At 31.5% G+C, this 71,093-nt stretch overlaps 7 protein-coding genes and 1 long non-coding RNA gene across 10 annotated transcripts in view; 6 read left to right on the forward strand and 2 right to left on the reverse strand.

Annotated features, from left to right (window-relative positions):
* The window catches only part of LOC133694467 (filament-like plant protein 7), a 6,239-nt gene extending 1,739 nt beyond the window's left edge, over positions 1–4,500 (forward strand). Inside the window, exons 3-6 of the mRNA XM_062115982.1 lie at positions 1–102; positions 228–2,619; positions 2,909–2,969; positions 3,761–4,500. The exon at positions 1–102 is cut by the window's left edge and continues 43 nt beyond it. Of these exons, the coding sequence (XP_061971966.1) occupies positions 1–102; positions 228–2,619; positions 2,909–2,969; positions 3,761–4,270 (3,065 nt within the window). The 3' untranslated portion in view covers positions 4,271–4,500. The remainder of the gene's footprint in view (positions 103–227; positions 2,620–2,908; positions 2,970–3,760) is intronic.
* A 10,822-nt stretch (positions 4,501–15,322) lies between these two features.
* LOC133694805 (histone-lysine N-methyltransferase CLF-like) lies at positions 15,323–23,582 on the forward strand. Of its 2 annotated transcripts, XM_062116506.1 has the most exons (17): positions 15,323–15,557; positions 16,083–16,187; positions 16,297–16,622; positions 16,821–16,982; positions 17,553–17,637; positions 17,877–18,026; positions 18,115–18,162; positions 18,241–18,309; positions 18,414–19,144; positions 19,929–20,082; positions 20,183–20,406; positions 20,685–20,816; positions 21,768–21,858; positions 22,589–22,636; positions 22,793–22,921; positions 23,013–23,090; positions 23,219–23,582. In XM_062116506.1, exons 1-17 carry the CDS (start codon positions 15,486–15,488, stop codon positions 23,408–23,410), a joined length of 2,796 nt encoding a protein of 931 aa, XP_061972490.1. In that variant the 5' UTR covers positions 15,323–15,485; the 3' UTR covers positions 23,411–23,582. The 2 variants fall into 2 exon arrangements, with proteins under 2 accessions (XP_061972490.1, XP_061972491.1); XM_062116507.1 differs by lacking the exons at positions 15,323–15,557; positions 16,083–16,187; positions 16,297–16,622 and having other exon boundaries at positions 16,851–16,986.
* Positions 23,583–31,422: 7,840 nt separating this feature from the next.
* Positions 31,423–34,890, forward strand: LOC133695182 (PI-PLC X domain-containing protein At5g67130-like). Its single transcript, XM_062117047.1, has 8 exons — positions 31,423–31,669; positions 31,776–31,898; positions 32,001–32,138; positions 32,366–32,464; positions 32,551–32,854; positions 32,947–33,170; positions 33,251–33,337; positions 33,914–34,890. The coding sequence occupies exons 1-8, from the start codon at positions 31,562–31,564 to the stop codon at positions 34,121–34,123; spliced, it is 1,293 nt and encodes a 430-aa protein (XP_061973031.1). The 5' UTR covers positions 31,423–31,561; the 3' UTR covers positions 34,124–34,890.
* A 1,232-nt stretch (positions 34,891–36,122) lies between these two features.
* LOC133695184 (uncharacterized) lies at positions 36,123–37,646 on the forward strand. The gene is made up of 2 exons (XR_009842389.1): positions 36,123–36,288; positions 36,662–37,646. It is a non-coding gene; the product is annotated as an uncharacterized LOC133695184 (long non-coding RNA).
* Positions 37,126–39,439, reverse strand: LOC133695183 (F-box protein At5g67140-like). Its single transcript, XM_062117048.1, has 4 exons — positions 39,088–39,439; positions 38,344–38,479; positions 38,079–38,177; positions 37,126–37,551 (listed from the first exon to the last, which is right to left on the reverse strand). Exons 1-4 carry the CDS (start codon positions 39,324–39,326, stop codon positions 37,339–37,341), a joined length of 687 nt encoding a protein of 228 aa, XP_061973032.1. The 5' UTR covers positions 39,327–39,439; the 3' UTR covers positions 37,126–37,338.
* Positions 39,440–47,311: 7,872 nt separating this feature from the next.
* On the forward strand, positions 47,312–49,358 carry LOC133694412 (uncharacterized). Its single transcript, XM_062115911.1, has 2 exons — positions 47,312–47,557; positions 47,736–49,358. The coding sequence occupies exon 2, from the start codon at positions 47,787–47,789 to the stop codon at positions 49,356–49,358; it is 1,572 nt and encodes a 523-aa protein (XP_061971895.1). The 5' UTR covers positions 47,312–47,557; positions 47,736–47,786.
* A 675-nt stretch (positions 49,359–50,033) lies between these two features.
* LOC133693655 (probable E3 ubiquitin-protein ligase HIP1) lies at positions 50,034–51,795 on the forward strand. Its single transcript, XM_062114914.1, has 3 exons — positions 50,034–50,375; positions 50,507–50,650; positions 51,087–51,795. Exons 1-3 carry the CDS (start codon positions 50,259–50,261, stop codon positions 51,216–51,218), a joined length of 393 nt encoding a protein of 130 aa, XP_061970898.1. The 5' UTR covers positions 50,034–50,258; the 3' UTR covers positions 51,219–51,795.
* A 12,413-nt stretch (positions 51,796–64,208) lies between these two features.
* The window catches only part of LOC133694992 (nicotinate phosphoribosyltransferase 2-like), a 10,448-nt gene continuing 3,563 nt past the window's right edge, over positions 64,209–71,093 (reverse strand). For both annotated transcript variants that reach the window (XM_062116713.1, XM_062116712.1), the window contains 9 exons: positions 70,783–70,884; positions 69,798–69,914; positions 68,441–68,499; positions 67,294–67,468; positions 66,044–66,178; positions 65,868–65,966; positions 65,271–65,379; positions 64,567–64,679; positions 64,209–64,481 (listed from right to left, as the gene is read on the reverse strand). In XM_062116713.1, coding sequence (XP_061972697.1) covers positions 64,404–64,481; positions 64,567–64,679; positions 65,271–65,379; positions 65,868–65,966; positions 66,044–66,178; positions 67,294–67,468; positions 68,441–68,499; positions 69,798–69,914; positions 70,783–70,884 — 987 coding nt within the window. In that variant the 3' untranslated portion in view covers positions 64,209–64,403. The remainder of the gene's footprint in view (positions 64,482–64,566; positions 64,680–65,270; positions 65,380–65,867; positions 65,967–66,043; positions 66,179–67,293; positions 67,469–68,440; positions 68,500–69,797; positions 69,915–70,782; positions 70,885–71,093) is intronic.

Below are 71,093 nucleotides of genomic sequence, written 5' to 3' on the forward strand. Positions count from 1 at the left end.
TGAAAATTTTGAGTGAGAGGCTTTCATATGCCCTGTCTGAGTGTAATGCCAAAGATGATCTTGCAAAGAAACAAGCCAAGCTGGCAATGGAAGCCATGGCAGGTAAATTACCAAATATTATTACGTCTCAGTACTTTAGTGGCAAGGTTCTTATGCCCCATTTATCAATTCACATTGTCAAAGGTCTTCTTAACCTTGTATGCTCTATGATTATTGATTGTTAATAGTCCAAGAGAAAGCAGAAGCAAAAGCACTGTCTCTAAAGCAAGAATTAGATGAAGCCTTACAGCAAAGAGCTGCTGGAGAAGAAAGATTGACTCATCTGGATGCAGCCCTCAAGGAGTGTATGCAGCAGCTACGTTTCGTTCGAGAAGAGCAGGAGCAAAGGATTCATGATGCTGTGATGAAGACATCCAATGAGTTTGAAAAGTCCCAAATGATTTTGGAAGAGAAGCTGGCAGACACTGGTAAAATGCTTGCGAAAATAGGTATTGAGAAGGCTAATCTAAGTAAGGCTTTCTTAGAAAAAGAAAGGTTGGTTGAAGATTTGAGTAAGCAAAAGGCTCAGGTGGAGGCAGATTTTATTGCTCTGATGGGTAGGTTAGAGTCCACAGAAAAAGACAGTGCTTCTCTCAAATATGAAGTACGCGTGCTAGATAAGGAGCTTGAGATCCGAAATGAGGAAAGAGAATTTAACCGCAGAACAGCTGATGCATCTCACAAGCAACACTTAGAGAGTGTGAAAAGAATTGCAAAGTTAGAAGCAGAATGTCAGAGGCTGCGTCTCCTAGTCCGCAAGCGGTTGCCTGGCCCTGCTGCCTTGGCTAAAATGAAAAGTGAAGTAGAAATCCTTGGAAGAGATTCAGTTGAAGTGAGCAGGAGAAGGTCAAATTGTAGTCCTATTGGTTTAGTGGTTGACTCAGCTGTTGGAAACTCTGCTGAATCTCCCAGCAAAAAGATCAACTTTCTGACTGAGCAGTTATGTGCCATGGAAGAAGAAAACAAGACTCTTAAAGAAGCCCTTGATAAAAAAACAAATGAGCTCCAATTATCGAGAACCATGTATGCTCGCACAGCTTCCAAATTATCACAGGTTGAGTCACTTTTTGATGAATTGCCAAAAGGACAGATAGCCTTAGAGCGATCGAGGAGCGTGCTTATGCCACAGGAGCTCTCTCTGGCCTCAATGTCTGAGATTGGCAGTGATGATAAGGTTAGTTCTGCTGAATCTTGGGCTTCTGCTTTGATTTCAGAAATGGAGCACTTCAAACAGGGAAAGCAAAAAGGGTCACCAACAAACAGAACCATAGGAGTTTCAGATATATCCCTGATGGATGACTTTGCTGAAATGGAAAGACTTGCAATAGTCTCAGTTGATAAGCAGCTCGAAAGTCCTCATGTTTCTTCTGACAATGTTAATGCAATTGGTCAGGAGATAATTCCAGTATCAGAATCTCGCTCTGGGGTATCAAACCAGGTGATCAAGTCTAAAGACAAAGCTTCTGGATGGCTACATGACATTCTGAAAGTCGTGTTGGAGCAAAATCGTGTCACACAAAGAAAACCTTGTGAAATACTGGAGGATGTTAGAATAGCTCTGGAAAATATAAATCATGCAAGCCCTGCAGAATATGTTGATAAAAGGCAAAGCTCAACACATTCAAATGGATTAAACTCCCCTCATGTTGGTGGATACATCTCATGGAAACCTATGTATTCAGTGACTGATTCACCAGGTGGAGTTACTGAAGCTGAGGCCTTGTCGATGGATAAGAGCCATCAGCAAGTCCAGTCAGATCTTGGCAAATCACTCTGCAAGATTATTGAGCTTATTGAAGGGGTCGCTTTCTCATATGCTGATTATGGTAACTCAGAGACCTTGATCAGAAAGGATGGGGATTTTTTGCCATTTAAGAATACAGAAACACCTCCAGGCTACATGGTCCGTGTTTTGCAGTGGAAAACAGCTGAACTATGTGCTGTATTACAGGAATTTGTCCATGCTTGTTATGATCTTCTGAATGGAAAATCTGATGTGAACATGTTTGCCCAAGAATTAGGTTCTGCTTTGGACTGGATTATGAACCACTGCTTTTCCATCCAAGATGTTTCAAGCATGAGAGATGCAGTTAAGAAGCATTTTGATTGGGATGAATCACGGAGTGAGTATGAAGCAGAGGTTGTTGCTTCAAATGGACATCACAACTACTTTGAGAAGAAGGATGAATGTCATCAATCTACTATCAGAGACGAAAATAGAAAGATAGGAGAGGAGTTGACTAATATTGACTCTGCAAAGAGAGACTTGGAAGCGAGACTCCAGTTAGCTTCTGATAAGAGCGAGTCCTTGATGAATCAACTTAAGGAATCAGAGAAAACCATTGAGAGCTTGCAAACAGATTTAGAAACTTTGAGAGGTTCGAAGGCAATGTTTGAGAGCCAAATTGAAAACCATAAGTTGATGAAAGAAGATGTTGATACACAGCTTACAGAGGCCAAAGTTGAATTAAATAAGGCTCACCAAAAATTATCTACCTTGGAAATGGAACTTGAGAACAGGAAGAGTTGCTGTGAAGAATTGGAAGCCACATGTCTTGAACTACAGATCCAACTTGAAAGGTATCGGATTTTATTTTGAAATGATTTCCTTCTTTTGAAGATAAAAGGAGGCCCACAACATTAGATGAAGTTAACATAATACATGCTAGATAGAATTAACTAGTTATCCTGCATTTTAGGATGCCATACTCTTCATGGCCCAAAAAGTTGTCTAACTTGTAATTTTTCCTCAAAAAATTGGCTGATTCTTAAAAAACAATTATTAATAGTAGTAATAATAATAATAAAAAAAAAACAATTTACCTGCATTATTGGGAAATCTCATTTATCTGATATTTTTTATTTTCAGTATGACGAAAAATGAAATCCCGAACTCTGAACTCCATCAGGATGAGAGCCAACTCCGGACTGTAAGTTCATATCATGCCACCTTGTGTATACAAATTATTTTCATTTGCTAATGCAGTTTAAGCATTTTTTTACAGAGCTTTTATTTATTTATTTATTTACATATAGACAAATAAAGATTGCCTTTATATTTAACTTCTTTGGTAACTTATAAAATCTCGTAGAGAATGGCAGTACTGCTTGGCATAGAGAACATACAGCTCCTTAAGAATTGTACTTTCAACTCTCTAACAAAATACTAGATTTTTCCCAAGTTCGCGTGAAGTCAATTTGCATATGGGGTCAGTTGAATCCTATTAACCCTTCTCTTGGAAAATGAGGCATTTGATCTTCTGCTTTACCTGAAAATTAACTTCAGCTCATTTTCCTGAGTTTGGATGAAGTTCTGTGTATAGTTATGATTCCCATGAAGAATACGAAATGTTAAGCCGTTGGGATTTACATTGAAGGGTCATTGTCTAATGCAACAGAAAAAGTCTCGGCTTACATTGTTTGAAATCTGTAAGCTTCTACTTCATGCAAAACATCTGAACTTTGCCAAAACCACCTGACCTTTTTAGTATCAGTGAAAAGAACAGAAACTGATTTTTTTCTGTCAATATGCAGTACATTCTCGTTCTTCCAAAAGGCAGAAGGAATAGCTAGAATATTTGTACAATTATTCATTCCAATTATGTGCTATCTTCTATTCTACTTATATTATTTGTGTATCTGATGTTTGTTACTAATAAATTCCCTAAATTACATGTACACGTATCTCATTGTTGAACCAAGGGCTTCCTAAATCTTGCAGGATTGGGAGATAACGGCTGCTTCAGAAAAGTTGGCTGAGTGCCAAGAGACAATTCTAAACCTAGGGAAGCAGTTAAAGGCATTGGCTTCACCAAGCGAAGCAGCCCTGTTTGACAAGGTCATCTCTACGTCCACTGACACAAATACGATCTCTGTCACCACTTCCACAAGCACAGCCTTGACACCCAAGAACAAGGTACTGATCCAGAGGTCCTCTTTGCTAGATCAGATGCTAGCAGAGGACACCGATAAAGTGAAGGACACCAAATCAGTTAAGTGCAAAGAAAGCGATAGCAATACCAGTTCCACCGTCATTTCCAATAAGGTGATCGAGCCTCTTGAGAAGATACTCGTTTTGAATGGAATTAAACACCAGGATGATGGTGTTGCAACTAATTCTTTGGCCATTGTACCTAGCAAGAAAAGGGGAGGTGTAAATTTGTGGAGAAAGTTTCTATGGAGAAAGAAGAAATCAAACATCAAGAAACCATCCTTTCCATTTGCCCCGTAATAGGTCACCATTTATGATAAAAACTTGTCGCACAGGGTTCTGCTTGGTGGTGGTTCTCGATTTTGTTGTATACTAGGGATCGAATACATTAAGGTTTGCCTCTTGTTGTTTTGAGAGCTCTTTTTTTGGCTTTTCTGTGTGTTTTCTACTGTACATATAACGGTTTGGCCCAGACGAGTTCTTGCACTTTAGTGGGATATAAGAGAAAAAATCCACGGTTGTGAATTAAACCACCTTCCATTCCTTTTATTTTCTGGTCATTGCGTTCTAATTCCTGAGGGGGTCTATGCATAGTACAATGATTAAGATCTTGGGTTTTGCAGTCACTGAAGCACAAGACTACAAGTTCAAGTTTTCAGAGAAACAATGACTTGATGGAAAACTAAAATAGTTTCAAAATTCCTTTTTATGGATACGAATCGGATAATATCCTGAATCCTGAGGCAAGCTTGAATTGGGAGGTCATTTGTATGCTCAAGTTCGAATCAGTCACCATTGATTATCTCCCAGTCTAGCAAATAGGAAATATGAAGTTTTTGGTTGTTTCAAATTTTAACTTCCTGTATATTTCAAAGCTCAAACTGAAAATGGAATTCCAAATTGACGAAGCTGCTGGATTGATTATATCAATCATGCTAGATACTCAATCTCTATATTCAACAAATCTTTGCAACATCGTTAAGTCCTGCCTGTTCATAGCACTCAGCTATCTGTTCAGCAGCTTCGTCCACAAATTTTCATCAGCATTCAAAACATAGGAATAAAATGCATTAAAAATGATATCTACCAGGAAATGAAGAACAAGAAAAGTTGCGAGGTGAAAAATCTGTTACAAATATAACGGAAGAACGGATTCTAGAACAATGTCATGCCTTGATGAGAGCAAATACGTGAGGTGAGGTTTTTGTGAGGAAAAAACTTTTCTTTACTGCTAACTTTTGTTTCAGCTATAAACAATGTTTTTCAAAAATGTCAAAAAAACAAAAAAAGAGAACCGTGAAGGAAAGACAGGATAAAATGGAAGCTGATGGAAGTATTAATGAGTAAGATTAATACAATGATTGGTAGACAAAAAGTTCTTAGAAGTTGAAGTGCTTTCCATTAGAGCTATGAGAGTGTGGGAGATAATTCTAAAGATAAATAAAAGAAGTTTTCAAAGGCTGATGATTAGAAAATTACTATAAAATTGGTAAATAAGCAATAAAAAAAGAACATCTTTCATACTAGATGTCATATTAGTAACAAGGTGTATAATATGATAATTGATAGTGAAAGTTGTGATAATATTGCTTGTACTATATTTGTTAAGAAATTGAATCTAAACAATGTTAAGCATGATAGAGCTTATAAAATTCAATGATTGAATGAATTGTGATAAATTTATGGTGATTAATTAGGTTTTTATTTCTTTTTCAATTGGAAAGTATAGAGATGAGATTTTGTATGATGTGGTTCCTATACATGCTAGTCATTTATTGTTAGGGCGACCTTGATAATTTGATAAGAAGGCCAAGCATGATGGATTTAAAAATAGATATTCTCTTGAGATGGATGAAAGGACATACACTCTTGCATTATTATCACCTAGACAAGTTTATGAAGACCAAATGAAATTGAAAAGGAAAAATGGAGTTGAAATGATAATATAACAACGTGGGGTCATGGTTACCATGTAAAAATATATACGAAAATAGTTAGTAAAACGTGCTTATCTGAAGTTATTATCAACTACTGTTTTCATATAGTGTTATTGGAGGTAAAAATTAATTGGTAAAAAAAAAGGCTTCAAATGCTTAAACAATAACAATTAAAGTTGAAAAGAAAAATCAAAGTCGAGAATACAAATAAACCATATGACGTCGTGAGTTTAAAGAGTAAAAATAAAGTGAACCATAAAGAAAAAAAAGGATAGAAAAGACTACAAATTCAGCTAAGGGAGAAAAAATATCAATTGAAGTTGAAAGTGGAGATAAGAAAATAAGAATAAGAAAAGAAGGGAGTGTAAAACATATAAGTAAACACTTGAGCATCTATATAAAAAAAATAGTGTGATCGAGAGTACTTATTTTTATGACATGTCTATGATTTTACTTGTGTATAAGGAGACATATTTTAACATTAACAATCTTAATTATTTTTATTTCTAGTGTTGCTATATCTTTGTTACAGGATTTTGAGGATGATATAGGATAATCAAATTTGGATTTGAGCTTAATTTGACCTACTATGCATCTTTACTCCAACAAGCATAATTTTGGATTCAACCATTAGATCAAGTTGAAATTTTGCCACATGTTTTCATAGATTTGTTTTTGGCTAGGGTTAAAATTTCAGATTGATCAGAGTTTCGTAAGGCTTTCTAATAAAAGGTTGAATTTGTTGTCTAAATTTTGCTATGTATTTTTTGATGAGATCCATAGTGGTTTGTCATTGATAAATGATGTAATCAATAATAGTATAGTAAAATATAGACATCTTATCCCTAGACTTGATGATATTTTTAATGAGTTGCATGAATCTTGTATATTTAGTAAAAATGATTTTAAAATTAGTTATTATCAAATTAAAATGAAAGAAAAGGGTGAAGGGAAAAATAACTTTAAAACTAAATATGGATTGTTTAAATGGTTAGTCATGTTGTTTAGTCATACTATTATACATAGTAATTTAATGATATTGATGAATCAATATCGTGTGCATTCATAAGTAGCTTTGTTGTTGATTACTTTGATGATATTTATAATAAGAATCTAGGTGAGTATATTGAGTATTTATGATTTTTTTAATATGTTATAAAAAATTTGTTATGTGCTAATCTATTAAATTTGAAAAATTATTCACCATTTAAAATAGTTTATGGTTTAACTCTATTACATTTGATTTCTTTACTTGTTGATGAAATGGTTAGATTTGATAGCAATAGAAAAGCACATGTGATGAAAGCATTATTTAGGAAGGTATGACAACATGTTGAGAAAAAGAATAAGAAGTAAGCATTCCAAGAAAACAAAAGATGAAAAGGGGTTGTCTTTGAATCAAGAGAATGGGTTTGGGTTCAAATGCACAAAGAGAAATTCCTAGACATAGAAAATCAAAGTTGATGCTTAGAGGAGATGGTTCATTCAGGATCCTTGAAGGAGTCAATGCCTACAAAGTGGATCTAAAAGGTGAGCATAATGTTAGTGTTATGTTCAACGTTTATGATCTTTTTTTGTTTGGTGTAGGAGATGATTTGAGGTCAAATCGTTTTTAGAAGAGAGAGAACGATGCGATACTAATTATGACATCAAAGGTTCCATTAGAAGTGTCCATCAGGAGTGTCCACTAGGTCTATTCTAAGTCTTAAAATAAAGTGGATCCAAGAGGAGTTCGATGGACTAAGTTAAGAGACTTGAGTTAAAAATGTTCAAATTTGTCACTCTAGACCTTTGTCTACTTTTTAGGTCATAAATAGAGCTACAAAAGGACTTTGGATGCAATTCTAATTGAGTTGGGAACTAGACATTTGTACCTTTCCAATGATATACTTTAAGCCCGCTAATTTATTTAGATGAGAGTGAACAATGTGTTTAAAGTTGGAGCAAAGTGTTAAAACAAAAAATGCATTGTTTCCTTAATAGTTATGGATTTCATTCACTACAAAAAGTCCTTAATACTATTAGAAACTTATATGATAGTCTTTGGCTTACTAGTCTTTCAATGATTTCATATCAAACAAGAAGAATTAATTGGTCAAAACTTATTTCTTATTTTACAAGGCATCAGACTTTTGTTTGGCAAGAATTCTTTAACAGTTATTTCTCTTTAGTATTTTTCACTATCATTTGCGATGAAGGGTGAAAATAATCTTAGACTATTTATTTATATTATTTTAAACCTCATTTTAATTAGTTTGGGTTTTATTTAAATTGGATACATTTCTGACCCATTAGTTTTAGGGTTTACATATAAATACTCTTATATAAAAAAATTTATTCAGTTGGTGAATTTTACCTACAAGCGGTCACATATAGTGAAATGTCTCTTTGTATGGTTAAATGATTCACATACTAAGTTCTTAATTGAATTTACAAACATTTTGAAGGATTGATAAACTTCATTATGATTTATACTTCTTGTTCGCGTCTCGTTATAGACGTGGGGTGTGGGTGATCAATTGCATATAAATTTAGTTCTTAAAGGTAAGGTTGTTATTGGGTTGAGTTGTAAACTTTCTTTAAACTTCAAAGTAAAAATCTAAAGGACAATTATGTATCACCATAATGATGGTTGGTGGTTTGGTTGGTGAATAGAGGGAGTAATGGAAGATGAGGGTAGCTAAGGTTCTTTTATTAAATGTCGGCAACATGGTACTAATAGTGTCACCTACTCTACGCCATCCTCTAAACAACAATAATGGCATCCTACACGAGTGACAATCTCTCATTTCCTCCAACCATTGTACCTCTCTCTCTCTCTTCCTTGAAGAGCCTGACATCCCATGTCCATTGTAATTAAATCATTGGTAACAATGCTAACAACCATTAAACTAGACAATGGTGACGACTCCAACTTCTATCTTTGATGGCCTAGTCTCATAACAACACCAATAACCAATAACAATGGGAAAAACCAGATCAAGATAAAGATAGAATGAAGGGAAAAAAGACTAAATATTTAAAAGCCTTGATCTCTTTCTTGAAAGACTGTGAATGTGCGTTATATATACCATTATAACAAAGGAAGAGATATTTATCCAATCCACTAGGTGGCAGTCAATATTGGTTATGACATGTGATCATAACATGCTGGCGGTAACGGTGGATGTGGGTACACATGCTGCTACTATTCTAAAATCTTCTAGTGTTATTCTTGAGGCTTCAACAACTTTAGTCAATTTCCTCTAATTCAGAAGATTGATTTCAAAATTTTGATAATTATTCTTTTGATGAACCATTAGGATGTGTTTTATGTTGATATTTGGATAAATGGTTGAAATGTTAGGTAGATAATGATGAGAATGGTTATGTAAATATGTATAGTTGTGAGAAGATAATGTCGTCTGATTTGTGTTGTGGTGATGAGTTAGGTATGTGTGGGTGATGCATGATTTTTTAGCTTGTGTGTAGAGCAAATGGATGAAAAAATTATTATCGGTTTGTGTTTATTTGTATCATGACAAAGTATCTAAAAACAACTAATTTTTTTGCATGATTTAGCATTTTGTAGAATTCATTGCCTAACATTTTACAAAGAAAAACAAAACATTATGTGTTAGCATATTTTCAAAAAAATAAAATAAAATAAAATTTGCTTACATTTTTAGACCTAATAGTAAGTTTATTAAGCCTATTATAAGCTTGACCCAGATTAAAAGGCCCATTGGGCCTATGTTCTAAAAAAATCTAAAATTTATTTTTTTATATATAAAGCAAGGAAAAAAAGATAATAATAATAATAATAATGGAATTAATTTATGCCTATGTTAATTTTCATTTGATAAAATGATAGGATTTTTTTGAATGAGTAGGCTAAAGCATATTTTTACCATCCATACATGTCCAACATCCATTTTAAAACCCAATAAAAAATGTTTTGTTATTCACTTTTAATATTTAAATACATGGACTTATAGTGAGTCAATACTTTGATATTATAAGAAATAGTCATTCACCATAATTTCCTCAAAACAAAATAACGATGAAATTCTCACTTAAGAGTAAAACTAGTTTTTCAGAAATACTCACCAACTAGGGATATTTTCAATGCAATATTCCATAACAGTAGAGTTACGAATATGACTTGAGTATTTGATGTTATGAGGTGCCCTAGAAAATAGATAAACCTCTTTGAGGCACCTTTCATATACCTTTCTTAGGATTTAGGATGGGTTTTATAGACCTCACATATCATACTAATACATTTATGAATAAAACTTGAGTTATGATATGAGATGACCACCTTAGAGTTGTCAACTTATCAAACATCTGAAAATGGCAAAAATCAACAAAACTTTTAGAAATGATAGGTGTTGAACTTTTAACTAAGGTTTAACTCATATTCGCCTAATAGTTTAAACACAATAAGACCTAGAAATTTAAGACAAGACAAACAATGAAGCTCACCATAGGTAAGATACTTTAAGGGTAATAATATCTTTTCTTTAACATAATTAGTTCCTTATCATATATTTTTAAAGACCAGTTAGGGTTTTTAGTGACCATAATACTAGATGGCGACTCCTTTTTTCATAAGATTAGACCTTTCCCCCCTCTCACACATAAAAAGACTCCTTTGTTATGGATTTTGAGGAAATATGGTTGGCCACAGTGATGTCGGGTGTGAAAATGTTAAAGAGGCAAATGAGTTTTAGTTAGAGAGATATTTTTTATTCTTAATTTAAATCATTTAGATATTTTTGGGTATATCTTCTAAATGCTTTTGTTTTTTTATTAAATAAATAACATTAAAAAAATGTTAGATTTTTTTGTTGAAATTAAACATATTAATAAGAAAGGAAAACTTTTACTAGAAAATTATTTTGTTGCAATATAGTTAATAATTATTACTCTTCATATAAAAAATATTTGTGACATATAATTAAGTCAAAAAAAATTAAAAGGCCCTTAGCAACACTTGATCATATATCTTTATTTATAGTCATTTTTCAACTTTACAACTTACTTTTTAGTTAGCGTTAAGGTTTCTTTTAGCATTTATCGATGCATATAATCTTTATCTTTTTTATTAAACGTATGCATCAGATATAAAGTTCATGATTAAAAAATTTCTTGCTACTAGAAAACATATTTGTAATTCCTAGACATTATTTTTTTAACTTTAAAAAGATTATAGTTCAACATGCATTGTAACGTAGGCCAATTATCTAAATAAAATCTAAATCCATCATTGATGGGCCATTACGACCTTGTTTAAGTAGCCAACTAGGTATGTTTCCCTAAGTTTCTTCTCTTCTAATTGAATTACCAACATCTTTTCATATTGAGCAACATCATTATAAGGGTGTAGATATTAAAATATTTGGTTCTTATCAACCATTTATAAGGTTTTACTACATCCCTTTCATAATTAACTTATTACACTTTTACTCTATTATTGCAGTGCACTTAGTTTTTAGAGTTTTGGAATGAAGAACATAGATTTCTATGGTTTCTTCTAGTTTTTGGACTATCTCAGTTAAGTTGCTTAGTGTTACCTTTGGTTTAATTTGCTAAGAGTTCTCATAAAAACAAGTTACCATCTCTTCATAATTATTGATAAAAGTTAGGTGGAAGTGTAGAGAACCAATGAAAGGTAGTTCAGGTTAGTGATGAACCAATTAACCTCAGCTTCATAAAAGGTTTAGCAGCACCATCACCATACCGATTAGTAAACTTGGCAATGTATTTCCTTATCGACTGGTTATCATACCAAGAAAATTGTTTAACATTAATTATCTTGATTTTTTAAGGAGTTTGATACAGTTTATTAATGTACTTAGGATATGAAGAATTACATACACACACACACATGTCCAACTTTCTAAACCTATCAACCTTAGATGTTGGGTTAACTCAATGCTATCAATTGTTCTTTTTGGTTGCTGACTAATAATTGGTGCTTGAAGGTTTGAAATTGACATGTTAAAAGACAACTTGTTGGGGATTAAGTTACAAAATCAACCATGGGTCATGATTGACCAGAAGTCATGATCAATCAAGGAAAAATGATCAACCACGGCAACAAAAGTTCATGTAATCATCTAGAAGGTTAAGTCCTTTTCATAGTAGGAATTATAAATAGATTAAATTAATCAATATTGTAAATGTTGTCTTCTAGCAAGGTAATCTTAATCTTCCTATAACTAGAAACCTATTGTCTACCAATAAGTAAGTAAAAATGCCTAGTTGCTTACTTAAATAAGGTTATAATGGCCATTCAATTATTGACATCAATAGTAACTAATAAAAGGTCATGAAATTTAAAGTGATTGATGCATATAAAAGATACTTAGGCCCTTTTTTTTAAAGTAATAATAGAAGTAGCTACTCCTAAATTAGAAGGACTTCTTAGTTAAGAAAAAATACATCAAACAAGGTCTGATTGACCATGATAAAGATTGGTGTTAGTCATTAACTTGGCTTAATAAGATCAAGATATAAAATAGCCTTCAATCATCATGACATCATTCCTATAAGGATTATCGATTAATCAATTATTGCTAATATCCAACAGAGATGAAATAATACACAAAGTAGTACAAACTTTATAGTTGAAAATGTACTTAGCAATGTGGATATGGTTAAACTAACCTTTTATATAAGGGATGCAATGAAATATGAGATTTCTAAAAAAACTAAGGAATCGACTTGAAGATCACAAGTATGGAAATGCTCCATATGTATATTGTTTGTACTTTAGGCTATTATTGATTTATAACTTAAAATTTTTATTGTTGATTCTTAATTACATAAAAAAAATGAGTTGTTTATTGAATAAAACAATTAAAAAGTCTATATTACACAAAGTTATTCAAGAAATCAATCGCATTCCTTATTTGAAATAATTTATTGGCTAACATGCAATATATGATCAATATTTTTTGGTGTAAGTCTTATTTGAAATAGTTGATTGACAACCATATCATTCATGGTTGGCATTTTAGGTTATAGCATTCATTAACCATGTCATATATACTTAATTTGTTTGATCAATATCTATACTAATATGACGACGAAATATTCCTTCATTTAGTCTAGAAATAAAGAAATATAAGGGTATTATTCACACTAAAAATAAATATCTACGTGTCATCTATAAAACAATATTTGTTAACAAGAAATCAAGAAAAGAAAAGTTGAAATCGATAGTTAATGGTGAAATCGACCAAGGATCATAATTGGCTAGGAGTTATGATCGATTAAGAGAAAGTGATCGATCATGGTAATAAGAGTTAGTGTAATAAACCAAAAGGTTTTATCCTATTCGGAATAAGAGTTCTCAATAAATTAAATTGATTAATGTTTTAGAATAGTTAGAACTTATACGATTATTAGAAAAGAGATAAAATATAGTTCAATTTATATTAGGACTTATTGTGTAATCTTTTTATATGATATGAATATTTTTATGTAAGATTAGATTTAAGTATTTACGTAAAATTCTAACACTCTAACAATATAAATAGGTCATACCGGCTATTAAAAATAATGACAAGCCCCAAATATTCAATTTTTATAATTTATTTATCTTTTATCCTATAGTGTTTTTCTTTTGCTTTATTTTAAGGGTTTTTTTTCCTTTCAAGAACATTTAGATTTATGCACTTCCTTTCTTCAAACTCTTTTTTCTTTGCTTGATGATGCTTCTTATAAAATATTTCTCTTTCTTAGGGTTCAGGATCTAAAACCCTATTTATTATTTTATAGAAATAATTGTCGTCTCATCACAGTTCAAGTCTTAAGTAAAAATTAATTGTCAATATAATGATTGGCATGCCCAATGAGATAAGATTCAATATTTATTATATTAATTAGCAATCATGTCATTTTTCGTAACATCATTGTTTCTACCAATTACTTGTGAGTATGTTGGTGTTTTTATGACTCCAGTATAGTATCATGGTTACCTTTTTATGGGATTTAATGACATGATAAAATGGTCATAACCAGTTTAACAATACTAAAGTTCGTTGATCATATAAATATACTGAAATATTAAAGTGTTCCAAATTAGATATGATAATTACAAAAAAACAAAACAAGAGGAAAAGACAAAAAACCTATTGGCCAAAGGTAAAGACAATTTCAACGCAATGACACTTAGGTAATTTAATTGTGCACATGAAAAGAAAAGAACTAATATACTCTTGTCCAAGGTTATTTGTGGTTTGTTAATAAAGGCAAAATTGTCATTCTTCTACTTCAATCCATAATGCAAATGAGTGTATGTGAACAATAATTAATGTGTAGTAAAAAGGAGCTCTTTTAGTTTTTTTAGGTCGTGTTTGTTTTGCGATGACATCATGTTTTTAAAAAAACTTGATTTTTTTTGTTTTAAATTAATTTTTTTTATAATTTTGGATGTTTTAGTGTGTTGATATTAAAAATAATAATAAAAATATTATTTTAATATATTTTCAAATAAAACATTTTAAAAAATAATCATTTCTAGTATACTAAACAATCTCTTCATTGTTAAGAAAAGTAGTCACAACCCATTACTTCCAAAAACATTAAAAGTTTATGATTCCAGTTACCCTTTTATGGGATTTAATGACATAATAAAATGGTCAAAATCAGTTTAACAACACTAAAATTTGCTGATTATATAAAATGTTGAAATACTAAAGTGTCCCAAATTAGATATGATAATTACAAAAAAAACAAGGGGAAAAGATAAAAAAATCCCTTGACTAAAGGTAAAGACAATTTTAACGCAATGATACTTATGTAATTTAATTGTGCATATGAAAAGAAAAAGACTAATATACTCTTGTCCAAGGTCATTTGTGCTTTGTCAATAAAGATAAAATTATCATTCTACTACTCCAATCCATAATCCAAATGAGTGTACGTGAACAACAATTAATGTACAGTAAAAATAAGCTTTTTTAGTTTTTTTAGGTTGTATTTATTTTTGTAATGACATCATGTTTTTAAAATATCTTAATATTTTTATTTTAAATTAATTTTTTTATAATTTTGAATTTTTTAACTTGTTTATATTAAAAATAAAAAAATTATTTTAATATATTTTTAAATAAAAAAAAAAATTTTAATATTTTTTTTTAAAAAAATATTTTTAAAAATAATTATTGCGAATATAGCAAACAATCTCTTCTCTTCATTGTTAAGGAAAGTAATCACGGCCCCTTACTTCCAAGAAAGTTTAAACACTGCAAAGTTTTCAAACAGTATATAAATTCAAAATAAGTTGCCACGTTTCCTTCCCCCCACGAAATTTGACTCCCATTTCCTTCTTTTTTTTTTTAAAAAAAAAAATAAACCCAACAACCATTGAAATTAATAAATTGGTATAATTACAAAAAAACCCCGAAAAAGTAAATCAAAATTAAAATCCACCCTCCCCCAAATTTTTATTTTAGGGTTTCAAGCCGACCCGCCAAATCCTCTCCAGCTTGTTTTTCTTTTTCTATTTTTTCCCTTAAACGACGGCATTATTTTTGTGAATCGGATTCTGATCCGGATCCTCATTGTTGATTCGGATCCTAACAATGGCGTCGCCGCCGCCATCGCCACCGCCGTCTGCTTCCATCACCAGATCGGAGCCTCCTAAGGACTCTCCGGTACTCTCTTTCTCCCAATTGATGAACATTGTTTTCGGTAGCGATGATTCGTTCGATTATCTATTTATAATTTTTTCTTTTGTTTGTTGATTTCTTAATACAGCAGAGAGAATGAGTCTTATTTATAAATGCATTTTGTGTGTTAGCCTTAATTTTCTGGTGCATTTATATTGATAATTTTGATTGTAAGTAATTTTTGAACAATTTGTGGTTCAAAACTTAAATTTGATTCAAAATATTGTAAAATCCTTGCAATGTATGTCGCTGCACTAGCCTTGGAGCTCCAGTCCGGTCCACCTTTTTTAAAAAAAAATAATATTTTGGTTTCTGTAGTGATTTTTACATTTTTTGTTAGATTTTAATGGGTTATTTTGAGGTAATTTATATTTCATGGTTGTGATTGGACCTCCAATTTTTTCTTGGTTGCTTTTAGTGATTTTCCCCATTTTAGTTACTATATGATGCCATTTATGGTTGTAATTAGAATGGACACTGATGGCTTTTTATTTTTATTTTTTTTAATAGATGATAAAGTCTAATCAGGAGACCACTCTTGCAAGCGAAGAGGTTTTATTAGTTATTGAATCGTTAAAGAAGCAAGTTGCAGCTGACCGATGCGTTTATGTTATGGTACATTCTTTTGATATCATACTAATATTCTATATGTATGAAATTCTTTCTTTTGGGTCCTGTATTCGAAACTCAGTTCATTTAACATTTTTTTTTATTTTGCTTTCAGAAAAGGATGGAAGAGAACAGACAAAAGTTGGTTGGCATTACAAACCACCTCGATAAGTTGTCAAAGGAAAGGAAGAACAATTGGATTAGCGGTACTGACAACAGTATAGATTTATTTACAAAGAGGCAAAACGATGCACTCAGTATGCATGGTGGTATTGACTCGACTAATGTAGATAAGGATAGCCATGGCTCTGAAGAAGATGGTCATGCTTCCACTGCAGTTCTTTTGGGTTCCAGTATTCCAGTGAAGAATGCAGTACGGCCTATTAAGCTACCTGAAGTGAATAGATTACCACCTTATACATCATGGGTTTTCTTGGACAGGTATGTTTAGATTATTCCGTATTTAGTCTTCGTTTTACTGGAATGGTATTTGGTCATTTGTGGATTTTGAGTTTTGAATATCTCTTTCTTTCTGTTTTGAAATATGTTCTTGATTCTTACAGTTATCGTCTTCGTTTTACCCATTTCTAATTTGCTGTGTTGATTTTGGTTTAGTAATTTATGATGGTCTTGGTGTAGAAATCAAAGAATGACAGAGGATCAATCAGTGGTTGGTCGAAGGAGAATTTATTATGACCAAAATGGGGGTGAAGCACTAATCTGCAGTGACAGTGAAGAGGAAATAATTGATGAAGAAGAGGGGAAGAGATATTTTGTAGAATCTGAAGATTATATTCTGCGGTTGGTATAATCATGTTATCTATTGTGATGTATTAATTCTATTTTTTTCCCTTAAAACTTTATGCAGTAATGAGGTTGATTGGTGCTGAAGGTCTTGCATTCAAATCTTTTGAATGCAAGAAAATAATTTTGTTCAGAGTGAGAGCTCCCTGCAAACTTTATCTCCATCCTAAAGAAAAGAAAATATACCTTTACATTGAATAGAACAGCCTGTGACCTTTATCTGGAGCATTAATGGTGCCAAATGCTGTAAAATAAATGCTCATAGCCATGTCAAGAGTATTGATGAGCTGTATGTTGATTGAGCCACTGACTTTTGACAAGTTGTTTCTATTGTTCTGCAATGTAACTCATATATGTTCAATGCAATTTAGCGATAAATGCTAAAAAGGAACAGGGATAACTATGTGAACTGCTTGTCACAGAAACCTTGCATATTCAAACATTTGATTGTCTCCTAATTCAATGTAAATTATGTCCTCATGCTTTTTAGTTATGTTTTATATGCTTTTGTACTGGATCCGGAGTAAAGGTGTTTTTTTCTGGGGGTTAAGAATTTTTTTTTGCCAGGATGACAATCAAAGAAGCTGGTTCATCTGATCCAGTGGTGGAATCACTAGCTCATTGTTTTTCTAGAAGCCCTAGTGAAGTGAAGGTATGCATTTGTGTGAGAGGGCTCTTTTGAGTAATTAGGAGAACGTGTCATTGTGAGACTATTTTATATGTCTTTGCTTCTTCAATTGAAGGATCCATATAGTTTTTATTCTACCAGTCTTCCCCATTATTATAATATCTAATGAAAACTGGTCATGGTGTAAGCTTGGTCCAGCCGTTTCCCATTTGCTTTTTGCTTGCTTTACACAGATATGAAACACCATCAAACATCTTATACAGGCAAGATTTGAGGTTCTTAAGAAGGAAGAGAAGGCTGTGGAGGATTCTAAGAATAAAGATATTGAAGCACAAACACTGAATTCTTTCCTTGTTAAAGATCTTGAAGCTGCTTTGGATTCGTTCGACAACCTATTTTGTCGCAGATGCCTTGTAAGTATCATTCTTGGACTCTGTCCAATGTTGTGTTCTTCTTGTTTTGCCCCTGTTACTATATAACTTCCTCGTTTCCTGTTGGTAGGTATTTGATTGTAGATTACATGGATGTTCGCAGGATCTTATCTTCCTTGTAAGTGTAAGACATCAAGCTGTTAAGTTAGTATCTAGCTGGAATCTTACATGTTTTGTTGACATGCCATATTTCTAGGCTGAGAAACAATCTCCATGGAGCTATCCAGAAGACAACATAACATGTGGGTCACACTGCTACAAATTGGTATATGTTTGGTGATTTATTAATATGACTTGTTTATATTGGACATCCCTGCACAAGGATTTGGCAAAACAGTATTTAAGTGCCGTCAAATTCACTCATATCAGGTTTTGAAGTCAGAAAGAATTGCCTCAGGGATTGCTCCTCAGCATGGGGTTATTGAAGAAAATTCTATCTGTCAATCAGATGGTGCTAGGGTACCTATATCATCAAGGAAGAAAACTTCCGCTTCATCTGCCAGAAGGAACGTGAAGTCCTGCCAAAGTGAAAGTGCTTCATCAAATGCAAAAAACATTTCAGAGAGCAGTGACTCAGAGATTGGACCTCATCAGGACACCTCTCCCACTAGTCAGATATCACCTTCCAAGTCTATGCTTGTGGGGAAAGGTGGGACTTGTAAGAGGAACAGCAAGCGAGTGGCTGAACGTGTTCTAAGTTGCATGCGGAAAAGGCAGAAGAAAATGGTGGCTTCTGATTCCGATTCTGTTGCTAGTGGAGGCCTTTTGTCAATTGATTTGAAACGTAGATCCACCTCGCACAAAGGAAAGGAAGATGCAAGTTCTTCTCATAAGAATGCAAAATCTCCCACCATGGCAAGGTCTAGGAGGAAAGAATTGATGAATCAGGACAGCCACAACTTAGTGCAGGGTGAATTTCATGATGGTCTATCAAGTGAGATGGTCGCTAATCCACCTGTGACTAGCAGTGATGACACCTTGAGGAAAGAAGAGTTCATAGATGAACATAAATGTAAAAAAGAGTTAAGTGATGACAGATCTTGGAAAGCTATTGAAAAAGGCCTATTTGAGAAAGGTGTTGAGATTTTTGGCGGGAACAGGTCAGGGGGTGCATCTCATGTTTATTCTTGTTAATTTTGTTACAGTTTACTTGTTTGTTGAATATTTTTTTTTTTTGATATTTTAGAAGAGTGATGGTTTTGACTGTGTGTAATGTTTGCTGTGACCATTTAGGTTAGAAGGTACTTTACTTAATTCACCTATGGTAAATAGGTTTTACATTTTCACTGTGTTAATGTTTTGTTTTCTTCTAATTTGTTTTAATAAATGAAAGTAGTACAGAGATATCACCAAGGGATTAAATCCATGAAAGACTGAAACTGAAAACTTTGTTAAATTAGGAATGCATAATAATGCTTTCTTTTATTTAAGACTTAAGAGATTTATCAGATTCCTTGAGTTAAAAGTAGTTCAGAATTAGTGCTTCATAAAATGGAGATAGATAAACAATAACCACTACTGGGCTATTACCTTGTAATCACTTACGAATTGTACTAACTGGTGGGTTGAATTATCCTGAAAGTGATTGCAGTGAGATTTGGAGATTCTTTTCTAAACTAACGCATGTACTTCTTGTGATGTGTGCCTACATAATGCATGTGCTCATTTTGCATTTTGCATTTTGCTTGCCTTGATTTTTTTACAAATACTAATGTAACTGTTTGAATGAAATATATGGTCCCATGTGTTGAACAGCCTTTACCGCTGACCCTTCCTAGAATTACACTGTAATGATCTTACTGATACCTTTTTCATATTGCTCTGAGTAGAACTGCTGTTGTTTTGTCAATTTTGTCTAAAGTTTGTTTTTGTTTTCCATGACAGTTGCTTAATTGCTAGGAACCTTTTAAATGGTTTAAAAACATGCTGGGAGGTTTTTCAATACATGACTCGCTCTGAGAATAGGCTAGCATGCGAAGCAGGTGATGCTGGAACTCTTGGTGAAGGGTACTCCAAGTTTGATTTCAATGGAACAATGGTTAGAATTTTGCTTCTTGTATATGACTATGCTTTCATTAACATGTGAGTGAGTCTTAACCACCCCTCATTTTTTGTCTGGGTATTGAACTGCATATCAGGTTAAGAATGAAGCAAGAAGGAGATCAAGATTTTTAAGGAGAAGAAGTAAAGTTCGTCGCTTGAAGTACTCTTGGAAATCTACTGCTTACCATTCTTTTAGGAAGCGGATAACTGAAAGAAAAGATCAACCTTGTCGTCAGTATAATCCATGTAGTTGTCAAACTGCTTGTGGAAAGCAGTGCACTTGTTTGCTAAATGGCACATGTTGTGAGAAGTATTGCAGGTGAGCCTTCCTTTAACACCTCATTGACATCAAGATTTATGGTGTTTGTATATCCTTTGTTTATCCCCCATTTTTTTCAGAAATGAGAATTCAATAAAATTTGGTTTATTGTAGGGCTTCATTAGAGTTTTCTCTTGTAGAGCTTCATTCCTTGCCAGCTTAACCAAATATGGGGCCTTAGATTTAGATGTTTGAGCATGTGTCTGTTCATGTGTGCATGTGTATGCATATTGATGCTTCGATGAATACTCTTATCTAACCTTTACTTACTCCTCTAGATGTCCTAAGAGTTGCAAGAACCGATTTAGAGGCTGTCATTGTGCTAAAAGTCAATGTAGAAGTCGTCAATGTCCATGCTTTGCTGCTGACAGGGAATGTGATCCAGATGTTTGTAGGAATTGTTGGATCAGGTGAGTTGGTACTCTCGCTCCTTTTTTTTTTGTTCTAGTTAATGCTTTCATCAACTGTATATTTCTAGGCTAATTATTTCACCTAGCTTTGTCTGTGTACTGTACATTATCATAACTGTACAAGATTGTGAAATTTTTCTTGATAATTGTGCTTGGGAATTAATGAAGTGCATGTTTGTAAGTAATGAATTTGTTTCCACATATATTCAAGATTGGATTGCAAAGGATTGAGATTTCCATAAAGTTGCTTCAGGTTGCCAAACTTTTGACTTTTTTATGGGGTTGATTCGGTTGAAAATATATTGAGTTTCAAACAATTTAGAGGTGGTAATTGTGTCTTCTAAAAGTCACCCTTTTGTTTGTTCAAGAGGCTGTATCCCACAGGCCCTGAACTGGGAGTTTTCCTTTATCAAAGACTTTGGACTTCCAAGCGGTAAGGGTCCAAATTTTAGTTCGAAGTCCATACATTCTATTACCCACCACTGCCCCCATGCTAGAATTTACCAACTTCAGTGCCTCCAAGCTGGCACCATATCCTCTCTTTCCCTCTGTGCTTGGGAAAATGCTATTATTATTTCTGTCAGATTAATATCATTTGGTATACTTATGAAAAGTCATCCTTCACAGGGTTCATAAAATAATGTTTTGTGTATTAATTGCCAGAAATATATCTATTCTTTTCCTCACTTTTCTTGCACTACTATCTATCATTTACCAGCTTCAGTGCCTCCAAGCTGGCACCATATCCTCTCCTTCCCTCTTTGTGCTTGGGAAAATGCTATTATTATTTATGTCAGATTAATATCATTTGGTATACTTATGAAAAGTCATCCTTCACAGGGTTCATAAAATAATGTTTTGTTTATTAATTGCCAGAAATATATCTATTCTTTTCCTCACTTTTCTTGCACTACTATCTATCATTTGAGCTGTTTAGTTTTTCTTTTGCAGTTGCGGTGATGGTACTCTCGGTATTCCCAGCCAAAGGGGCGATAATTATGAATGCAGAAATATGAAGCTTCTTCTTAAACAACAACAGCGGGTAGTGACACTTTTATCCTTTTATCATCTTTCATTGTTTGATATTTAGAGATAGGTGCACACATTTGAATTTTCATATCTCTTAGGTGTCCGGCATTTGAAGTAATCTGATAGTGCGTTGATTTGTGAAGTTCTCTTGTAAACAGTACTATGCTTCTATTTGTTCATTATAGAAATCTGCTTACTGTATTCATGAGTGCCCATAATGCGGAAATTACTCTTCTGGCTTGCTTTTCAGCTTGTGTCTTAGATTTGTGAAATTGACGTAGTTTTTCTTTATGGCTAGTTTTTCTTTATGGCTTGACTGAGGTGGAAGATGATAATAAAATTTAGTGGACTGAAATATGAGGTCTCTTTCATACAGATTTATGGCATACTCTACACACTGCTCGTTATGTGTTGGCTGTAAAACTCGGAGTGTTCTAGGAAGAGTATAGAGTTTATCAAAATAAAAATAGCATATATTGATAGTTTGTGAACTCAGGAAGTAGAGGCATAACTGTCTATGAAATTGATGAAAATGAAGCATGTGAGAAGGCAAAACTAAGGAATATTATCCTCTTAAAACCAGCCATTAACTTAATGGGTTGCTCCACGTCATCAGATGTTCAGTTTTTTTTTAGATTCCCACATCAACCAAGGTGTAAATCAGTGCTTTCAAACAACGGACATTTGATGGGGGGCATTTGTCGAGCTGCTTACATTTTCTATCTTTCTTGTTCTATGAATAGGTTTTACTTGGAAGATCTGATGTATCAGGCTGGGGTGCTTTCTTGAAGGTAATATTCCTGATGGACTACATAATAAGGGATAACTGTCCTCTTAAATCCTTTTCATCCCATGTGGTTTTTGAGATTAATCACAAGTCATTTGGGATAAAACCTAGAGATTTATTTACTTGTTTTCTCTTATGAATAATATGTGCCCCCCTGCAGAATAGTGTTGGCAAGCATGAGTACCTGGGTGAGTACACTGGTGAGCTGATTTCACATAGGGAAGCAGATAAGCGTGGGAAGATATATGACCGTGAAAATTCATCATTTCTCTTCAATCTCAATGATCAGGTACGAATCGTTATGCTGCTTTAAAATCTTAAACGAGGATTCATCCATCATCTTTTGTTGTTTCTCTGACACCGAGATTTGTTTCTTGCAGTTTGTTCTTGATGCATACCGGAAGGGTGACAAACTAAAGTTTGCCAACCATTCTCCCGACCCTAATTGCTACGCTAAGGTATCCACTTTGACTACTGTAGCTCACAGTCTATCTGATAGATTTAAGATTAATAGTGTGGCTAAAGACAGCTGGAACACGTTCAAGATTTTTCCACTGTTTCCTCACTTTCAACCATTGCACTGTAGGTCATAATGGTTGCCGGGGATCACCGAGTGGGCATATTCGCCAAAGAACGAATTAATGCCGGGGAGGAACTTTTCTATGATTATCGTTATGAGCCAGACAGAGCTCCTGCCTGGGCTAGGAAGCCTGAAGCATCTGGATCAAAAAAGGAAGATGGTAGTCATTCAAGTGGCCGTGCAAAGAAGCTTGCTTAATATGGCACCTACTACGTACACATCCTCAATTCAAAACTTTTGTCAATTCTTTTATCATTCTCACTGACTGTAGGGGATAGGTTCATGATCAATCATTTTGTTATTGGAGAGGCCATTGTCATCTCCACCATAACCTAACTAAATTTTATTCCTCAATTAACATTTATTCCAAGGTAGACTGCATTATTTGTTACAGCAGAAAAAGAAAAGGATTAAGCTCAGTGAACTAATGACATCTAACATCGAACTATCATGTTAAAGAACTACTAGTTAAGAAGATTTATCGATCTCGTTCCGAGTTCAAATGAAAAGTAGCGACCAGCTTTTCCATGGGAGCTTGGTGTGGATGGGACATCTTGGGCCCAAGTTTGTAGGCTGGTTTATTGCATTTCGCAGGGCCATGTCTCGTTTTACTAATCTAGTGTCATCCACCAACACCAATAAGATACTTTAAAAAAATTACTAAACCGAGATTTTTTTTTTAATTTAAAGTCAAAACCAATTCAAATCAAACTAATTTCAGTTTGGTTTGATTGGATTTATGTTATTCAAAAACAGATAAAACCAAAAAAAAAAACATTCTTATCCTTTATCTCATTGTATTGATCAACAACTTAAAAGGCAGGATTTAAAGTAACCAGTGAGGGCTCTGCCCATCTTAACCAATGTTTCTCTACACTAGGTAATTCGAATACAGTTAAAGGATGATAGAGCGAGCATGGATCAGAGATGAGAGATAGCTGAGTTTGTGCTCAAGAGCACATCAATCTCTGTTGCAGCTGGTTCAATTTCTGATTTGGTAATTGTCATGGAAGTGATTGTAAACGTTCGTTGTAACATCTAAGAATTGGGAAAGGCTCGCTGAAAATATTATCATCAACAAATATCTTTCTAGGAAATTCTGAAAGATGGTAAAACCTGTGAAGATCTGAATGTTTGTTTTAATTTGGGCTAAGACAGGGAAGAGAGTGTAATATAGGAGATGAAAGATGATAGAAACCTTGGGGGATGCTACTTTTGGGTTTGATTTGGGGTTCGGACTTGGGAGAGATGAGAGGCGAAGAGAAAGAGGGGGGTATTTTGGTTTAGGATATAGAGCTGAGAAGAAAAATTGAGTATTTTGTTTTTAAGTGGTGTACCAGTTCGGTTTTTTTTTTTTTATTTTCTAATTGGTTAATTTTGTTTATTTTTTTAGTTTAGTGTTTTTATTGTTTTATCAGTTTTTCAGATTTTTTACTCATCCTTAATTATTGTTATCAAGACAAATATAAAAGAAATATTACCATTTTACCCCTACAACCAGGGTTTTAAAAGGCATAAATATGATTCTACCCTCGCAACCTATGCCTACTTATGGGTATGAGATCTAATTTTTAAAATAAAGCCCTTCTTGATATATTAAATACATGTTAATATCATAATTTATTCCCTTTCAATTTTATATATAAAAAATAAGAGTTTCATTTACAGTTAATTTATTGAGTAACTCATGATTGTCGCAAATAAAAAAAATATTTAATAATATTGAAATGAGATCTTATTTAATTTATATGATTCAGATAACACACTCATGCTCATTAAGTAATAAGCTAAAGGGTGTGGGTGATTCACTGTTCACCCACACCCAATGCATAATGTATTACAACAGTAATCCACGGTGCATTTTTTTTTTCTTAAAATTACTTTTTTTTCCAACATTTCCTTTTTTTTCTTTATTTTTTTGAAAATTATCTTTATTGATTTTATTTTTTTAATATTGAGCTGATTAAAAATTTCGCTTTGTAATTTTTTTCCTTTAAAATACTGTGGGTTACTACGGTGTTTTTCCATATGGATTTTCTGTTTCATTTTTTTATTTTTCAAAATTACTTTTGTTGATTTTGTTTTTTTAATATTGACCTGATTGAGAATTTAGTTTTGTAATTTTTTTTAAAACATTGTTGATTGCTACGGTGTTTCTCCACACGGTTTTTTTGTTTTTGTTTTTTGATAATTTTCTCCGAAATTATCTTTTTCGATTTTATTTTTTAATATTGAGCTGGTTAAAAATTACAGTTACAATATATGAGAAAAGCACTGTAACTTTCTTTGTAAATTACTGTGAATTGCTATAATGTTTTTTTCCACATTGTTTTTTTCAGTTTCTTTTGTGTTTTTTTTTGCAATATTTTTTTTCAAAATTATCTTTGTCGATTTTTTTTTTAATATTAAGCTAGTTAGAATTTAACTTTGTAATAAAGTTTAATCATGTGGGAAAAGTATTGTAGCTTTCCTCACAAAACACTGTGGATTGCTAGAGTGTCTCTCAACATGGTTTTTTTTTCTTGTGATTTTTTTTAAATTATCTCTGTCAATTTTATTTTTTTAATATTGAGCTGGTTGAGAATTACAATTACAAGTCATTACAAATAAAGCTAAATCATGTGGGGAAGCACTGTAGCTTTCATCACAAAACACTGTGAATTGCTACAGTGTTTCCAACATGGTTTTTTTTTCCTTTTTTTTCTAAAATTATTTTTGTTGATTTTTTTTAATATTGAGCTTATTGAGAATTTAGCTTTGTAATTTTTTTTCTTTAAAACACTGTGAATTGTTACAGTGTTTTCCCATATGATTTTTTCCAAAATTATCTTTACTGATTTTTTTTTAATATTAAGTTGGTTCAGAATTATAATTACAATAAAGCTAAATCATATGGGAAAAGCGTTGTAGTTTTTCTCACAAAACACTGTTAATTGCTACAGTATTTGTCTAAATAGTTTTTTTTCTCTAAAATTGTTTTTGTCGATTTTATTGGAGAAAGCACTATAGTTTTCCTCACAAAACATTGTTAATTGCTACAAAGTTTTTTCTCATGGGTTTTTTTTCCTTCTAAAATTATCTTTGTTGGTTTTTTTTTTAATACTAAGTTGGTAGAGAATTTAACTTTATTTTTTTTTTCTTTTTATTAACAAAAAAGCTAAATCATGTGGCGAAAGCACTATATCTTTCCTCACAAAATATTATGGATTGCTACAAATTATTTTGTTTAGTTTCTAAGTTTTTGATCACCAACACAACTTTTTTTTTTCTGTTATAAAATATTGGCTCCATCATATCTTTAGTTTTTATTACTTATCTAGTGCTAATTTACAATTATAACACTATTAAGTACATTTGTTTTATAAGCCCGCGACAGCGCGTGGACATGCCATCTCGTATAAGATTAAAGGAAGTAGTTAGGTGAAACATATATGACATGTTTGGATAAAGAGTTGTCACTTAACTAATCTATGAGTCATATAAAGATGTGATTGATTAAAATATGTTATCTACCTAATTTAATTTATTTTGATTTGTTGAGTTACTTGATATCATATAATTAAATAAGATCCTAATTCACTAGGAGATCTAAGCAAGATTTTCTGAATTAATAGGGATGGCTATTAATTTGTAAGAAAATTGTAGGGATTAAATTATGATTAAAGACTTTGTCTAAATTTGGTTATATATATATATATATGCATGAAACCAATACTCACTATTTTTTACATGAATAGGTTGATAGATCATCATGAGTAGCAATATGTCTCTACATGGCATACTTGATGCTAATAAATTGATTGGACCAAACTTTTTGGACTAGTATCACAATGTGATAATTTTTCAAGAAAAAAAAGGTTAAATGTTCTTGAAAATATTATTCTTTTTGCTTCTACTAAGGATGTTGATGATGAAGTTAGAAACGATTATTAGTGTCATATTGATGACGATGAACATGATACATGTGTGATGTTGGCTAGTATGTCACGTGAACTTCAAATGCAACGTAAGAATATGGATGCACATTCTATAATTATGCATATCAAAGAGTTATTTTATATGATTAGTAAGGCTGAGAGGTATGAGACCTTTAGAGAATTGTTCCATTACAATATGACAGAGAGTTTATTTATGAACACATGTTTTTTTATGATTGAAAATTATTTTTGTACGTCACATAGTAGTTTTTAGGTATTAAATACCATATGTGATTTTCACATTTATAAGAATGTGAAATAATTAAAGAGAAGTAGAAGATTGCGTAATGAAAAAATGGACCTAAATATTAGAAATGGAGTAAGAGTTGTTGCATTGGCTATAAAAACTTATTATTTAACTTTTTTTAATGAGGTGATACTAAAACTTGATAATTGTTATATTGTTAAAGTACTTTTTAGAAATATCATATCTATTTTTTACTTAGCTTTGAATGTATTTAAATTTATTATTTAGGGATAATATTGTTCCTTTCATAATAATAATGTTTATTATGGACTTGGTATTTATATAAATGATTTGTATATATTTTATTTATAAATGCTCTTATTCAATATAAATAGCAAAAAGAATAAACTATATAATCAATATTCATCATATTTATAGCATTATAGATTAGGTCATATAAATAAAACAAGAATAACAAGTTAAATATATTTTGATCATTTTAATTATGAATTATATGAAACTTGTAAAACTTGTTTATTGTGTAAGATGGTCAAAATACCTTTTTAATAGAAAAAGTGAAAGATCTAATAAATTGTTAGGTCTAATACATACAAATATATATATGGATCATACAAATATATATATGGATCAATGACAATTTGTGTCATGGGTGGATATATATATTTCATTATATTTTTTTCATGACTATTAATTATAAATATGGTTATGTGTATTTGATGAAACTCAAGTTTAAATTATTTGAAAGGTTCAAATAATATTGTTCCTTTCATAATAATAATGTTTATTATGGACTTGGTATTTATATAAATGATTTGTATATATTTTATTTATAAATGCTCTTATTCAATATAAATAGCAAAAAGAATAAACTATATAATCATTATTCATCATATTTATAGCATTATTGATTAGGTCATATAAATAAAACAAGAATAACAAGTTAAATATATTTTGATCATTTTAATTATGAATTATATGAAACTTATAAAACTTGTTTATTGTGTAAGATGGTCAAAATACCTTTTTAATAGAAAAAGTGAAAGATCTAATGAATTGTTAGGTCTAATACATACAAATATATATATGGATCATACAAATATATATATGGATCAATGACAATTTGTGTCATGGGTGGATATATATATTTCATTATATTTTTTTCATGACTATTAATTATAAATATGGTTATGTGTATTTGATGAAACTCAAGTTTAAATTATTTGAAAGGTTCAAAAAATTTAGAAATAATATTGAAAAAAAGCTAAAATGACTATTAAGATATTTCAATCACAACAAGGTAGACAATACTTAAGACAAAGATTTTAAGATTAACTAAAAGATGATAAGATTTTCTCATAATGCACACCTCTTAGAATATCATAGTATAATAGAGTTTTTAAAATGAAAAATTTCATCTTATTGAATACGATACGATCCATGATGAGTTATGTAGACCTTATTTCTTTCTAGAGGTGTGCCCTATAAATTACTATTTATCTTTTAAATAGAGTTCTAACAAAATTTGTTGATAAAAACCCATATAAGATATAAAAAAGTAAGGGTTAAATTTATCATAGTTAAAGATGTAAATATGTTTTGCTTATATGCAGCACATTGTATTTGAAAAAGCTAATAATTAAGTTAGATAAAAGTAAGTTTATGAGTTATATAAAAAAAAACATTTTGATATCAAAAAAAAGCTATTGAATATTATTTTTACCATTCCACTAAGAAAAAGATGTTTGTATAACAACATATTCCTTCTTTAGACACATAATTTTTTCTTGAAATGAGTAATGGAAGGAAAATGGAACTTGAGGATCAAGAACCATAAACTAACATTTAAATAGAACTTGAAATATGTAACATTCAACAAACACAACTCCATAGATATGGTAGGACATATTATGCATCAATAAGATATGAACTTCTCATGAAAGTTGAAAATAATAAGTTGCTCATATTTGATGAGCTTACCAACTACGGGGAACAAGTATCTAAAATGAATTTTGATAAATGGCTTGGAGCCATGAAATCTGAAATGGATTTCATGTACATCAATCAAGTATGGATTTTGGTTGATCCATCTAAAAGGATAAAACCCATTATATGTAAGTGTTTTTTAAAAGAAAGACTGACATAAATGGTAACGTATAAATGTACAAAGCTAGACTAGTTGCCAAAGGTTACAAACAAAGATAAAAAGTTTAGTATGATAAAACATTTTCGTTAATAGATATGCTAAATTCTATAAGAATTTTGCTTTCTATAACTACATGTCACGATTATGAAACTTGGCAGATATAAGTCAAAATTGCATTCTGGATGTGAATTTTCTTGAAGATGTATATATAGTGTGACCTAAAAGTTTTGAATCTAAGAAATTTGCCAATAAAGTATGCAAACTATAAAAATCCATGTACATACTTCAACAAGCTTTAAAAAGTTAGAATATCTATTTTTGTATGAGATAATTAAACAATTTTATTTTATAAAAATATCGATAAACCTTGAGTTTATAAATAGTTTAATGAAAATGAAGTAATTTTCCTAGTATTATATATAGACAACATATTATTGATAGGAAAAAAAACATATTGTTACTCTAGTCAATAAAAAAATATTTGTCTGAGAATTTTTCCATAAAAGATATAGGAGAAGCAACCTATTATATTTAAGCAATTGATTTTATTGCAAGTAAGAAATTGCTAATATATATATTCTATAGCTAATCAGTTGGTTATATAAGGCACTTTGTTCATAAAAACATATATTTTATTATTGATAAAGACATTATTTAACTTTAATATTTATTTATGTTTGATTAATAAGTTTAGAGTAAAGATAAATCTTTAAGATAAAAAAATTTTGAAATTTTTTTTATAAAATAGTTATAATTATGAAGATTCTTATTATATTAAAATATTGTTCCTAAAAATTCATAGTTCATGTTCTAATAAGACTGAACATTAATTAGAGTAATTGAGAGTGATAATATTATGTTCTTTTTCTTATAAAAAAACAATTGTTCTCATAAACTAATGTATGAAGGATACATGTAACTAATATTTAGGTGTCTGTTAAATAACAAGTACATTAAATTAATTCACATGAGGATTTCATATAAAGAAATTATATGTGTCTATGAAAAGATTCACGTGATAATTGTGTAAGTGAACCTAATGAGTCATACACATTAAAAATCATTGGTAATAAATTAAATTGAGATGATTAATCAAGTGAGACTTAGTTGTAAATAAATTTTAAAAATTAAAAATTAAATTATAATTTTCATAGAGGATTACTATTATAGACCTAGAAAAATCAAGGACTTGATTGCATAAAATTCTAATAATTGTATAAAAATAATACATGTGATATTTTTCAAAGGGTAAAGTGATATTCTGTCATTAATAGCGTTGTCATGTTTTTTCTATAAATATAATGATAGATCTCATATTCTTCTACACACTTTACATATCTCTCTCTCTCACACACACAAATCAAAAAAGTAAAGAAAAGAAAGAGTTACCTTTCAAGATGTATCAATCTTTCTCTTTTAAAAGGATTTTAGAAACCATATTTTTGTGGTTACAAATGAGTTTCTTTAGGTATTTATAACGTTTTTAAGGTGTTTTTAGATGAGATTTAATTAAAATTTAGCTTTTTAAGGTTCAAATTACCCGGACCTTAATTTTATAGTGGTCAAAATTTGTTATAGTTGACAAAATAATATTTATTTAACACATCTTATCTGATAAAAAAATTAATAATTCAAATAGATGGTACATTGTCTATTTGAGTTGAAAAAAATAAACTATGTGGGTTGAAATTTTTTTCTTGAAGATATGTATACAATATAAATATAATTTAAAATTAATCTGAAATATTTTTTTTTAAATTTCAAAAGAAGTTTTATGTGATCAAGAAATTAATTAGTTACGCTAAACAACTATATTATTAAAAAAAAAAAAATGTAATCAAGAAGGGTTAGAGAAAAGAGATGAAAGTGTGAGAGTGTCATTTGAGCCCGCCTTGTCACCTTCATCACACAGTTAACAAAAAAAAAAAAAAAAGACTTCTCTATCTTTAATCTCTCTCAGCTTCTCTCTCTGCATCTATTCTTTACTCAGTTCTCGAGCTCTGCATTAGCGTACAGTGGCAATGTCCCCGTATTTCACGGACCACCATAGCCTATGCAGAGCCCCTCTTGCAATCGGGTACCTCTACCTCTCTCTGCTTCTCTCCTCATTCTCGACAGCCCATGCACAGGTTCTTACATCTCTCTTTTCTTGATGTTATTGTTATTCATGATCCGTACAACTTCACTTTCCTTATTTTTTGGAGACTTGACTGAATTTTGAGTCAAATCCCATAGGTGCTACAATCCTGTACAGCAACCACAAATTGTGGGGTGGGCCTTTATTGTGGAAATTGCCCTGCTTTAGGCAAGACTCAACCCATTTGCACCAGAGGCCAAGCTATCATACCTAATTCTATTGTATGTTTTTGGGTTTAATTTCGTGGTTTTGGTGATGGGTTCTGGTTGTTTTGATCTAAAACACTGTAAAGATTGTTTGTTTGTTTTCTTGTGTTTTTGCAGATAAATGGGTTGCCTTTTAACAAGTATACATGGTTAGTTACTCATAATTCTTTTAGTATTGTGGATGCCCCGCCTTTGCCTGGTGTTCAGAGGCTTACTTTTTATAATCAAGAAGACACTGTGACCAATCAGTTGAGGGTATGTGGTCCTTGTTCTTCTTTTTGTCTCAACTTTTTTAGTGACTTGTTTGGTTCCTGAGAATCTGGAAGTCTCAGAAAACTAAAATGGAAATTTTAAGCTTTTTAGTCCTTCGGATATTTCCTGGTGCTATGTTAGATCACAATTTTAAGTTAATTGTTTTTTTTTTAATGCAAACATTGTTGAGTAATTTACTCATCTGTTTTAATTTCATGGTTGTTTGTTAGAATGGTGTGAGGGGGCTGATGTTGGATCTGTATGATTTTGAGGGCGACATCTGGCTCTGCCATTCGTTTCGAGGGCAATGTTTCAACTTCACAGCGTTTGTAATAATAGATCTTTCCAGTTTACAATTTTGGAATGTGTTTATTGTAGATTGGTTTATAATTTGCTCATCTTAAATTCCTTGCAGCAACCTGCAATAAACACTTTGAGGGAAGTGGAATCATTCTTGAGCGAGAATCCAACTGAGATTGTGACAATTATCATTGAGGACTATGTTCATACTCCAAAAGGCTTGATAAATCTGTTCACTAATGCTGGTTTGGATAAGTATTGGTTCCCTGTGTCTAAGATGCCGAAAAAGGGGGAAGATTGGCCCACTGTGACAGAGATGGTGCAAGAGAATCACCGGCTTGTGGTATTCACTTCTGCTGCTTCAAAGGAAGCAGAGGAAGGAATTGCTTATCAGTGGAAATATATGTTGGAAAATGAGGGTAATCATCATATCTGCAAATATCTATTGGTTTTGTATGTTTGTTTGGAGGTGCATGGTCCACTAACCACTGCTTGGTGAATTGAATTTCAGCTGGAGATCCTGGGGTAAAACCAGGCTCTTGCCCTAACAGAAAAGAGTCAAAGCCACTGAATTCCAAAAGAGCATCACTTTTCTTAATGAATTACTTCCCAACATATCCAGTTGAAACTGAAGCTTGCAAAGAGCATTCTACTCCACTTGCTCAGATGGTTGGTACCTGCTATAAAGCAGCTAGAAATGTGATGCCAAACTTTCTGGCAGTCAACTTTTATATGGTTAGTTCTAACATGTACAAGTAAATAGTTAACTAAACATATCCTTTATAAGCATTCTAATTGGAATGAAAATGTTGCAGAGGAGTGATGGGGGCGGTGTTTTTGAAGCTCTGGATAGAATGAATGGCCAGACATTGTGCGGTTGTAATACTGTGACTGCCTGCCAGGTCTGTTCATGCTACTTGTGTAATATTAACTGCTTCATTTCCACGCTGTGGTTTAGCTGTTTTGGAAACAGAGAATCAAAATTGTCCAAATTTTCTACCCTATTCCACCGGGGGTGGGGGGATGCACAGCTTCAATTTTTTTTCCCACAAGTTCTTGGCTTATTTTGGAAAATTTTCAAAGCTTGAGACCAGGGCCACCCTCAAAATTCATCCCTGCTGAAATCATGAAGCCTTGCTTTTATCCCCTTAAATGTGAGATTTATTCTTGTGCACTGATAGGATAGCCAGTAGGAGATCTTAATAAATGTTTAAAACATACCCATGGCCTATCACTGCAGTAACAAGTTAAAAGACTTAATATGGCTTTCCATTACCTGAGTTTTAAACTTATCTTTTCTTCTTCTTTTAATACTGCTCCTACTTTCATTAAAAAAGAAGCAATGGAGACTTGTTTTGGCTATGGCTTGGACGAAATAATTTGATCAATTTGAGTCCCTAGATTCCATTTGTGAAGGGATTTTGACTTGTGGTGGTATTAGAATGTGAAAAAAATGGTTTGAGTATGGTCTTTTGCAGTTTGGAGCACCTTTTGGATCTTGCAAGAATGTTGCCGTGCCTAATGTAAGTCCTGTAACAAATACTGTGGGAAATACAGGTCCGCTGACAAATACTGCAGGAAGCTTTTCAGGATCCGTTCAATTCTCGAAATCTGCATCAACAATCCAATCTCCAAATAGCTTGGTTTTGTACTTGTTCTTTTTTATTAGCAATATTTTTATCATATGATGGATACAGTGAATGATTTCTGGGATGGAGGTTAGGGATCCGCTCCTTTGCTTAGATGGTTAGCAAAAGTTACTCCTTTGGTAGAATTTTATAGTTTCTGTTTGAATTCTCCAATAAGGACTGGTATGCCATGTCCCAGCCTTATTGAGGGGACGGTAAAGGAATACTTTCTAGAGATATGAAGTGTGATTGTAAACAAAGAACTTTTGAGATTCTTAAATTGAGGCCAAAAGTAAGTAGTTGCGCAGGAGGCTGAGGTAGATAATGGCCAACAGCGACCCAGAATATGTTATGAAATGGTTCAGGTATGCAGTGTGCTTCACTCTAAGATTGCATGGTTTTTCAAGAATTGCCATTATTTTACTTTTAGCAAACAATAAACATCCATGTTCCTGATCTTATCTTTATCATGATTTAGATTTCCATAAACCTTGTAATACAAGTTGCAAATAAGTAAATAAAGATATTGCAATTTGAAGCATGCCAATATGAGGACTTCTCTGTGCACAATTAAACAGGTTATTGCCCATATATGTCCCACAAAATTGGGGTCCAAAAGAGAGAATTGGAAGATAGTCTTACCCTTGAACATTTCCTTTTTTCGAATATGAATTATTGTAAGAAGGATTCCTGTTTATATTTCTAGCTTTGACGGGTTTTGTCTTCATGTTTTTTCAGGTTGTCTTTTTGGCCATAGTATTTAGCTGTTGTAGTAAGAATGAAACACATGTTGAAGCTTTTCCAACACGTTACTTGGTTTCAGCCAATACTTGTATTACTGCACCCAACATTTCCTTTTGGTTTGCTTTCCCATTTGCACAAGGGCCATTATTATCCTCTGCATATCATCATCTGAATATCGTTGAACATTTAGATTGTCTGATAAGGAATCTTTCGAGATTTTATCTTCTAGAATGAAACAGGTCATGTTAGTGAGTTCTAGCATTTAGAATCCAAAAACATGATGGGCTTGGTCTCAACTTGAGAATCATGGGCAAGCGATAGAATAAAGCGTAAGCACAACTACAGTTAAGGAATCAAACTATGAAAGCATCAGCAGGACTAGCTATTTGGTAAGTTCTGCCATGTTACCTTTGCAAACAGAAAGCATAACCTGGATAGATTGAAAAACAAGATTCATCTGTACACAGCTCCAATCTTGATATATACTATTACAATGCCAAATGTCATAATTTACAGATGAATAATTAACTACAATGATACAGAACAAGAATTTGATAGCTATCGCTTGTTGTTTATTGAATTTATTAGCTTGTGATAATATGATCGAAACACAGCAGAAATAAGAATCTGTACAGAAAGCAATAGAGAAATGCATACACAAGTTGAGCAGCTCATGCGACTGGCAATATTGCAGCACCTCCAAAGTTTAAAAGCACTCCTGGTGGTTTAATTTGAAGGGAAGGGCTAATAGTCAGCAAATCAATGAAGCAGTTTACAGGAACTCTGGTTCCCCATACATTGATTGATTCGAGTTTTCGGCATTTATTTACTAGATTAAGAAGCCCAATTTCTGTTACATGGCGGCAGCTCCATAGGACAATGCTCTAGAAAGAAAGAAGAGATGTAAAGTCATTTCCAATAAGATTACTTTCTGTAGACCATGATTAATATCAGTTCAGCTAGATTTCATTGCCTTAAAGCAGTTCAAACTCTAGACTACGATGATTTTTTTTAAAAAAAAAATTCACACAAATTAAAAATATTTATGGAATAATACAATTTTTTTTTTAAAAAATTTAAATAGCATATTTTTAACCTATCACAAATCTAAATTGCAACAACTTATTATATCATGATTTTAAATAGCGTTATGTTGCAAAATTAAACTTCAACCTCTCTCCTTAATGTCACGTTTTATAAAGAAAGAATGAACTTTCTTTTAAATGCACAAACATAAATTATGCTATTTTAATAATAATAATAAAAATTACCTAAAATTTTAAATTTTCTATAGCCCAAAATAGCCCAATCCCAGCCTTATTGAGGGGACGGTAAAGGAATACTTTCTAGAGATATGAAGTGTGATTGTAAACAAAGAACTTTTGAGATTCTTAAATTGAGGCCAAAAGTAAGTAGTTGCGCAGGAGGCTGAGGTAGATAATGGCCAACAGCGACCCAGAATATGTTATGAAATGGTTCAGGTATGCAGTGTGCTTCACTCTAAGATTGCATGGTTTTTCAAGAATTGCCATTATTTTACTTTTAGCAAACAATAAACATCCATGTTCCTGATCTTATCTTTATCATGATTTAGATTTCCATAAACCTTGTAATACAAGTTGCAAATAAGTAAATAAAGATATTGCAATTTGAAGCATGCCAATATGAGGACTTCTCTGTGCACAATTAAACAGGTTATTGCCCATATATGTCCCACAAAATTGGGGTCCAAAAGAGAGAATTGGAAGATAGTCTTACCCTTGAACATTTCCTTTTTTCGAATATGAATTATTGTAAGAAGGATTCCTGTTTATATTTCTAGCTTTGACGGGTTTTGTCTTCATGTTTTTTCAGGTTGTCTTTTTGGCCATAGTATTTAGCTGTTGTAGTAAGAATGAAACACATGTTGAAGCTTTTCCAACACGTTACTTGGTTTCAGCCAATACTTGTATTACTGCACCCAACATTTCCTTTTGGTTTGCTTTCCCATTTGCACAAGGGCCATTATTATCCTCTGCATATCATCATCTGAATATCGTTGAACATTTAGATTGTCTGATAAGGAATCTTTCGAGATTTTATCTTCTAGAATGAAACAGGTCATGTTAGTGAGTTCTAGCATTTAGAATCCAAAAACATGATGGGCTTGGTCTCAACTTGAGAATCATGGGCAAGCGATAGAATAAAGCGTAAGCACAACTACAGTTAAGGAATCAAACTATGAAAGCATCAGCAGGACTAGCTATTTGGTAAGTTCTGCCATGTTACCTTTGCAAACAGAAAGCATAACCTGGATAGATTGAAAAACAAGATTCATCTGTACACAGCTCCAATCTTGATATATACTATTACAATGCCAAATGTCATAATTTACAGATGAATAATTAACTACAATGATACAGAACAAGAATTTGATAGCTATCGCTTGTTGTTTATTGAATTTATTAGCTTGTGATAATATGATCGAAACACAGCAGAAATAAGAATCTGTACAGAAAGCAATAGAGAAATGCATACACAAGTTGAGCAGCTCATGCGACTGGCAATATTGCAGCACCTCCAAAGTTTAAAAGCACTCCTGGTGGTTTAATTTGAAGGGAAGGGCTAATAGTCAGCAAATCAATGAAGCAGTTTACAGGAACTCTGGTTCCCCATACATTGATTGATTCGAGTTTTCGGCATTTATTTACTAGATTAAGAAGCCCAATTTCTGTTACATGGCGGCAGCTCCATAGGACAATGCTCTAGAAAGAAAGAAGAGATGTAAAGTCATTTCCAATAAGATTACTTTCTGTAGACCATGATTAATATCAGTTCAGCTAGATTTCATTGCCTTAAAGCAGTTCAAACTCTAGACTACGATGATTTTTTTTAAAAAAAAAATTCACACAAATTAAAAATATTTATGGAATAATACAATTTTTTTTTAAAAAAATTTAAATAGCATATTTTTAACCTATCACAAATCTAAATTGCAACAACTTATTATATCATGATTTTAAATAGCGTTATGTTGCAAAATTAAACTTCAACCTCTCTCCTTAATGTCACGTTTTATAAAGAAAGAATGAACTTTCTTTTAAATGCACAAACATAAATTATGCTATTTTAATAATAATAATAAAAATTACCTAAAATTTTAAATTTTCTATAGCCCAAAATAGCCCAATCCCACTAGAAAAATAACATGGAAGCATCTAAAACGTGGACAAATGTTAGCGGACATTGGTGTCCAAAACGGGCATCGGGGTAATGTCAGCAGGAAACGCACCTTTAAACGTGGACAGCTATCTGCAATAGCAAATAAAGACTCATCTGTGACAAATGTACCACCAATGTTCAGGTGTTGCAATGAATTAGCCCTTGAAATCTGTTGAAAAACGAAGCAAACTATGAAATATAGCAACACGCCTCTAGGTTGAATTATTTCGCATGATTGCTTGTAGACTACTACTAGCACAGACATCAAAGCTTAACACATGAATGCTCAGCGGCAAAGTTATATTTATCGTTTTGAAGAAGCTATTATCACATACCAGTTGAACAACACCCCTGTCAGTGATCCTGGCCATGCCCCATAGAGATATGGATGTCAAGTTGCCAATACAATTTGCCAGAGAAATTTGATACAGTCCATTGTCAGTTATCTGGCAATCCCAACGGCTCCTAGAACTGAAAATAGAATAGGAAAATGAGAAAGTATTTTCAAGCTCCAGATAACGAATTTCAACCATTACATATATTCAACACAGTTAATCATCAACATTAAAATAGCCCTTGAATACATAATAGGATTGGAAGGATTAAAATTCCCACTACTATAAAAGGCTCAGGCTGTTCTATGCATTATTGTTCACTGGGCATTTCTCCAGCCATTCACAATATCTATGATCTCAAAAGACATTGAAGATAGAGACCTAACTGCTTATGCTTGAGTCTTTCAAGAAATGCTCAAATTTATAGGAATCATGTCATGCAACTACCATGGCAAATGATCACACATGGAAAAACTGAAAATCAGTCTCAGATATCCTCCGCCTAATCTCATAAAACCCAAAATCATAAACGAAAAAAGAAACCAACTTTCATGATCTCTTGCAAACATTGGTTTCTTCTACTGAACAAAGTTCCGATTTTTTAATGGTTTAATTAACAATCAGAGAAAGACCCATCAAACAAAAACCACCACTGAGTTCATTAATAAAAAAAAAAAAATAGTGTCTCGATCATTATTTGAAATAGCAAGGTCCGGACAGAGGGAAAGAGGAACAGAGACATACATGTCAAGTTCTTTGAGGTTGTAAGCAAGGCGTACAAGACGGGTAGTGGAATCATCATCCATCTTCCAACCAGCAAAGCTCATACTGTTTCTTTGAGCTAAAGATTGCTTCACCCCTTCTTTCCATTTCCTGCAGACACTACTTGCCTGGGCTAAATCAGTGAAGGAAATGATGAAACCAAATATGTAAGCCACTAAGTCTATTGGTAAACGATCAATCTCTGCCTCTTCTCTCTCCATATAGATTCTCTTTCTTTGTTTCTTTCGACAAGGAAACAGAGACGAGGGGGGAGAGAGAGAGAGAGAGAGAGATATTGGGTTTCTTGTTGCACGTAGAAACTAGAAGAATGGGTCCTAGATAATTTAAGAAATAATAATTATAAAGGCACGGATAAAGAGAGGATGTGGTAATCTTGTTAACATCATTTCACCAGTCATATATATATATATATATATATATATATAGATGCATTTTAAAAAATGTGGTGAAACTTGCTATGGTTATTTCAAAAGAAATTAAATACTTTTAAATTTATAAAATGATAAAATAGTGTGTATCATATAATAATTATAAATATATTTTTTTCTTTAAAGTAATAAGAAACATTTTTCTTTTATTGAAACTACACTTAATTATTATAATTATAAATCAATTAACTAAATTATGAAAAGAAAAAAATATTTTTTACGTTTAAATGAATATACTTGACTATTTATATTTTCCTTTTGAAAATAACAATGTATGTTTGAAGTTGTAATTGCACAATATATAGTATTAATAACCATAATAGTTATGGAATAATTAATTAAATTACTGAGTAATAAGATAAACTATTACAAATAAATAAAAAATATTCAATAGTTCATAACTTGGAGGCACTGTAATTATAATGCCTTCAAAAAACTATAAAAATTGAGTAATAATTCCAAGTTATCACGCTGTTAAATAAAACCTGTAATTGTTTGAATGTCAAAAATCAAATTCCCTATTCATAGTCCTTGAATTTTTTTAATTGCTTTTATTTCTTTCAGACTTCCTTTGCGTGATCACGCTGTTAAATACGTTATTCAAGGCTGATGTCCATGCTACTATTCAGGTCTCTTGACCAACGTTATGTCAAAGCTATTGTTATTTATTTATTTATTCTTATTAAGAATTAATTATGTTCAATCTGAATTTTTCTTCATATGCCTTCATCCATAGTTTTGAAATTCGGCCCAACCCGACAAATTACCCGGAACCCGGCCAACTCGAGGCTGAATCGAACCGGATTGATAAAAAAATAGAAAAAGTCATAACCTGGCCGACCCGGCAAAACCCGGTCAAAAACCCGGTTGCAACCCGTTGATTTTTATTTTGTTTTTTTTTACTAAAACGCAGCTATTTTGAAAATTTTTTAAAATAAGGATTGACTCGGCCGACCCGGTTTAAACCGGGTGACCCGGTCAAAACCTGGAACCCGGGCCTTGGACCGGGCTGGGTTTAAAAACTATATCTTTACCCTTTGGTGTATTTTCTAATAATTATTGTGACTTCAATTTTCTTTCAATAGGGATCTCATTAGAATTTTCTTAACAACTTATTTAGAAAATTCTAAGTTTGGGAACGAGGTGCACCGGGTTCCCAAAAATATTTATTTATTTTTTGTTAAAAATTAATTTTTTTATATGTTTTGAATCGTTTTGATACGCTAATTTTAAAAAAGATTTTTTTTAAAATGAAAAAACATTATTTTGATACATTTCGGCATAAAAAACACTTTAAAAAATAATCGCAACCATATTTCCAAACAAGCCCACACTATAATAATAATAATAAAAAAAAGGGATGAAATATTCTTAGATACATGGAGAACAAAGTATAGCTTTACCATGCAAATAGGAGACATGTCGTGAGAAGGCTCATAGCAACTGAAAGACATTTAGGCCCACAATAAACATCAATGGTATATTATCGTCTCCACTCAGACATCCTGTCTTGTTTCCAATTCTCTAGGTAACAGCAAACCAAATATGTATAAACATCAACGGTTCGATTTACAGCATCGACGGCAGTTTTGGTTGATAAATCCAATGACAGAAGTTAGACAACATACATATGAAATTAACTTCAGTAAGGCCAGAATCAGACGACTATCCATCCACCATGCCTACGCTCATCTTTTTTCTCATTTGCCTCGTCCGCTGCAGTTCTCTGTCCACCGCTACCTTGCTAATTTAACACCTTCTTCTGCGACTAAAAAGAGACCATCTTTTTGCTTCCATTGAGAATCACGTTGCGTGTGAGCTATGCTCCAAGCTTCTAATCTATCACGGACCTCTCTCCGGTCTAAAAAATCTCACTTGCCTTCCTGTGTTTTACTTTCCCCATCCCTTCCCTTCCCTTCCTTCACGTGCAAATGATGTTTGATATTATGCACCAACCTTCGCGGCCACCCACCCTCTTTCCAATGAAAAGGGTATGAAGTAGCAAATGATGTTTTATATATGAGGCACCATATGTCAATGGACCCCCTGATCATCATCGTCACAGAGTATATTGTGCTTCCTTTCTCAAACCGGGAATGGATCAGTCCTCTTCCTTGCTTGATGTGGACCATCTTGAAACACATTCTAAATTCATATCAATATTTCAGTCTACTAGATATTAAGGAGTGCTTTGATACCAAGTGTAACAGTTTTAATACCTAGAATAAACACATTTTTAATTTTAAAAATATTGGATATCTTTTTATATGTTCTACCACGGTTTTGGCTAAAATCTAGGTCAAATTTTTCTTATAATAGAATATCCTGAGTTATCGACTTAAACCTATTTCACTTCTAAACATATTCTCAATTCCTTAATCCAATCATCTTGGATTATAATCCATGTTAGTCAATTACCACTAATTTCAATTTATCAAATATAACATCCAATTAATTATATAACATTTTCTATAGAAGGTTAGATAATTTATATGTAATATAACATGCATAATAAAGATGAGTATAACGAGATAAATGATTTCATGTCTACATATAAAAGTTAAGCATTAATATTTGCATGCCTAAAACAAAATATATTACAATCCAAAATGAACATATTATATTTAATACATGTGAAAACAAAAATAAGATAAATCTACTTGTGACGTGAGTGTGATAACTATGAAAAGTACAACAACCAAAACATAAACTAATGAAAAAGTTAATACATAATTATTACAACAGAAAACATAACTAAATTCCCTTTTTATTTTCATTTCCAATTGAAAAGTAAGGCATTTATTCCAATATTCCTTATCATATCATTATCTTTCTTATTCTAGTTACCAACATTAACATCATAATGCCATTAATTACCCATAATTCGGGTCAACTAATCAATGTTGATATCAATTCTAATTTGATTTCATTAACCATCATCTTGAGTATGGTTAATCAAGGGTATATTGATTCTAATCCACTCGATATCATTAGCTTTCGTTATATTGGATAACTAATCAAATTTCCATGTACTTGCCAATACTAATACACATTGACATTATTAGCCTTTCTTATTTTTTAGGATTGGCTAATTAAGTTCATTTCCATATATTCCCTTAATGTTCATGCTAATACCAATGAACCTCATTGATATCATTAGTCTTTCATACCGAGAACGACTAATCAAGTTCAAGTAAATACCGATACCAATATGATCTATTGATATTAGTAGTCTTTCATACTAGGAATGACTAATAAAGTTCAAGTAAATATTGATACTAATATAACTCATTGGTATCATTCGTCATCTATACTGGAAAGGATTAATCAAGTTCTTTACAATAATTATATTTTTTTCACTGGACAATGTTGATATTATAGAACCCATTCACATCATTGGCCTCAATTTTCACTATGGCAAATCAAGTTTTTCATCCATTTATTTCTTCCTTTAAGGTTAAAGCGATATCAAACCAACTGATATTATTAGTCTCCACATTGTGGTTGACTAATCAAATCTCAATTCTTCTTTCATTTATTTCTTTATCCATCAATTCATTTATATTTTCAATACCAAATTTAGAAATCATAAAGAAGTAAAATTAACAGTTCTATTTGTATAATAATTAATTTAAAAATAGGTGTTATACACCTACTTGTTATATGTGATGATCTTGCACCTCCTTCAATCTATGATATCGTTGCCGGAATACCTCTTATCAACATAGGACTAATTTCATTACTATTGTTTCTATAAAACTAGGAACCATATCTAGGTTCCAAAATAACAATCTTCATTATTTCTATATAATACATGAAATAAGTATCTCTTTCTGAACTCATTTTACATTTCTAACTAATTTAAGACATCACAATACATGTTCATAATTAAATGGGAACTTTTGGCCATCACAATGGAAGTACTTGATCGAATATACCCCCTCTCATTTTAAAAAACCATGTGTTTCTTTTTAGTTTTTCTTCAACTTCCTTTTATTTTTATAAATCAATTTACATCATCACATACACAATTTCAACATAATTCCACATAACATTGAAATCAATTTCATCCCTCTTGTAAGGATTCCATATGCTAAACCTATGCTACCAAGGAATACACAAGTTTTTCTTTAAGCTTTTACACTATTTACTTCTTTTCCTTTTAATTTTTATACCTATACTAACTCAATTCAATCCAATTTTCATAATAATTAAAATAATTAAATCTATTTCCCTATTCTTCTAGGCTGAAATTCACCAATCAAAAGGGGAGACATGTTTTCTTTCTAATTCTCCATAATTTTCACTTGACCCAAACCTTATTCTTGTCCAAAAACATAATTCTAAGTTAGAAATATCATTCCAAACAACATAACACATCAAACTCAACTTTCCATAATGTAGACATAACTAAATATGCTTATAAACACATCAAAATTTCAATCAATTCATAAATAAAGTTCCTCATCTCTCCTCTCAATGATGATAAATCAACGGGGAAATTGCAAAGAAAACTCAAGTTTTTCCTTCACTCTTTACTCCCCCTTTTTACCTTTCAAAACCCTCACTTTACACTTTTAAAAACCTTCTGAATCTTGAGTTTTTCTCTTTGAACCCACCTAAGATCTCTTTTAACCCTTTAAATCTACATTTTTTTTGGTGTTTTCCCTTTAAGAATTTAATGGAGAAATAAAAAATCCTCTCTCTTTTCTCTCTAAGGTGTTGTCCTCCATAAGCTTTTTTAAGAGGCTATATAAATATATTTGGTCAAAAACCACATACCCTTATGCCTATTTCATGTATTTTTTATTTAATTAGAACCTTATCTCACTTCATTTTAAAATATCATACTTGAATATTTATTCATTGAAAAATTTCTTTTCAATGATTTATTATTCTTTTCATTTTAAATATTTAATTAACCCATTTTATCATTAAGTTAATTTCTGATATTGTTACTAACACAGTAACATTCTACCTGAGATTAACAGTCCACACCTTGGTAAACCAATTTAACATACCTAATCCTTTTTTTTTTATTAAATCGAGGGTTTACATGGAAGGCATGCGTGACTGTGAGATATTAATTAAGGTTTGAGAGCTAAGATAAAATTTTCTTTTAGACATGTTTTTTTTTTATACTTGGTTTAGTCTTAGTTGAACCAGTTCGGTTCAATTGATTTTAGATTTCAAAAACCAAACTAGACCAAAATATTTTTTTGGGTTTTTTAATAGGATTTTTACAGTTTTTTTCTTAGGTATTTTTATTTATTTTCTCAATTTTTTCAGTTACTTGATTATTCTAAACACCCTTGGCATGTCTTAAGTATGTCTAGTATAGAGTTTGGTGTACCCATTGACTTTGTCTTTATGTATTTTATTTGAGAAAATAGCCTTTGACTTTTTTGCATTTGGTTTGAGATATCTCGTTTGCCAATATTCTTAGGCTTTTTAGGTGTAATCAAAAGGTGTGTGTGTGTGTCTATATATATATATATATATATATATATATATATAAGGAATTGGTTGTAAGAGTTAAATTAGTCCTTGAAAATATTTGAGTCATAATAATAAACCTTTAAAACTAATCTTGAAGCATTGTATACCTTCACGATAATTTTATATTCATAGTACAACTTTAAGACGTTTTTAAGATTAGTAACTAAAAGCAATGAATACCCTTAGGTCAACACTTCTCCTCCCACAGTAGTTTTTCAGCCAATGCCAACCACCTCTTCAAACCAGCACCGTGAGCATCCACATACAACAGCTCCAATCAACAGCGCACCTCCCTAGCCAGCTAAGTTCTCCTTCCTTCCTTCATTTTAATTTCTCCTCTTGTTTTGTTAAAAGCATGCAAAACATGAATTAATTCATGTTGTCCAAGCTTTACATAACTTCATCATTGAGCCAGTCAATAGAACAAGTTAAGTCCGCCCAGCTCATATAGCAAGTTTAACCCACTAAAAAAAAGAAGAAGTCTTTGATCAACCCATTCCATCTAAGTTGGGTTGTGCTTACAGCCCAACTAGCTTAGTTTTTAGGTTAAGGGTGTGTCATTAAATATATTTTAATATCTTTTTTTTTAGTTTTAGTTTGTTTTTATTTTAATACTCAGCCAAACAAATGCTTAAAAAATCCAAAAAATTTTAGGAAATTTCAATGACTGTTTTGAAATTATTTTTATTTTTGGATCTCTTGTAGTTTTTGTAATAGTTTTGTTTAATACTGAGCTATAGACTTAAACTATAAAATACATATTTAATATTAAAAATATCTTATTCTTCTCTGAATTTTCAAGTAAAAATAAAAAAGATTTAATTTAGAAAATACAAAAATATATTTTATAATTAAATTCAAAACCCTTTTAATTTCAAGAAGCAACTCTATTATTCAACAACATGTATAGACAACACGATTAATATGACTTTATATATTTGTTTATTGTTTGAGTTACTTAATTTAAGTTTGTAGTTGTTAAAATTTATCTCTTTTGTTATTCCTTATATTTCCCTAGAACAACAAGTATATTGCAATTTTTGGTTTAGATTTTTCTTTTGATGTCTCTCATGTTTAAGATTTACTTTGAATTCTGTTTTTTGGATGCATGAATATATAGCTAAAATTTAAATTTGCCATATATATAAACTTTAATGAATGCGAAACAATTAATTTATCGTCGAATTTGAGTATTACCACAAAATTAATATAGTTGTATTATTTATTTATTTACTAATATTTTGTTTAATAAATTAGTTGTATTAGTTCTTTTATTTATCTCTCTCTTTGGTTCATGAATCACTAATTAACTCATTCTCTTGTGAGGGGATTAATTCCTTCTTGCTAAAATAAATAGGCATCCTCCAAAAACAGCACTTCTTCGTCATTTACGAATTTGTTTTTTCTATTTATTTGTTTTCAAAGATCTAGAATGAATAATACAAGAAGATCTATCATAAGATCTTGGTTGTTTCCTCGCTTTCTATTTTGTGTTATACATAATAAGGTTTAATTTAAATAATAAATGAAGATCTAATTATTATTCAAACTTGGATTTGCTGATAATTTAAGGAGGGAAAGTCATAACAAAAACTATAACAATCACAGAGTTAATTAATATACACAGCCGCAAAAAACAAAAAATAATAATTAAAGTTTAGAATTACTCATTCATTATTTATTATTTAGAGTTGGAAACTTCACATTCTTGATGAAATTCAAATGAGCTGTTGTTGCTGCGATTCACATAATATTTAGGAATGTGTTTGAAACCTCTTTATATATATATATATATATATATATATATATATATATAAAAATTTAATTTTTTTTATTTTTAAATTGTTTTGATATGATAATGTCAAGAATATTTTTTAAAATATATTATTTTAATATATTTATGAAGAAAAAACATTTTAAAAAAAACTAAAATTACACTTTTGAATTTTTTTTTATAATCTAAACCCCGTATCTTAAAGCCCATTAGACCCGGCTAACGTTGATGTGTTTTATTCCTATGTCTCAAACTCAAGACATTATTTAATGAAAACAAAATTCGAAACTACTTGAACCAAGTTACAACCCCCTAGTTTGACATCTTTCTGACTACTTATGACTAGGGCAGTTCGTTGAATATTATGTATGAAATTAATTATTAGCTGAAAAAATATTTAAAACAGAATTCCTTATGTGATAGGATTTGTTATTTAATGCAATCCTATGTGCAATAAACAGTAGGGTTTCGGTGGTATAGAAGTCTGGCTTTAGCCCAAGAGTAATAGAAGAGTCTTGTTTTGAGATTTTTTTTCTTATCCTCGTCATGGAGACTTACCCTTCTTTCTTCATGGTTTGAAACCCCTTTGTGGGTGTTCGCGTTAATCTGTTTCCCCCTGCTCCTTTTATGTGAACCTGTTTTGTCTTCTTCCATGTCATGTTGATCAGTCGGTCTAGTTTAATAGTTCGGAGTTAACTCACGTGGAGGATCCTGAAAGTTTGTAAAACAGGTGATGGAAAACTGATGAATCAATTAGCGTTTATGAGTCAATTTTTGTCTACATGCATTCTCTTCTGGTGTTGTTTTTGTGTATTACTAGATAGGACTGATATCTGAGTTTCAAGTCTTTGCATTATCTGCACGGTTAACCCTAATAACAGCTTCCTTCTTCTTCTTCTTTCCCTCAGATTTGGAGGGGAGTCCTGCTTTGGCTGTGTCTATTCTCGAAAGAGGCTGCAATGGCAGGTCAAGGTAGCGAGTCTAATGCCTACCCAGGAAAGTTTTATTTCGGCTGTGGTCCCAATGCCATAAATCATCTGTGCAATCAGAATGTAGATTCGGATGATCTTTCGTTGGAAGAAATGCAATCTGATCAGATGAACACTGCCTCTTCAGCTAATGTGAGCCTGCGCGATAGTCAGCTCGCCAATGGACCGTCAGCTGCACTGGCGGCTAATTCCAGTGCTCTCCCTCACAGCATAGACTTGAATGCTGCATATCAAGGCAATGACATCGGTGACAGTCAGGAAATAGGAGGATCGGACACTGAAAAAAATGCGCCTGCAAGTGATTCATCTAATTCTAATACAAATATGATCTCTTCTGGAATTGCCGGGTATGTGTTGGACGAAGACGAGGGTGGAGAAGATTCTGCCTCAGGTGGTAGGCGTATATCCTGCAAAAGAAGAGCTCCTGAAGATGCTGGACAACTGTCTCTGGGTGAAAGCTCGAGATCAGTGAAGCAAGGAGATAGTTTTCAACAGCCAGCTGTTATTAATCAAGAAAATGCTCCTGGAAGATCCGCCGTGAATAATCACCCAAATTCTGGTTATCCAGGACAGCTTGGAGATAGACTTGTGGTTGGTGTCGGAGCACCTCCTGCCCCTTGTCAACCTTCAAGAGCTGCAGGAAGTGTACTTGGAACTGAAGCTGGAACAAGTTCTGAAATGCACCAGAATTCAAGTATGGTTAGACAAGCTGAGAACTCCCAGCGAAATATCCGTTTGAGAAGTTCTGAAAGTCAATCAGATTCTGTGCCTGATAACCTGTCTGCTTGGACCACAAGGAATCCTCATGTGCAATCACCTGGCCAACTACCTGTGTTTTATCAATTCAATCACCTTCCAAGTTCAAACACAGCTGCAGAAGCGGGAACGGTTAGTGTAACTTCTCCAATACAGCCTTTTATGGGCACTCCCAATTCTTCGCAGACACTACTGACCTTCCAGTGGAATGATGTCACCAGGGCAACAACCGGTGAGCCATCTACTTCCTCTATGAATGGAGGCAATGCCTTGCATCAGGATCTGAACTTGATGAATGATCCGAAGAATGGAACGCTTCCTCCTGAATTTCAAAGGGCAAATTTGCCGAATATGTCAGCAAACCTTCACTTTGCAAATGGGAGAGATTTTCCAGGAAATATATCTCCCATTCCCCAAAATGGCTCAAGTTCACACCAACCATCTGCTCCCACTTTGTTTCCCCAACGCAACATGTTAGAACACTATCCTGGCAGAATGCCTGACCTTGCCAATCGCACTGAGCCTCGGGGACCAGTTTGTTACAGGCCATTTCATTTGAGTGCTTCACCTGCTGCAGAAGAGAGGGAATTATCAGAGGGTAGTGGTAATACAAGGCCTTCTCAGATGCCACTTGGGCAAGGCTTGGCAATGACTGCCAACACAGAAACTGCCACTCGTGAAATGACACTCTGGGCTTTGATTTCTGTTCAGAGGAGAAACAGACTGGCAACTGAGGTGTGCTTAGAAGATTATTTCCTTCTTAAACTATACTGCTTTCATTCATGAGGTTTGTGTCAATGTCTGCCTTTTAAAGAGACTAAAAGACTGTACATTAGTTTTTGAGACCTCGAGATAGTTATGATCTGTTTTAGTTTTTAATTATTTATGCATCACGGTAGAAGAAATTAAATTCTCTAGGCCATCACCATGTACAATTTGTTTTAGCCTTATTAGGAAATATAAAACAAGAAGATAGTTCAAAGCTTTTAGTTGGTGGTATTCATCCCTGCCCAATTTGAATTTTATCCATATATGCTTTAGCTATGACCTCCTGATTAGTTCCATTCTGTATTAGAAATGTGTCCTAAAACGTGCAAGCTTTTCTATATGGAGCCTTGATGAAGAACAGGGGTGCTTCCGTGGACTGAAACTTGTGTAGTTCTGACAGAAATGATAAAAATATATCTACTTACATTCAAGTCTACTGGGATGGAAATGAGCACAGTCAATAGTCTAGTTTGAGCATTAGCAGGTTTTCAAAGATAAAATGGGATGTATGGTTATAGGAAATTGAAACGAAGTCCATTTATCTTGCTACCTATTCTGCTATACAGGTTAGATTATGTACATAATAATAGAAAGCTTGGTCAGATGGTCTTAAGTTCCCTTGTTTTCGGATTTAACAGGTTCGCAATGCTCTGACACTTGTGCGCAGGAGGGGTTCATTACAGCATGGGTTACGGATTCTAGCTGAATCTTGTGGTTGTCTTTATGTCATACATGCCAATTTGCTCTTGTTTTTATCTAAGAACATCCAAAAAGATTGATAACGATATATCTGAAAAGTTTTTGTTGAAAAGATCAAGTAGCTCTACTTAAATTCGATTCAAATGGAAAGAACAATAGTTGAGCCTTTTCCTTTTATTTTTGATTCCGTAGAGAATCCGCTCATGCTTTTGACCATTGATGGTATGCCAGGATGTTATGTTAATTGACCGTTCAGCTTTCTTCGGTGACTCTGATGACGACGAGCCTGATGAGCATGAAGATATGCGTCTTGATGTGGACAATATGTCCTATGAGGTAAGAATTCTTTTAAATAAAAAATGAAGGCATTCATGGATTCTTTTTTGAAGTATTTTCTTCGTTTAAGATAACTTCGCATCCACTCATTTTTTACCACTACTTTTTTTAATAATGCTTCTGTGATTTAGCAACTGCTGGCTCTGGAGGAGCGAATGGGGAATGTTTCCACTGGATTAAGTGAGGATGCTATTGTGGCAAATCTGAAGCGGTGGAAGTATCAAACAGTTGCAGGAGGATCTAGCAGTGAAGATGAACCATGCTGCATCTGTCAGGTGAGAGCTGCTTGATTCTTGTACCTCCTACACCATGAATAATCTGTAGAACAGAACATATGCCAGTGTGGTCATGATTAATTTGCAAGTATCAATAGTTTCACTTCTCCGAGTTATTTTACTGTGCTTTGGTGATTCTCTCAGAGTATGCTTATGCAAAACAGGTTAACTTCAATGGAAAATATGTAATACTGTTTTTATAGTTTTTCGTTGGAAATTTTCTTAAAATAGAAATTCAATTTCTTAGATGGGAAAAACAAAACATTTTCTGTAGTCTTGTACTGTCTAGGAGGTTTTTCACGAGTGAACACGCTCTTAGATTTTCTGGAGGTGAGGTATTTGCTCATCGCTATTTACTGGTACGTACATTACATTTTTTGTGTTATTTTTTGGGTAAAATCCTGTATGCTCTATTCCTTTGCCCAACATTTTACAGGAGGAATATGCTGATGAAGATGATCTGGGGAAGCTGAAATGTGGGCATGACTTTCACTTCAACTGCATTAAGAAGTGGCTCGTTCAGAAGAATAATTGTCCCATCTGCAAAAAGCCAGCCGTGGATGTTTGAGATCGCCAGTCTCGGCTGTGGACAATCGTCCTTGCCCATGGACGATTGTTCTCACTCATTCGCTGACATCTTCTTCCTTTTCTTATAGAACTGTTATCAATTACTGCAACAAGCAGGCTCATGAGATGCCCCAGTGACTCATGCTTTACTCTTGTGGTATTTTATTTGAGTTTATCGTACATGTTCCTCAGGCCTGGTCCTCAGACCTGAGTTGACAGGGCACACACTCCTGATACAAGAAGGTGCAGTATAGCATCCGATTTTCAAGCGTCTCATTTCCAATTCGATTAGCTGCTTGTTCATGGATGCTGGAAGCAGCATTTTGAGACTTTTTTTGGCATATCAGGTTATAGATACACAAATGGAACTCAGCCATGAAGAACTGAGCATCGCTATGGCTCCATTTTGAAAGTTTTAAAGTTCACAGATTCAAATACTGGAATGAAAACATTAATTTAAACTGTTTCTCATTGATCTTGTAGCTCAGCAGCTCAAGTAGCTCTGACATACTCTGTTTTTTAAGGTCTCAAATTTGAACCTTTTCTTTAGTTAAAAAATAAAAATCATCCGTTAAATAGTTATTAAAATTAAATAATTTAGGCAAAACTCCTGAATTTAATTGTGTTAGTGTAATTTATTTATTTATAACCTTGTGTCTTGTGTTTTTAATTTGGTCAATTAACCATTACGTTCTTTAACTTTGTTGAATTAACCCCTCTCTAAATTTGTCTAATTAATCCAATAGCTATATAACTTCCTTGAAGTCTCAATGTTAACTATGCATTATATGAGGCCTTATTATATATTTTTCATTCATGAGATGATGATCTTTTTGTAATCCGTTAGCTATAAATTAAACTAGATATCACAATGATTTAGTTTACATAACATGCAATCGAATCTAATGAAGTTAATCTTGCTATAAAATTTAATAAGAAACTTTGCATGTATTAGATTTGTGGCTCCCGCTCCACCGCTGACCGAGCAAAAAAAATTTCATCATAAGAAAAGAAAGCCAATAAAACTTTTTTAAGACCTCAATCATTAGTTTAATTAATAATTTAAACAATACGATTATAAAAATGCAACAACAAATAAATAGACGAAAACAAATGATAGAAAAGAAGATAATAAAAACTTAATCTGAGTCTACCGGATTCCCTAATTAAATCAAGTTAATTTCTCTTTATAGAAAATATTAGTCTAATGGTTGCTATTTTATTTACAGGTGTTATAGAGGTATATGAGACACATTTCATTCATATTTCAAACTCACACTCAAATTTTATATTCATAAAATTTAACCATAATCATATTATTAAACAACATACTCAATACCAAGTAATAAGATTTTAATTTTCATCAACCCTGTCACTTCGCAAGCTATATATGACCTATAAACAAACTAAAATCAATCAAAATAATACCAAATGACAATAATAATTTCACAATTTTGAAATTCTAAGGTTTAACCACAATCACATTAACAATAATATCAAAATTTAAGAAGCCTCGATGACCCAAAGAAGAAGAAATCAAGCAACTCAAATGAGCAAAATTGAGGAATTAAAAGAGGCAAAAAAACAAAAAAAAAACCATCAATTGAAAAGAATCCAAAACATCAAAAACCAAAAAGAAAGTAAGAGAGATACTTGTTAAATGTTGAGCAACTAAGAAAGATAGAGAGGGGGGGGGGGCTAAAATAGGGATTATGGATTTCAATTTGTTTAGAAGAAGAAGAAATAGAAGAGAGGATGAGCTGTCAGGTTTTGATTGATTTTAACATCTCTAACAGAATTTTCATCGGCAATTCCATCGATAAATTAATACATCATCAATGTCAATATAATTTTTTTAATATTTTTTATTACATCATAGAATCCGTCAAAAATAAAAAATCTTAATTTTTAATGGACTAGTCCATCAAAATTCCCAAAATCTTTTGTAACTTTCCAAAAAAAATGGCAAGTTTGTCGCCTATTCCGTCAGAAATAAGAGCCTTAATTTTTTTATGGACTAGTCCATCACCAATTCTGTCAAAATATCCAAAACCTTCAACAACTTCCTGACAAAAATGACAAGTCAGTCGTCTTGCCATTGGCAATTAAGGAATTGTTTTGTTATTTTTTACATTCCCCTTACCAACAAAAACATATAACAACAACACTAAGCATATTCAATCTAACAATTGCTCACTTTAAATCCACAACCACAAAAAATAAAAAAATTATGCAATTATTGAAACAATGAACCCATCTCCAAAATTATACAACAATAAGTATAATGAATTACAAAGTACCAACAAATATCTAATATAATTTCACTTTTATTATACAATGAAACATCATATCTAAATCAATTCAACACCTTTTAATCAGAATCCTCCTCTTTATGGTAATCAAACAATTTAAGTCAAAATTCAGTTGCATACAAGGAGAAGATATATTATGCATGCATGGAAAGCTTAAAATCGATGAATGTCAAACATTGATTAAGCATTTTAACAACTCAAATAATGAGGCGAAAGTGTTGCTCGTATGAAACATCATTGATTTTCATTGATTAAGCATTTTAACAATGCAAATAATGAGGTGAAAGTTTTGCTCATATGAAACATTATTGATTTTCATTGATTAAATGTTTTAACAACACAAGTAATGAGGTGAAATTTCAGTTAACAATTTCTATTTAGTCATGCATTAGTCCTTTTTTGTGTTGAGGTGTGCATGGTTGTTTTTAGGAAAGTTGGAGTTATATTACAGAAAAATAATAAAGGAAATAAAAAATCTTCCAGTATATGACCAATCATAATATGAAGTTGATGATATTATGATGAAGTCAAAGTTCACCCACCTAGATGACCTCTGTGTTTTGTTTGAACAAATAAGAATACATAACTTAAAAATAAACCCTTTAAAATATGTCTTTGGAGTACAAATAAGTCATTTTATAGGATTCTTAGTGCATCAATAAGGCATAAAGATGGAAAAGAATAAAGCACGAACAATCATGGAAGCATAACCTCTTTGAAATAAGAAGGAATTACAAAGCCTTAATGGGAAGAAGGAGGTTTTTTTCATATACGATAAGGAATATTAGACTTGTTATTAATTTACTAAAAAGAAAGAGCTTTAATAAGTTTCAATGGATTGAAAAGCAACAAGTTACCTTTCAAGATATAAAAGTTTGTTTAACCAAATCTCTAGTATTGACCCACCAAGGCTTAGAAAGCCATTAAATGATCAATTAGCAATATGTTGTCATAAGAAAATGATTTAGTACACAAACAAGTTGTGTTATCATAGTCATGTACCCACAAAGGTTAAAGAAATATATACGTCAATTGAGAAATTATGTCAGTCTTTGTATTTTGCTTATGTAAAATTACATTAGTATATGTTATTTATTAATATTTATGTAATCTATAAAATAGATTTAATTAAATATATGTTGTCAATTTTTTTTTCAAAAGGTCGTATTGGAAAATTGATATTTGTATTATTTAAATTTATTCTATATTATATGTCGTAAAAGCAAAAAGGAGACCAAGTTTTGGTTGATTTCTTAGTCGATCATCCATGCATAAACATCAACCATAAATTAGAATAGGATACCAGCATTATCAGGCAAAACTTATTCCATAAAAATAATGGTTTGATGGATCTAAATATAAAAACAAAGCTCGTGAAGGGGTGGTCATTTTATCCTCACTAGATCATAATGTGACCTTATCATTTTTGCTTGATTTTTCTTGTATAAAAAATCACACTAAATTTGAGGCCTTAATTATAGATCTAGAAATGCTCATAGAGTTAGAAGCACAATTATTCATATTGACTAGGGATTCATTACTTATTATCAACCACTTATTTTGTGAATATAAGTGTAAACACCCAACTGTAACTTCATACCATATTGTTGCCACAAATTTTATTAAGATCATATCTTTTTTTTTTCAATGAGAGAAAATCATATAAAAGACAATGACATGGCTCAATATGGATTAGTATACAAAATGACCTTCAATAATCATGGCATTATCCCTATCAAAATCATTAATCATCAATCATAACTAATATCTAATAGGAATGTCATGATAAACAAAGCAATGTGGATTCTATGGCTGAAAATTCATAAGATAATAACAATAAAATTACTACTAAAATTTTGTCAAGTACAAACAAAGGGCTTAATGACATTAGTGCTATTGATTAACGATGGATTATAGGGTTAAAATCAAATTATTTTTTTAGATCTTTCAAAGAAATTTTTAAGATCTTTTAAAAATAAAAGTGGATATTATATACTCCTTAAAGATGTATTATACAAAAGGCATATGATTCGAGTTTCTCCTAGATGTTTAAGACTAAACGACTTTTTTTTTTTATCATATTTGAGATTTATGAAGGGTTTTATAAAGGTCACAAATCTAGCAATAAGATGAGCTGGATTATTATAAACTATGCTTTCATTGGTTAGACATAGCTAAAGATTGTATTAGTTATTCAAAAAGATGCCAAAAGTGTTAACAGTTTTGTTCAATCCAAAATATACATTGTAATGAACTCAATGCAATGGTCAAACCATGGCCACTTAAGGATTGGGCATTGGATATAATTGGTAAGATACATCCTCCATTATCAAGAGGATATAACTATATTATAGTTGCCATAGATTACTTCACCAAGTAGGTTGAAGTTATTCCTTATTGATTAATCATTATGAAAATAATGGTCAAAATCAATAAGAAATAGATTAGACTCCTAGAAACTATAATTACTAACCAAGGGTCTCAATATTTACTAGAAAACATGTGAAGCAATTCTTATAAGAGTATGAATTGAAAATAGTCCACTCCACCTATTATGTCCAAGTCATTGAGAAAACAAAATTGATCAATAAAACTATGATTCTTAATATTCAAAAATTAGTCAGGACAATCTTAATACTTGGCATGATACTTTGTTAGAAGTACTATGGGTACATGGGACTTCACAAAAGACTACTTTAGGAACCTCACCATTTACGTTAATGTATGGTTATTATGTCATGTTACCAATAGAGCTCAAGTTATAATCACTCAAAAAAGTTCCATAGTGTAACATGAATATTTTAAACTATCAATCATCCATGTTAGCTGAATTAAAGGACCTGGATAAGGTGAGACATTATATATAAGATCATTTGCTAGCACATGAAATAAAAGGTCTAAAGGGAATATAACAAACATGTTTGATCAAAATATTTCTCATATAATGATCTAATGTGGAAAGTCATACTTCTAATTAGCTAAAAGAATTTGAAATAATATAAGTGGTCCTTGGTTAAGATGGTCCATATGTTATTTTTAAAATTATGAAAAATGTGCCTATCACCTAGAAAACTAGGATAAGCAATTACACTATTAATCTATCAATGATTGATATTTAAAGAAATATTACCCTTATTAGAAAACTTGAGTTCATAAATCACTTTAGGTTTAGGTTGATTATACCTCATGGATACTTAACTACATTTTAGTATATAAATTAGTTTGAATTGGTGTTTATGTACTTATAGCATGAATTAGACTATTTTATGATCAATCAATATTAAAATAATATTATTGTTTAAATAATGCAAAGAATAAATTAAGTTTATATTTTATAAAATCTCAGTAGATAATCATATTTAGTTTGAAAATAACTATTCATCCTAGTTCTATTAGACTCCCAAGATGAGTGAACACTAACAATATCTTTCAAAGTTTACCATCTTAAAGGTCTTTATTGCTTACTTTAAAAAATATGAGATGGTATTTATTGATTTTTAGAGAGATATACCTTTATTTACATAGCTCCTCACTTCAATATCTTTAAGGTTTAGATCAATCTTAGCCTTAACAAGCTCTTTTTATCCATAGTCAATTCTTCCCCTATACAAACCATCTGAATTTCTCGAAACTCAACTTTTAAATAGGCATCTTTAAAAGATTGGTTAGTCTTATAGACATCTTAATATTTAATTTTTTAAAGTTCTCTTTGGTTTTTGAAAGATTCATGGACATCCTACAATATTTTATTGTAGTTTTCTGGTATTGATAAGGAGATTGATCTCCTTTCATTATTGTACAAAGGCTTACCTTGCACTATGATCCAATGAATTTTTAAGGTATTGGGAAAGAGTGTCATTTAAGAGTTGTTTCAAGCAACTAGTATAGGTGTTATTGCCTAAAACATTATCCTTAAGGGAAAGAATGACCATAACCTCTTTCATATTGGCTAACAAAAACTCCTTCGGTTGGTTGTCTTTTCATATTATATGTTAAGATATTAGACATGTATTAGTGAATAAGTAGATATTTAAGAGAGCATATCATTTAAAATTCCATGATACAAAGAAAAAAGTTCTATGTGAACACTAATAAAAATTAAAAGCTTCTTGAAATAATAATATGAACTTGTATGTTAACTTGGATAAGTCAATATAGATGAATGATCTAGCACCATGACCTCTTATCCTTCAACAAGAGATGTAGGAGCATTGGTGTAGTGGTATTCTAGTGTTACGGAGGAAGGAGGAATTTCAGCCTTAAAAACTCAATTACTAAATTAATAGAATAGGATCGATCAATGACATAAGCTAAACTCCTGGGTTATTCTTCATATGGTTACCCTCTATAATAATCTTATTCCATAGAAATAGAAAAACAAGATCACTCAAGACATCAATCGTTTTAAGGCTTATGTGATAATGGAATCTTCATTCCTTCTTTCTTCTTCTTTATTGTTACTCTCTTCTAAATTAGATACATTTCTAAAATAGCTTTTACCTTGTCAAAGATAGTTTTTTGTGAAACATATTCACCTTCAACATGAAAGGTATATACCTTAAAATATTCCATTACTAAAGGCTTAAAAAAACTAGCTTTAGAAATAGATTTAGCAGTAATAACCGGTGAAGGATTTCTCTCAGTAGTAGTGAGATCTAGTTGAATGTCTTTAGAATAACCAATAATAAGAGAATGAAGTATTTCAAAAACTTCAACACTTGAAACTTTAAAAATTACTATAATAATAGGAGTTGATATTATTTTTGGATAAAAAGCTTTTTATTAAAAGATATCTTGAAGAACAAACCTTTATTGGCATTTTTATATAAGTAACCAAAAGACAAAGTACAACAAGAGTAATTGATATCTACTAAAAAATAAAATAAGGTTTGAATTGTGTTTGGGCTTAAGTTAGAACATGCTTGACCTTATAATTATTTTATGGGCTAGGTAGGGCCAAGTTTGGATGGTGAGGTCAAGCCCATCTACTTTTCCTAAGCTCAGCCCTTGCTACACTAGGTTATTTAGGATCTTCTATAAGCTTGAGTCTTACCAGGACAATCTAAACTAGGCTTTTAAACATTTTTCAAGAACTGAAAAGAATAAATAAAAATAAAAGGATCTAAAATCATGTAGAAAAAAGACAATTTATTGCAAATTGAAAAAAATTATTCATAGTAGCAGAGAGAAAGAGAGAGGGATGTACTTTGCAACAGAGAGAAATAAAGATGGTGATATTGTGGTGACCTAATGGGTAAGTTTGTTAAATGCACCAACGGATAACATTAATTTCTCTTTTATTAGATAATTATCTTCTTTAGAAATGACTAGATCCTTGACCCACGTTGTGCCTTAGGTCAAATCAATTTTTTTTTCCAATCTTAAGAAAAATATAAAGACATCAGGAAGATAAAAATCTCACGCATACTAGACAAAATATTTTTAAAATATTGAGATGGCTACACATTAGGTTGATATGAGTCAATCATTGTTAACTTGCAAAACTTGTGATGTAGAACATAAAATTATGATAACCTTGTAGAACGCAAATTGAAACAAATTATAAAACCTAATTTTAATTAACCAAATATTGAAGGTTGAAAATGAAAAAACTATTCAATTAAAAAAAAATTCAAAAAATAACTTGAGTAAACTTAGATTTCTAGCTTATGCTACATTGCAAGTCTAATCAATTTTTTTCTAAAATAAAAAAAAAGATGTTAAAGTAGTGGTAATGTTTTTAAATAAATAATAAAAATCTTAAACATGAATTATTGACCTGACTGGATCTAAGATGAACGGGGCTATTTGTTCTGATAATAATGATTGTTTTATAAATAATCATGTATTATCTTGATATGCTTAATTTTTAAATTAATTTCCTTGTTAATATTGATTGAGAATTTTAATATAATTTTCCCAAATTTATTGTTGTTATTTTTTTCATATTAGGTATATAAAAATGATTGATTCATTATTTTTTTAATTTTTAATTAAAAATTGATTTCATGAGTATAATATGTTTTTACATAAACAACAATACTTCTCATAAAAAAAATCATGTTTTCATCAAAATAAAAAAGAATTGCATGAACAACAAAATTAAGTTTTCGATTAAAAATATATTCTTTTGCTTTTTAATTCAAATTATTATTGTTTTTATGACCATATATTCTTAATTGTTGTTAATTTTTATTCAATGAAACTATGTTGTTAACAAAAAAAATTCATTTTTTATCAAAATAAAAATTCACATTAATAAAAAAAATAGTTTTCATGAAAAGAATAATGTTTTTCTCTATAATTTTGATAAATATTTATTTTTATTATAGAACAGTTAAATAAAAATATTTAAGAAGTTCCCGTGTGATATGATTTGATGAGTTAGAAGATTAGGAATTTCTTTTTCTTCATTTACACACTAATTGTTAGTCTTATGTTATTCAAATTTTAACAATAACAAAACCAAATTTACCAAAAAAAGTAAAGAACCAAAGACTTAGTCTTTTAACCATTATTACAACAAACTCTAAACCGTGTGGAGGAATTACTATTCCCTCACACACAAAACATCGTGGATTACAACAATAATCTACAGTGTTTTTCTTTGTTTTTTTTTTTCCTAACTTTTTTTCCTTTTTTCTTTTTTTTTTGTTTTTTTTTGTTTTTTTTTCAAAATTATTTTTTCCACTTTCCTATTTTTCCTTTTTTTCATTTATTTTTTTCCAAACTTATTTTTGTTGATTTTACTTTTTAAATATTGACCTGATTAAAATTTTGCTTTGTAATTTTTTTCTTTAAAATACTGTGGATTGCTGCGACGTTTTTCCACATAGTTTTTCTATTTTATTTCTTTACAACACACTTTAAACCGTGTGGGGGAATCACTGTTTCCCCACACACAAAACACTGTGGATTATCAGTAATCCACAGTGTTTTTCTTTTTTGTTTTTCGCTAACCTTTTTCCTTTTTTCTTTTTTTTTTTTTTTTCAAAATTATTTTTTTAAAATTACTTTTTTTTTCCACTTTCCTATTTTTTCTTTTGTTTTCATTTATTTTTTCTTTTTTTTTTCAAAACTTATTTTTGTTGATTTTACTTTTTAAATATTGATCTAGTTAAAATTTTTGCTTTGTAATTTTTTTCTTTAAAATACTGTGAATTGCTGCGATGTTTTTCCACATAATTTTTCTATTTTATTTCTTTACAACATACTTTTTCCACTTTCCTATTTTTTCTTTTTTTTTCATTTATTTTTTCTTTTTTTTTCCAAACTTATTTTTGTTGATTTTACTTTTTAAATATTAACCTGGTTAAAATTTTTGCTTTGTAATTTTTTTCTTTAAAATACTGTGGATTGTTGCGATGTTTTTCCACATAGTTTTTCTATTTTATTTCTTTATTTTTCAGAATTATATTTGTCAATTTTTTTTAATATGGAGCTGATTGAGAATTTAGTTTTGTAATTTTTTTTTAAAACATTGTTGATTACTACAGTGTTTCTCCGCATGGTTTTTTTTTATGATTTTCTCTGAAATTATCTTTTTTTATTTTATTTTTTAATATTGAGCTGGTTAAAAATTGCACTTACAATATGTAAAGAAAGCACTGTAACTTTCCTTGAAAATTACTGTTGATTGCTATAATGTTTTTTCCCACGTGGTTTTTTTTCTGTTTTTGTTATGTTTTTCCCTAAAATTATCTTTGTTAATTTTATTTTTTAAATATTAAGCTGGTTAAGAATTGCAATTACAAGTAAATACAAGTTTTTCCTCACAAAACACTATGGATTGATACAGTTTTTCCTCACATGGTTTTTTTTCATTTTCTTTTGTGTTTTCTTTTTTTATGATATTTTTTTCCAAAATTATCTTCGTTGATTTTTTTTTTAATATTGAGTTGGTTAGAATTTAACTTTGTAATAAAGCTTAATCATGTGGGGAAAGCATTGTAGCTTTGCTCATAAAATATTGTGGATTGCTACAGTGTCTCTCCGCATGGTTTTTATTGTTATAATTTTTTTCAAATTATCTTTTTTAATTTTATTTTTTTTAATATTGAGTTGTTTGTGAATTACAATTACAAGTCATTACAAGCTAAATCATGTGGGGAAGCACTGTAGCTTTCATCACGAAACACTGTGAATTTCTACAGTGTTTCCAACATGATTTTTTTTCCTTTTCTTGCTGTTTATTTTGTTATTTTTTTTTCTAAAATTGTTTTTGTTGATTTTTTTTTTAATATTGAGCTGATTAAGAATTTGGCTTTGTAATTTTTGTTCTTTAAAACACTGTGAATTGTTGCAGTGTTTTCCCATATGATTGTTTTATGATTTTTTCCAAAATTATCTTTGTCGATTTTTTTTTTGAATATTGAGTTGGTTAAAAATTATAATTACAATAAAGTTAAATCATATGAGGAAAGCGTTGTAGTTTTTCGCACAAAACACTGTAGATTGCTACAATATTTCTCTAAATAGTTTTTTTTTATTATTTTATTGGAAAAACCGCTATAGTTTTCCTCACAAAACATTGTCTATTGCTACAATGTTTTTTCTCATGGGTTTTTTTCCTTCCAAAATTATCTTTGTTGGTTTTTTTTTAATATTAAGTTGGTAGAGAATTTAGCTTTGCAATTTTTTTTCTTTTTATTAACTGAAAAGTTAAATCATGTGGCGAAAGCACTGTATCTTTTCTCACAAAACACTATAGATTGCTATAAATCATTTTGATCAGTCTCTAAGTTTTTGATCACCAACACAACTTTTTTTTTGTCATGAAATATTTGCTCCATCATACCTTTAATTTCTAATACTTATCTAGCATTGGTTCACAATTATAACATTATCAGGTACATTTGTTTTATAAGTCCGCGGCAGCGCGCGGGCATATCATCTCATACATTTAACTAAAGGGTGTGGGGAAACAGTGGTTTCCCCACACCCAAAAGCATTGTGGATTACAACAGTAATCCACAGTGCTTTTTCCTCTCTTTTTTTTTGCATTTGTTTTCCCAACTTTCCCTTTTTTTTTCTTTTTTTCCAAAATTACTTTCCTTTTTTTTTTCCAACTTTGCTTTTTTTTTCCATTTAATTTTTTTTTAAAATTATCTTTGTTGATTTTACTTTTTAAATATTAAGCTGGTTAAAAATTCCGCTTTGTAATTTTTTTAAAAAAAATACTGTGGATTACTACGGTGTTTTTCCACATAGTTTTTCTATTTTATTTTTTTATTTTTCAAAATTATATTTGTTGATTTTTTTTATATTGAGCTGATTGAGAATTTAGTTTTGTAATTTTTTTCTTTAAAACATTGTTGATGGCTATAGTGCTTCTCCGCATGGGTTTTTTTTTTGTTTTTGTTTTTTTATGATTTTCTCCGAAATTATCTTTTTTTATTTTATTTTTTAATATTGAGCTAGTTAAAAATTACAGTTACAATATGTGAGGAAAGCACTGTAACTTTCCTTGCAAATTACTGTGGATTGCTACAATGTTTTTTCTCATATGATTTTTTTTTCTATTTTGTTATATTTTTCCCTAAAATTATCTTTGTCAATTTTATTTTTTAAATATTAAGCTGGTTAAGAATTGCACTTACAAGTAAATACAAGTTTTTCCTCACAAAACACTATGGATTGATACAGTTTTTCCTCACATGGTTTTTTTCCAGTTTCTTTTGTGTTTTCTTTTTTTGTAATATTTTTTTTTAATATTAAGTTGGTTAGAATTTAACTTTGTAATAAAACTTAATCATGTGGGGAAAACATTGTAACTTTACTTACAAAACATTGTTGAAAATTACAATTACAAGTCTTTACAAATAAGGTCTGCCGATTTGATTTTTTTAATATTGAGCTGAGTAAGAATTTAGTTCTGTATTTTTTTCTTTAAAATACTGTGAATTATTGCAGTGTTTTCCCATATGATTTTTTTTTTCCAAAATTATCTGTCCATTTTTTTAATATTAAGTTGGTTAAGAATTATAATTACAATAAAGCTAAATCATATGGAAAACGTTGTAGTTTTTCTCACAAAATACTATGGATTGCTACAATATTTCTCTAAATGGTTTTTTATTTTATATTATTGGGGAAAGCACTGTAGTTTTCCTCACAAAATATTATCAATTGTTGCAACGTTTTTTCTCATGGGTTTTTTTTCTTCCAAAATTATCTTTGTTGGTTTTTTTAAAATATTAAATTGGTAGAGAATTTAGCTTTGTAATTTTATTTTTTTTATTAACAGAAAAGCTAAATCATATTATGAAAATACTGTATCTTTCTTCCTAAAACACTGTAAATTGCTACAAATTATTTTGTTCAGTCTCTAAGTCTTAATCACCAATATAACTTTTTTTTTCCATTATAAAATATTAGCTCCATCATACTTTTAATTTTTATTACTTATCTAGCATTGATTCATAATTATAATACTATTAAATATATTTGTTACATCTCGTAAACATAAGATTATGTCCAAAGTTTTGAACCCTTAAAATTAAAAGACCTAATCCATCTTTAGATAGCCGTAGCTTAAAATGTAATAGAGAGTACACGACAAATTAAAAACAAAATCTCCATTTTCAACCTAAATTTAAATGTCTTTCTAATGCTTATAATTGCATTTTGACTCGAAATATTAAGCAATGGTAAGTTGGAAAATTGAAAGAACACATTGGTTGGACAAGGAAAACAATCAATTATTTTATAAATAAATAGGGAAACAAAATGGTTTATTAAATCCAAGGTGCATCTTAATGAAAAGTGAATCATCTGTGTTGAGTGCTCATTGAGTCTACTCCAACTCTACTGGAATCATAACTTGACCAGCATGTTCGTACAAAGTTCCATGCACCAAATCTGGTTACCAATCCTCATTGCAACTCCCCGACAGGTGCCTCATTGAGCCATAGAAAATGGATGAAATCATACAATTTTGCGCTTACACTCACCTGCAAAGCTTTCAAGTTAACATTCCCATTGTTGCAGCCATCTAAAATTACAGAAGAAAATACTCACAACAGACAGAAACATCACCTTGTATGGTGTTGGGTTCAGCCGCCTCATGTGATCAGGACGCATTCTCTCAAGCTGCTTGATACAGCGATCTCTAATGTCCTTCAGAGGAGGTAAATCTTCTCTTGGTTTATCTGCAAGAAACAAAAATTCATTGTAGACTGCATGGATGAAGTAAGCTGAGCCTGTTGGTATAGTCTGTGGACAAACAATGTTCAACTTGGGTGTGATACAATGCTGAGTCCTGAAATTTCATCTTAACTACAAACCAAATCATTGCATGTTTAGAAATAATCATGTCTTATATGTGCTAGCCTTTGTGAAGATGCAAATCCCCAAAACAATTTATTCAATAATCTCACATGCTTAAGTTCCACTTGATTTAAGTTATTTTTTTAACTTTTGACTGGTAGAAAAGTCATGGATATGTTTGTTAGAAACAACTTTTGGCTTTAAATTAAAAATGTTTGTAATAAAATTGAGTCCAGATTTAAAAAACTTCAACTTATAAATTCTAACTTATACTACCTCTTTTTTTAAAAAAAAAAAATTGCTTTAGGTTAATTTTACCAAAACATAATTCTAAGTTAGTCATTTTAACTTATTTTTATCATAAATTATTCATAAAAAACAATTTTTGAACTATGAATCAAAGTCAAAAAATTGTTTTTTCATGGGTTAGGCTAAATGGACCCTAAATATGTTTAGGTCATAGAAACCCCTACCTGAGCTCCCAGGCCAATAACACTTTAGAAGCTCCTCAACCTGCTGTGGAACCACATACGCTCTCTTGGATTCATTAAAAGGATGGCGACATAGTATCCGTTCTCCCACCTGAAAGTTCAGAAAAGGAAGAAATTATGTTTTTTCCTTCATCCAATCACCATAACGAGTCAACTCTATCCAGACAAGCAGCTCAATCACGTGTTAAAAAGGGGACAAAAAGTGCATATCATCAAAAGTTTGTGAACGTTGATGTTGATGTTGATGTTGATGTTGATGAGAAACTCTTATGACCAACCTAGTAAAACTAATGTAAAAATCAATAACTGAGATCTCACCACACTCTGAAGTCCATTATATTCTAACATTTGCACTCACAATTTAATTTTTTTATGAAATAATAGCAACAACGATTTGGAATACCAACCCCTCAGCTTGCTCAGGGAAAAAATCTTTGATAAAATGATCATGCCAGCACTCTCAGAATACATATTCATAAAAAACACAATATATACAACAATGGTGGTGGTACTTAGCGTATATAAAAGATTTGAGCACATGGAGCACTTTGATGATAAATCCATTAATCAATGCACTACCTTTGGAGATGGTTCATTTTCCCCTGTCATTATGTCCACCAGTGGATAGCCTTCTCTTCCATACAATCTATAACTCCGTTTTTTGCATGGTATAGAAACCTAGTAAAATAATGAAGGGGAACAAAAATCAGTGATTCAATAAAAATTAACAGAAGTTTCTTTGACTTGGATCAAACCTTTGAAACATCTTCAGAAAGTTTGATGCGAGGCTGATTGTTTATTTCAACAAGCTTGAAGACACAACCCAAAGCAGCTTGAGCATAGCAAGTTACAAGATAGGTTCCGATTCCATATGCATCAACTTCATGACCCTGTGCAGCCAAAAAATGCTATACCAATTAAAATTGAGGTCCAACAAAATGCACATCTGCCTTTTTCTTCTCTGTTGTCAAAACAGTTTCATCATAAACATACATGATTTAACATACTACGACGGATAAGCAACATAAATTATCAGTAAGAGCAATTTACAACTATTTGTTGCTTCCAAGGTGTTTGAGAGTATGGTAGCGGTTGCTTTTAAAAGTATTTTTCGCTTGAAAATGCATCAAAATAATTTTTTTATTTTAAAAAATCATTTATGATATCAGCACATCAAAATGATCTGAAAATACCAAAAAGATATTAATTTGAAGAAAAGAAAAAAAATTTAAAAATTTCTATTTTTTTCAAAAGCGTTTTTAAAATACAAAAACAAACAAGCTCTCAGAATAATGGAAATTTTATTCATGCTGCTGTAACACATTTGAAAACCAGATCAGCAACAATTTTGGCATTTAATGTTTGACCAAAACATTTTTCAACTAAATAACTCTCCAACATAACAAAATACATAAATTCCTAATTTCTGTGTTAAGAATTTCCCATGTGGAGAAAAGGCATGGAAGCAGATGCCAAAGGAGTGTTGAAAGGCACATGAAGATAACAACAGAGCAGATTATGTAGGGCATTGGATGACGGATTATGAAACCACACATTATGTGGCTTTTTTAAGTTTTTTTTATCTTTAGTAATTAAGAAAAGTTTTATGAATAAAGATCCTAATTCATGGTGTAAAAACTGAAACACAATATTTTGAGCCCTTTCTGTATTTGAAAACTGTATCCCATTACTTACTGAATTATCTCAGTTAAATGTATAAATTGCCCCAGGCTTGAAGTTAAATTAGTGGAATTCAGCTATGGCATCTTAACATAGCATGCAGCTAAGTAAGACAGCTCAGATGCCAGATATTTGTCAGAAATTTTCCTGGTTGCTCAGCAGCGTATGATCATGCAGGAGCAAACCCACAATGCCAGAGAATTTTCATGTGAAACCATTCTAAAAGATGCTCTATAGAATAACTAATCCCTTCACTGAGCTCCAAAACAGGAAACATAAGTAATTTGCTCAGAGCACCAGAGCAGTTTTATTGCAGAATGATTACCTGTTTGTTTAAAGCATCTAAAGTTTCCTCATTGAGGTCATTACTAGCAGTAATGCTCATCTTTCCAAAACCAGGAACTCCAAATTCTTTCTCAATGGCTCTAAAGAACTTCCGGGCCTCACAAGACAAATATGCTAGATCACCAGAATCTAATCTAATGCCTACCGCTTTATATCTGCAAAGTAAACCATCTAAAATCACCAGTGTAAATTGAGTACTATTAAAAGGTCGCCATGGAGAAACAATAAAACATTTTCAGAAAGCTATGCAAATAAAAGACTAGACAATTGAACCACAAGCTAATGTGACATTGATTAATGATGAATGATATCTGGAGTTTTCTCATCAATGCCTTTGGTTTAAGATAGAAATTGCTGTTGGAGGTGAATCATTGGAAATGGCTGTGAGAAACTGATGCATCGAGCTCTGGAAAATGTTGCATGAAGCTTGTAAAATGTAGCAAATTGTTAAACTGTATATTGCAAATATCTGGTTGAATCCTGAATCACAGGAATATTCAGTTGAAGCCCCGGTTGAAGGAAAAACAGGGCCAGGGCAAAGGAGGAGATACCAAGACATTGGTATAAATCAATAGGATGGCAGAAGCCATCTGTTAGATGTGAAGACATGTGATTTCAATGTTGGATAGGTTTGTGAAACTGAAAGATTAACCAAAGTGGAGGCAGTGTCACAGTTTCAGAATATGAGATCTTGGTGCTGCCATTCATGCTTGCTATGGGCCTATTTGGAAGTGTGGTAGAAGTTGTTTTTCAAAGTGCTTTTTACTTGGAAATACATCAAAATCATGTTTTTTTATTTTTTAAAATTTATTTTTGACATCAGCACATCAAAACAATCCAAAAACACCAAAAAAAAATTTGAAGCTAGAACAAAATTCAAAATTCAAAATTTATTTGGCATGGTTGGACCGCAATGCCAAATAGAGCCTAATAATTTGAATTGCCTAATATTGGCATTGAGCTTTTGAGAGAGATACTATTACCCAAACATGATGACAAGAATGGAATGAGAAATTTAAGGAAAAAAACAAAGAAAAAACTGTATGTTTCAGTACCCATGATAGTAGAAGAAAAAGGAAATTTTGCTTGGTAAGAATTCCAATACACTCATAAACCTTATGACTTACCCAAGATCATTAAGTGCGAGAGCAACTGCACAAAAGTTAGGGATTCCACTCCTCATAACCTGATAAAGAAAGTAAACAGATTAAAAAAAACAATCTTAACTGCTATAAAGTGATAATTAATTAAAGTAACCACACCACTTAAATTTTAAGATAAAAGTTCAGAATGCAGCAAAAAGAAGGTGCAACATATAATTAACCTTTGCTGGTCATGGAAACATTATAAGAGTTCTTGCACCACTTCATAATGGAAAAGTTTAGAGTCTATTCTGTAGAATGCCACATGCTTGATGATGCAAAATATAAACATCAGCATTTTGAGAAGAAGAGTTATTAGAAAGCAGAGGTGAAATGGAATAAATTTCAGAGGTTATAGACCTTGATAAGATTTCCCTTCATCTTGACATTCAGATTCTTGGTCACATTTACAGGTTACTAGATATATGATTTGTAAAATAACAACATAGCTTATTAACAAGACAAAGTGCAGGATGCAGCATAAAGTAAAGACAGCATATAATTAAACTTTGCAGATATTTTGCCTAAAGATTCATTGTGGTTAGGCTACATTGTTTTCTATTTTGGAAAATTAAGGGAACATGTTAACTAAATACAAATTTTCCAAAATAGAAAACAATGGCCTTTTTTTTAACAAGGACCTTGTTTGGCTTAAGTTGAAAATATGAAAAGGAATGGCCATAAATATTAGGTGAACCGAACATGACCTTTATTTTAATAGTGGAGAATTTGGAAAACGATTTGGAAGACAACCATTTCGGTGTTTTCCAATTTTCTAGAAAAATGGAGAATTAGAAAAGATGTTTTCAAAAAACAATTTTCATTCCCAATTAATAACATGTTCTCTTTAGTTTTCTGTTTCTAAGAAAAAATTCTGGAAAACTGTTTCACAAGTAAATGCAACCTTAATTTCTCAATTCATTCAAAAGAACATGGTTTTCTATAAATTTCAAGATAGTGAGTGGCCTAGATGACAGGTGTTTTGAGAAGATGAACTTCATAAACAATGCCTGCAAATTTGAATAGAGTTTAAGAGGTTACTGAAATTTGATCAAACAATTGTTGACTTTGGCTTGTTCTTTACAATATTTCATGCTAAACATGTACACAGGTTTTCTGTGAGGGATAATCCTGATCACCCAGGATTGTATGTCAATTTTAACTTCAATATTGAGAATCTAAAGAAAAGCACAACATCAACCAGCAAGATGTCAAATCTTGATAAATAAATTGGAAAAAAAAAAGAGAAGGAAAAAAAATTTATCCAGGAAACAGTTATTGACAGATAGGCTTAGTCCAGGGATATGAAACATAGCAACCTGGAAGAAAAAACTACACTCACGTCATATGTGTCAACAAGAGCTAAAAAGCTTATAGGGAACGCCAAGGCATATGAGGTGAAAGCTGCCAGCTCACTTTGATTGGTCTCACCGAAAATACCACGTAATGAACTTGACCACTGCATAGCATGAACCATATTAATCAAACTACAAAAAATTAAAGAAAAAAAAAGTGAAAGGGAGCATAATAAGCAAATGAAGAATGAATTATAGGATCAAGCCATTGTTCATACCAATTAGCTGTCAAGGAAGTAAGAAAATATATTTATCAATGTTAGATATTAAAATGACTTGCAGTGCTAGATTTTCTCAGTGTGATAGTATCTGCTACGAACCATTAAGTTCCTAAAAAACTCAATCTTGGCACGTCTTTAGAAGTAATCAGCATTGTTTTCCAAAAACACTATTCCCAAAAACAAAATGCACTTTCTGGAATCTAAAATATATGTAGAACAAGAAAAATCTTTCCGCAATCTGAATTTAGAGTGAAAAATCACGTGTGCTCCTTCTAGAAACCTCAACAAGGTTATAACAAGTGGAGAGAGAAAGAGAGTGCACTTTTATGATAATATCAAGATTGTTTAACATAAATAAGCTCACATGTAATGCACAAATATAACTGCTAGCATAAATAACAGAAGAAATTTTTCATCTTTTAGAACGTGAAAAAATTGGACCTCGGTCCCTTTTTTTTCATTTTTTTCTTTTCCAATTTTTTTTTTAAGTATGCTAACTGAGCATTCTTGATTACACAACTCACATCTATAGAAGTTTCATCAAAAAATTAAAAACTTCCATATTTACTTTCCTTGTATTTCTACCCCACACTAACAACAGACGGATCCATAAGCCACACAACTAGCTATCTCAAAATAAATGAAAGAATACTTATTTTGTGTTATCTAGGCAAACATTTTCAAGATGAACATAGGATGAACAACTTTTGACGAATTATCAAAATGAATGCAGAGGGCCATTGAAGAAGACCTGAATTTTACTTAACCATGTCTGAGCTAAACTGACGAGGTCCTCACAACTACTTGATCCATCAGCACTTCGAAGCGACTTGTCTATGATCTCATCAGGGCTCTGCAAACAACTGGATAATTTAGATGAACGATTGACTAAACCTAAAGCAAGGAAATAATATCATTTAACGCACATTGCATACATGTATAAACATTGGCACAAGCACGTGAAATACCGCAGAAAAAGAAACAGGCCTATAATTTGAGAGAAAGAGTGGTGCCAAAAGGAGAAAAATTATCTTAAGAATTAACATTCATGACTGCACAAAA

This window comes from Populus nigra, chromosome 5, assembly GCF_951802175.1.
Source record: "Populus nigra chromosome 5, ddPopNigr1.1, whole genome shotgun sequence".
Classification (NCBI taxonomy): domain Eukaryota; kingdom Viridiplantae; phylum Streptophyta; class Magnoliopsida; order Malpighiales; family Salicaceae; genus Populus; species Populus nigra.

Bases quoted from the DNA above. Each gene is read 5' to 3' on its own strand.
- LOC133694805 (XM_062116506.1), top strand. From the start codon at position 15,486: ATGGCGTCGCCGCCGCCATCGCCACCGCCGTCTGCTTCCATCACCAGA. The intron at 16,188-16,296 runs GTACATTCTTTT...TTTTGCTTTCAG, and splicing joins ACCGATGCGTTTATGTTATG to AAAAGGATGGAAGAGAACAG. The intron at 17,638-17,876 runs GTATGCATTTGT...CATCTTATACAG, and splicing joins GAAGCCCTAGTGAAGTGAAG to GCAAGATTTGAGGTTCTTAA.
- LOC133695182 (XM_062117047.1), top strand. From the start codon at position 31,562: ATGTCCCCGTATTTCACGGACCACCATAGCCTATGCAGAGCCCCTCTT. The intron at 32,465-32,550 runs GTAATAATAGAT...AATTCCTTGCAG, and splicing joins GTTTCAACTTCACAGCGTTT to CAACCTGCAATAAACACTTT. The intron at 33,338-33,913 runs GTCTGTTCATGC...GGTCTTTTGCAG, and splicing joins ATACTGTGACTGCCTGCCAG to TTTGGAGCACCTTTTGGATC.
- LOC133695183 (XM_062117048.1), bottom strand. From the start codon at position 39,326: ATGGAGAGAGAAGAGGCAGAGATTGATCGTTTACCAATAGACTTAGTG. The intron at 38,178-38,343 runs GTATGTGATAAT...GTTTTTCAACAG, and splicing joins ACAGGGGTGTTGTTCAACTG to ATTTCAAGGGCTAATTCATT. The intron at 37,552-38,078 runs GTGCGTTTCCTG...CTTTCTTTCTAG, and splicing joins ATAGCTGTCCACGTTTAAAG to AGCATTGTCCTATGGAGCTG.
- LOC133694412 (XM_062115911.1), top strand. From the start codon at position 47,787: ATGGCAGGTCAAGGTAGCGAGTCTAATGCCTACCCAGGAAAGTTTTAT.
- LOC133693655 (XM_062114914.1), top strand. From the start codon at position 50,259: ATGGTATGCCAGGATGTTATGTTAATTGACCGTTCAGCTTTCTTCGGT. The intron at 50,376-50,506 runs GTAAGAATTCTT...TCTGTGATTTAG, and splicing joins TGGACAATATGTCCTATGAG to CAACTGCTGGCTCTGGAGGA. The intron at 50,651-51,086 runs GTGAGAGCTGCT...AACATTTTACAG, and splicing joins AACCATGCTGCATCTGTCAG to GAGGAATATGCTGATGAAGA.